Raw genomic sequence first — 72,089 nt, 5'->3', positions numbered from 1 at the left:
CATTTATGCTGTTTCATTTTTTGGCAAATGGTCGTAACTCCAATAAACGTTTAAAAAACATCTTTAACACCGTACCGCAGAAACTGCAATGTATTATATAGCTCATAGATTAATCAAAATACAACAGAAAACCAGAGGAAACAAACCAATTTACTTAAACATTTATGAAAAATCTTATTATGCGTCTCCTGGATATTATTGTAAATTTGAGATACGACCAATAGCCAAAACAACGACGAAATGCGTCTCACGAAGGCTGGGGGGCCGGCTAGCAATTGCTACCCTGACTATATGGCCAGTCCGACCCTCACTACAAATTCTTAAGCCTACTCTAATTAATTAAAAAGTAAAATAGTTATAACGGATATGACAAACAATTAGAGTAACGAAGTGAAGCCTAGAAAAGAAAATTATTCAATAAACATTTAATTTTATAAGATATTCAACATTTTTTTAGTTGAAATTACCTATTGTACCAGTTTTTGACCAAACAAAATTGAGTGAGCCCCAGCAAAAAAACGAAATATGTACCTGTTTTTTTTTATATTAAGTTATTAACCCGTCAAGGACTGGCGTTGCCAAGGTAGCGTTAAACATAGGGTCATTATTTAATCAGTGCATTAGAAGTTTCGTAATTTTTGACGAGATGTCGCTAAGTATGCGCTTAAGAAATGTCATGTAATGATTATTTTAGTATCGTTTTGGTTTTGTTAGTGAGCAGATACGTGTAAGGCGACAATTTACTGTGAGGATATCGCAAGGGTTTGAAAAATGGTGGACATAAATTTTGAGTAAGTATTTATTCCTAGTTCTTAGACATGTTGTAAATGTTTGCTATGCTATTTTATTTTATAAATATGTATATTTTTTATGCTATATTGTGTTTTGCTACATGTCTTGGAATTTTTTGGCTAGGAGGTGTTTTTTGCTGGTGTTACCGTATGGTAAGGCCAGTCTAATGCACTATCAATTTTTTAAGGGGTGTTTTTTTAGGCGCGGTTTTTCTTTGCAAGTGGCGTTAGATATGGTCTACTCGGAAGATATTGACGCTATTTACGTAGGGACCACCCGATGCCAATGTTCTAACGGATGAAGACTCCGCAGATGGGGATTCTGGAGGTACAATAGACAATCTTTCGGGTAGACAACTGCGAGCCCGAGCCGAAGTAATTTTTTTTAGTAAAGAAGACGTTAATGCAGAGCCTGAAGAACCAGATCCTACCCCGAATAGTACTGCAGAGCCCAAACAGCTGGATATTCCTAGTACCAGTGTTTTAGCTTCGGTTCCATCGTACACTCCAAGGTCTAAAAGAAACTTCAGCTGAATTAGGAGTGATCTTCAAGCGCAGACAAGAGATTTTCCAGAACCTAATTATAAACAATATATCGATCTTTCACCTGTTGACCGTCAACTTTTTGAGCTATTTTTGGGCGACGAAATAATTACTTTTCTAGAGGAGACATCTCGCTATGCTCTGCTTAAAAACTCACCCGATCCTAAGGTTTCCAAAAATGAAATGAAATGTTTTTTAGCAATACTAATTGTAAATGGCTATGTAGTATTGCCAGGGAAAAAATCATATTGGGAGTCACAAAGTGATGTGAACAATGCGATGGTGAGTGTTGCCATGAGACGTTTTTTGCGTTTTCTTCATTGCGCCGATAACTCCAAACCGAATTTGGACGACAAAGCGTGGAAACTTAGACCCTTTATAGAGAAACTGAAAGCTAAATATTTGCAACATTATCAGCCAGAAAAGCGTATGAGTTATAATGAAAGTATGGTAAAGTACTATGGTAGACATCCATGTAGGCAGTTCATTCGTGGTAAACCCATTAGATTTGGGTACAAAATGTGGGCACTGAGTACAACAACGGGATATTTAGTAAACTGCGAATTGTATCAGGGAAAAAATAGTTTACGACAAGAAGTATACGAAAAGGATTTTGGAAAAGCTGCTGCACCATTTGTGTCAATGTTGGACCAGTTAAAAGGGGAAAAGGATATGAACTGTACTTTGATAACCTTTTTACTGGTTTAAATATTTTAGAACACCTAAAAGAAAGGGGCTATCAAGGTACCGGTACAGTTCGAGAAAACCGCATACTCAAAATTTCTCCGATGTCAAACAAAAAATCTCTCGCAAAAAAAGAAAGAGGGACATACGAGGGGATTATTGAAAAAGAATCAGGTATTATGGTAGTCTGTTGGGTTGACAACAACGTTGTTAGTGTTGCTTCAACCTGTCACGGTATTTTCCCTGTATCACAAGTAAAACGATATAGTTCTGCCCAAAAAAGAATTCTTATGATACCTCATCCATTGTTAATTGTGAGTATAACGCACACATGGGAGGTATACTCTGTTTTTTTTCTCAGGTAAGATTTCGACAGACGATGACAGAAGAAAAGCAGATGACGTCCCATACCAATCTATTTATTTTACTAAAAAAAGTTACTAATAATTTTTACGTTATCTATGGATGGGTTTAAATATAAATCCGTCATGCGTCGTGTCTTGTTGTTTTTAACCAGTTTTATTGGTTTATTTAAAAAATGACAGATCGTATTTCAATTTTATTGGTTTGACGGAACGATGAACGACAAACGGACGCCGATGCGTATGAACTCGCCTTTAGATTTTTGTCATTTTTGACGCTTGTCAAAGTCTTGCCAAATTATAGGTTATAATTTTGTGTCAACCTTTGTTAAATACCCTGCGTTTTGGAAGATGATGCATTTTGATTCGTATTATTACGTGTGTTTTGTGTCTTTTGAAGTCAAGTGGAGGAAAAATCGAGTGAAAATTAACTGTCGACCCAGAGCACAGTTTATGGTTAAAGGTAGAAAGGCCCTGGTAGCCCAGGCAGAAAGTCTTATACACCAATGAAGTTGCCATCGATAAAGGAGTAGCTGTAAAATATCGACATCACACGATAGGTAAATAATGGATTTTAGTACTGCAGAAAAATAATGTCAAAAGGTACTGGTTTAAAAAAATTAAGATTAAAGTTAATTAATCAACCTTTAAGGTATAAAATTTGGTAGGTGTTATTATTAATAAAATAGTTTGTTTTATTTACCTATGTTGTTTTATTTATTCCTGTGGAATATTACAAATTTGTATTTGTACATAAGTTATATTGATAAATATAATCATAAATGCGGGTAGTTTCATAAAGCTTGAAAGTAAATAATAGTTCTTTTTTATATATTTTTGGTATGTAGTGTCTTGTTCTTGTTTGTTTTGTATTAACACATACCGTTTTATTAAATAAAATAACTCGATTACATTTTTTCAGTTTTATACAGTTTTTTTCACAATATTTTGAAGTAATCACTTGTCATCTTGTCAATCAAATTTTAAATATATCCTGCTATGCGTTCCAGTTGTACCAACTTATTTCTTTGTAAAATAAAATAAACTACTTTGAAATTAAAATGACAGACACATCTATCACTGACAAGGATCTTCTCGTTGAACAGACTATACAGATCTCATGGACGAAAATGTGTCAAGATACAGAATAGGCATTCCCAGCAAGAAATGGTGGTGGCCTATTTTTACCTGGTTTGTTGACGTAACTATAACTAACGCCTGATAGATTCACAAAAAGTCTGGTGGACCGCTGACGCAACTTGAATTTCGAAGGGAAATTACAACGTGCTATTTACAGAGTTAAGGAACCCTTCCGAAGCCTGGTGGTCGACCCAAAACTTCAAAAACTAGTCTGTCGCTCAATAGAATTTCAGACGAGGTTAGATATGATGGAATGAACCATTTAGTGGTTGGAACCTCAAACAAGAAAAGAAAGAGATGCGCAGGTGAAGGCTGTTGTTCAAGCATTCGTACTATGTGCAACAAATGCAACTTGGGCCTTTGTATCTCATGCTTTTCTATATTTCATACCAAGTAAATGTTTTCTTTCAATATTTTCAAGCATTTTAGTTAAAATATCAGTATTTTTGTTAAAATTGTATGTTTTCATTTAAAACTTTGTATCAGGGATATTATTATAATTATTTTTACTTTTAATAAAATGTACATTATTTAAAGGACTGGCGTTACCATATGGTAACAGTAGTTTTTTTTTCATAATGGAGTAAGTTTTTTGTTTTGCATAGAACAGTCTTAATTATGATCAGATTAACGTAAATTAAATTTTAAAAATTGCAAAAAATTAAAAATAAAACTTCGCCTTTGACGCGTTAATATTCTATAAATATTAATATCTACATATTTGACTTGCCTCACCGAATTTATTCTTCCAATTTTACTGAAATAAAGTTATATTCGTACATCTATCGTTATACGTTCTTATCTTTAACCGCTTTTGAAAATTATAAAATCTCATTAAACTAATAAAATATGTATAGGTCAAATACTAAACGGATTGAAGAGTACTGTAATTTCAACTTAAAAGTGGTGAAGAAATATAACTGAATAAATCAACTTTTAATCGATATCAAAATGAATGTAACAGAACCATATAATTGGATGTCCCAATAATTGACCAAAGTTAATTTTATAAATTAGGGATAATAAATGCTTTTTTGTATTTTAAACTATCAATTAAGGCTATTTACTTGCCTGGATAACAAAAATGTTATGGTTAATTTACTTATATTTCTCAAGGGTTTCCCTATTATACTGAAATAAATTTAAAATAGCTCATAGACTAGAACACGGTCAAAGACTGGGTCGTTTTCCTTATTAGTATTGTAGCGTTATTAGTGAGTTGCAGAAAGAAAAAATGACTTGCACAGCAAATTGCAGTTCGGTTAGGGACATAGTGTCAAGGCACTGTCTGCCAAGTTTAGGGACACGGCTATTGAAAGAACGGTATGAACGACTTCTCCAAGAAGTCGTGGAGAGCATCAGAGGACTCCCGAGGGACCGATGGAGGGAACAAATTGTGGTCATTGTTGTTAGGGGGGACAACGGGAAGTACGGATCGGCGTTGATGAGGAATGTTGCGCAAATAGCGATACTCCTGGACCAGCACGCGGCCTGGTTAGCCGAACCACCGACAGAAGAGGAACCGGAAGAGCAGCAACAGGAACAGCAACCAAAAAAGGGTGACGTTCCATCCGGACCTAGTCACCGCCTTTAACGGGCAGCCCGTGCCGCCGAAAAGGACAAGGAGAAAAGGTCCTTTTAGGAACGATTAAACAGGCAAGTACACTCTTTTTGTTTGTTGAGATTTTGTTGGCATGTCTGAGGTATTGTGATTCTCCAATCGGAATTATTGAAACTGCGAATGCAATTTTTAAGTCACTGCGACTATAACCTGCAAGTAGTTTAATATTTAAATATTTTACTAGGTATATAATTGTCTGTATATGTGCCTATAGCTTAACAGTTAAAACACATATCTGCAACACATATTACATAATAAGGGTGGTTCCCATCTGTGCAATTTTGATGCTGCATTTTTTATTGGATTTTCTGCATTTTGATTCACTACCGTCAACTGGGACTACTTTGTCGTTCCGGTAAACTATCAATTAAGGCTATTTATTTGCCTGGATAACAAAAATTTTATGCTTAATTTAGTAATATTTCTCAAGGGTTTCCCTATTAATACTAAAATAAATTTAAAATAGCTCATAGACTAGAACACGGTCAAAGACTGGGTCGGTTTCCTTATTAGTAATGTAGCGGTATTAGTGAGTTGCAAAAGAAAAAATGACTTGCACAGCAAATTGCCGTTCGGTTAGGGACATAGTGTCAAGGCACTGCCTGCCAAGTTTAGGGACAAGGCTCTTGAAAGAACGGTATGAATGACTTCTCCAAGAAGTCGTGGAGAGCATCAGAGGACTCCCGAGGGACCGATGGAGGGAACAAATTTTGGTTCTTGTTGTTAGGGGGGACAACGGGAAGTACAGATCGGCGTTGATGAGGAGTGTTGCGCAAATAACGATACTCCTGGACCAGCACGCGGCCTGATTAGCCGAACCACCGACAGAAGAGGAACCGGAAGAGCAGCAACAGGAACAGCAACCAAAAAAGGGTGACGTTCCATCCGGACCTAGTCACCGACTTTAACGGGCAGCCCGTGCCGCCGAAAAGGACATGGAGAAAAGGTCCTTTTACGAACGGTTAAACAGGCAAGTACACTCTTTTTATTTGTTGAGATTTTGTTGGCGTGTCTGAAGAATTGTGATTCTCCAATCGCAATTATTGAAACTGCGATTGCGATTTTTAAGTCGCTGCGACTATAACCTGCGATTGCTAGTTTAATATTTAACTATTGTACTAGGTATATAATTGTCTATCTATATATGTGCCTATAGCTTAACAGTTAATACACATATCTGCAACACATATTACATAATAAGGGTGGTTCCCATCTGTGCAATTTTGATGCTGCATTTTTTATCGGATTTTCTGCATTTTGATTCACTACCGTCAACTGGGACTACTTTGTCGTTCCGGGGTAACTTTGTTACCTAGGAAGAACCATTTTGTTTTTTTCCTTCTTTTTTCTTCTACTAACTAAAGACTTCAGGTACTAACTAAAGAAAAATGGTGAGAAAGTATGACAAAACGCCGGGGTCCCGGAATTATCGGAATTATAGCAAAGAGGACGTCGAAAAAGCGTTGTCAGCTGTTAAAAATGGCATGTCCAAAAAACGGAAGGCAATTTTGTTTAAAATCCCACGGTCTACTCTCGTAAACAGATGTCTTGGAAGATTTAATAAAAAATGCGGTTGCCCCACTGTTTTATCTCAGAAGGAGCAGCAGGTGATTGCAGATACGCTTGGTCAAGTTGCTAACTGACCAAGATGAGATATTCGCGCAGTAGTTTATAAGTACTCGGATAAACAAAGCAGAGTAGTGCCGGTGTTTAAAGACAATTATCCAGGGGAAGATTTTGTAAACAATTTCGTGAAACAGAACAATCTTTCAGTGCGGATGGCTACAAACATAAGGCGTACGCGATCATCCGTGGACCAAACCGATGTATTGGAATTTTTTAATAATATAAAGGACGTTCTTTTAACGTGGCTGGAAATGCTGCTGGTCAATTGTTGCCACCAATGGTGGTTTACAAGAGTGCCAATTTGTATGAAAATTGGTGTACCGGTGGTCCTCCTGGAACCATATACGGACATACAATTTAAGGCTGGTTTGACATGAACCAATTTGAAAAATGGTTTTTCAAGGTGCTTCTACCACATGTTCAATCAACACGAGAATCAGGAGTACAAACAGTGGTTATTGGTGATAATTTAGCAAGCCATTTTGCCCCTACCGTTATACAAGCTGCCAAAGAAAACAACATATATATGTATCCATTCCCAGCGAACGCGACCCACATAATGCAGCCACTAGATGTGGCTGTTTTCGCCCCCTTAAAAAGAAAGTGGCGCGAAATTTTAGAACGGTGGAGAAAGGAGAGCCGTTATACAGGCACCTTGCCTAAAGAACAATTCCCCCCGTTACTTGCGAAGCTCTGGAATCAGAGCAGTGAAAGCGTTGAGCAAAATCTAAAGTCAGAGTTTCGGACCACAGGCTTAAATTCCATGGACCCAAACGAGGTTCTAAGAAAAAAAATCCCCGGAGCTTTACCTACCAGTGAAGAATTTTCTCGCTCCCTTGAGGCCAGTCTGGTCGAAATGTTGAAGGAAATACGGGGCACATCGGAAGAACAGAAGAAACGCAAGAGAGGAAAGAAGTTTAAGCCTGGACAGGAAATGGACAAAGAACCTACACAGGTAGTTACACAGGATGCCCTGTTTTGTTGTTCAACCGGGGTATCCGGATGAAAACGTCAATGTCGGTGCTTCGACATCCGGTGTTCCTTTGAAAAGAAATACAAAACCCTCCTCTAAACCGCCTAGACCAATAAATATTACAAAAAAAAGGTTTAAGGAAGCACAAGAACAACAATTCAAAGTGTGGAATGTGTTCAACAGAATTTAAAAACTATAACAGCACCCTCGAATGGATCCAGTGTTTACGATGTAGAAAATGAACATGCGGAATGTGCGATGAGGGGAGCAAAGATCCGTATTTTGTGTGTTTGAGCTGTGAATCCGAAGAGGACCCTTTCGGGTTTCATAGCGATAATGTTGCTACCTTTGATCCTTCTCAGCAATAAGACCCTTAAATGTTTATTTTTAAATAATCAATTTTTCTTCTATGTTCTTAGTTTATAAGTTTATAAGGAGCTTAGAGTTATTTTTTACAGTTACTATTAAGAGTTCAATGTTTTAAGTTCCTAAATAAAGTTTATTTTGTACTAAAAGTCTTGTTTTGCCTTTTTTTTCAAAATACTACGACCTACTATTTTGCATCTCCATCATTATACTACTTATCTCCATCATTATACACTACTTTGTCACAAAACTGAAGAGAACGCGATTTAAATCGTATTTCCATTAGGTGACAAAGTAGCCCCGGACCCGGGGTAACATTGCCATCCTAATTTTTATTTATTTTTTTCGGAAAATAGGTAAAAATGTGAAAATTTTTCATGACCATTCGATCTGCAATAGTCCTTTTGGTATATTAAAATTTATTTGAATCATTTGTCCTGATAATTAGGATGGGTAGAGTAGTGTACATCACTAAAACATGACAAAGTAGCTCCGGTTGACATTTCGTTGCATATGTATCAAGTTGCTATAGCGTTCACTTTATGCATTTTAATACCAGGCTAGTAAAATTTCTGATTTTAATAAATTCTGTTTATTGAATGACGAATTTACTTATTGGCAAAAATAAAGAGGTTGAAAAAATTCTGTCCTAAATTTAAAAATCTATATCAATAATTTTTCGTTAATTCTATTAATTCTGCCTATTCGTGAATTTATACCTCAACCTTCTTTGTCAAGAATTTATGTACAAGGGCAAATCCTAGATAAACGCTTTGTCCTACGTGGGCGACAAAAGCGCGCGATTTGGGCGATTCGACCGACACGTGTTTTTTCAAACGTTTTCTTATGAAACCGTCCAATGCAGGCAATGCAAGACACTTTCATAAGCATAGATAATAGAGCTAATTTATAAATTTCATAAGAAACTATTCATTTTTCATAAGAAAACGTTTTTTTGATAACGTCGCGTCGCTCGCATCGCCCCATTCGCGCGCTTTTGTTGCCCACGTAGGACGAAGCGTAAGGAAAAAGCGTTGAGTATGGATAATAAACAAGATAGTACTTACAACTATTGCATTACACAATTCCAAGCATACCAAGTAAAAAATGTCATTAGCATAAATTACTAGAAATTTCTGGAAATGCACGATAAAGTTGCACACGTTTAGAGTAAGCGCTTCAACCTAACCTAATTCTGGCAATTTCATGCATGCATCATTTCATCAACAAAGTTGCAGCATCAAAATGCACAGGTGGGAACCACCCTTTATAGATATTAAAACTTTATACAGGGTGTTTCAAAAAACATGTGCCATCTCTTGTGGGGAGATTCCTCACGTAAAAATAAGATTTATGGGTTTATCACTGGAATATTTTTCAAAAAAAATGTGTGCGCCACTGTCTTTTTTCTTTTGATATCAAAATTGTGTAGGCCGTTTGATACTGTTATCGATACCTCCCTAATTTAAATATAAAAAGTTGGCAACCCCGGAAGTGGCAACAATGTGAAAAACCTGTTATTAAGAAAAAGAGTCGCTTACCGGCTTCCGAAGACATCGTCACGGTCACGACAAAAAAAGAAATAAAAGGTGGAATTTTCGAGGCGAGCAGGAGGTATCCATGCATGCGTAATAGTTTTATTTCCTAGGTAAGATACCCTTTTTAATCCATATAAAATTCAAACTTAGGTCAACAATTAGATTATCGATCTCGTTAGAGCTAGCCGGTAATAGGTATCTAATATCAAAAATTAATAATAAAAAAACTGAGACCGATAACAATACCAATTAAAAGTCATCTCTTGATATTTTGTCGAATTTGACCTCCTTGATGAGATAAAGCAATTTTATCACAATTATTAAAATTAAAATAAAAACAAAATTAATAAATTATTTATTTAAAACCATTTCAAAAAGTTTTAACATCCCTTTTAACATCCTACAACTCTAAAACTATGCATTTCCATACTAGGAACTTTTTTCATATACAGTGCAATCGCGATAATATGAACAAGCAGTCATATGAACCACTCCGTAATATGAACACAACACAATAATTTTTCCACTGACTACTCTATAGTATTAACAGCCTGAAATCTCGGTAATATGAGCAACTTGTTAGATCTTGTTTTTTCCTATTTTTTGTATGTTAGAGAGCTTCAAATTCATTGTTATTTATGTAACAGAGGTAAACGCAGCTAGTTTCCTAAACAGAATCTATAAAGTGTTTAATAACTCTTTAACAGTAATAATTTAAAATGGTTAAAGTGAAAGGCAAATCAAAATGTCTCTCTCTTCATGAGAAAGCGAAACTTTTAGAAGATGTTGATAAAGGGTTAGGCATGACGCTTTTAGCAAAAAGTACGGTATTGCCAAATCAACAGTGTGTTTAATTAAAAACAAAAAAAGAAGAATTGTCGAAAGAGTTGCAAATTGGGCGTATAAATTAACAAAAAAATGCACATTAAAAAAAGGAGAACTTCCGGAAATGGAAAAACTGCTTTATAAATGGTTCCTTGCACAACGTGAGAGAAATATGCCAGTTTCTGGAGAGATGATAAGGCAAAAAGCTTTGAGTATAAGTTCCAGTTTAAACGTTAGCAGCTTTAAAGCAAGTGATGGGTGGTTACAACGGTTTAAAGAACGGTATGGGTTAAGATTTTTAAACATAACCGGAGATTCAGCCAGAACTTATTAATCCATTTAAAGAAAAACTAAAAATGGTGATTGAAAAATATGAATAAAATGAGCACCAGTTGTACAATGTTGATGAAACTTCATTTTCACGAATAGTTACATTTTTGCCAATGCCTTAGGGTCGCAAAAAATAAAACCATTACTCATCGGTGCTCAACTGCAAAAAAATTCTATTAACTAATTGTTCTTCTATGTCTTTTTTATGGTTAACTATGTGCATATTTAATGCTGTCGCTGTAATTTTTTCAGTTCTGTCAATTTTATCATAAACACTCTTAAAATAAGCTACTCCTTGATTAACTCTTTCGTAAACGTTGTTTGCGAAATCTTCAAATTTTGTTTTAATATCATTTTTAAGATTTCTTTCGATTGATTCAATTTGTGATGTATCGTTAATGGCATCTTTAATTTGTTCTATTTTTGTTCTATTATCATTAAATTGTACAATTTTATCTTCATGTTTTGTAATTTTTTCATCAAAAAACTTAATTTTCTTTGCAAAATTATTATTGTTTGATTCATTTTCACTTAATCTCTTATTTGTGTTGTCTATACTACCTTGAAAATGTTCAATTACTTTATTTTCAATATAGTTTACATCTGTCTTAAACCTATTTAAAATTTTATTTTCAACATTTGATAAGACTGTGTCTTCCAAGGTTGTTGTATTTACAGTGTTACGTTTAGAAATATGACAACCAAATTTATCAATAGACATGGTTTGATATTGGTAAACAATTGATTTGTCTATAACTATCAATTCTTATTTATAGTATAACTTTAGCTTCCCTTAATTCCTCAATTATAGATAATATTTCATTGTTGTGGGCTGTATTGCCAGCATCTGTAGATGATAGTAAAAGACGAAGTCGATCCACAAGTTCATTTATATTATCCCAATACACATAATCTGTATTTGATTTGTTTATTTTTAAAGTTAAACCTTTCCCTTTCTGGACAGCAGTCGTTCTACTAGTTCTAAATGGTGCTTTCGGTTTAGCAAAAGCTTCAGTCAACCTTTCCAATGGTGTTATTGTTTTAGTTTTTGTAATACCCTTTCGTTGCAAGTAAGGTCCAATTATTGTTACATATTTATGTGAACTATTTCCTTGCACTTGCTCGTTGGGATCAACATTTCTACGATATGCATTAGTTCTTTTTAATATGTCCATATAATTTTCTAAATCTTCATTTTTATATCCAACAGGTTCTTTTTTAAAAAGTAATTCCGTAACCGTTCCGGGATATTTTATACCTTCCACATGAATATTTTTACCAATTATTTCCACAGGTTTTTGTGTTAAACCCAAAAAAAATTATCTCTTTCGAGATCATGCACTATTCCATAATTATGATCAAACTTAGACTTTGTATCTCTCACACCTTCATCTATATATGTTCTTGGTAATTCGTGGAAAGCATTCAACCAATCATCATATCCCGAAAGTAGGGGTAGAAGGCCGATTCTGCATCAGGAGGAGGAGGAGCAGAGGAGGGAGCGTACAGCGCATGCGCTAGGAGTGGGGGCACCTGTCAAATGTCAAACGTCACCTGTCACATGTCAAATGTCAAACGTCAAACGTCAAACCTGTCTTACGTCATCTGTCAAACGTCATCTGTCAAACGTCAAACCTGTCAAACGTCATATGTCAAACGTCAAACGTCAAACCTGTCAAACGTCATCTGTCAAACGTCAATCTGTCTTACGTCATGCCTATTATATACAGGGTGTTAATGAACCCGGTAATATATTGTTTTTTTCACACCTGGTATATATTCCAAAAAAAATCTTTCCATGTTCTTTTTAACACAGATGATAATTTTTAACGTTTGACGATTGAGTTTTAATTACTAATGCCTTTTGGGTATTCATAAATAATAATATTTATTTAAACGGTAAAAATAAATCAAACTTGGCTCAAAATCAACGATGAAAGAGAGAGCGATGTGAACAAGACAGTGGTTTATAGTAAAATGACCTAATACTTCAATTTTTACGACTTCCTCTCATGATGTCATGCTTTTGTTTTTCTAGAAAATTTAAGATCAATTTTTATGATAAATATTTAAGTAAAATAAAATAAATCAAACTTGGTGCAAAATACATTGTGCAACAATTATTCCTTATCGGAGTTTGCGGTTAGTATTATTTTTAGTTGGACTTTGCAGTTTCCGGTATGACGACTATGGTGTCACGCATTTGTTTTTCTAGAAAATTCTAGATCAATTTTAACGATAAATATTTAAGTAAAAATAAAATAAATCAAACTTGGTGCTAAGACATTGTGTAGCAACTAGCGCTTATCAGTTTGCGGTTTTCCGGTCTAGCATTGTACCCAGCAAACAACTCGCAATTCATGACAGTCTCTACTTGCCTCTCGTCGAAATTAGTCGATTCGTCCTATAAAAAATAAAAAATGTTTCTATGCAGCATTTGTGGGAAAGTGTTTACCAGGAAAGATAACCTGTCCAGGCATATGAAGAGATGCGCTAATGGTGAGTTTTTATTTATTATTTATTTTTCAAAATTTTTCTAAATATAATTGTTTTTAGTTAAACAAACTGTGGGAAGTGTTGCGCCCCAAACCAACGCGGACTTTGGTGTTGGCCCTAGTAAACGTAAGTAAATATTTTTATTTTTATGTTCTGATTTAAAAACGCTTTTTTATTTTAGATACGTGCGAAAAATGCTTGAAAGCATTCAGCCGAAAGGATAATTTAGGTAGGCATATGAAGATTTGTAAAGGAACCCCAAGGTTAGTTTTTATTTTATTTTTTATATTGTGTAATATTAAATGGTTTTTTCTATTTTATTTTAGTCAATCTGCCTGAACCAAAAAATTTAGAGACGGTATCCCTGAAAAGAACGAGCTCTGCCACTAACAGTAAGTAATTATATTTTTTTTCCATTATTTTAAAACTAATTAACTATTTAATTATTTTTTAACATATTCAACTATTATTTCTTAACTTTTTTTCAATTATTTTAAACTAATTAACTATTTAACATATATTTCTAGTATTTTTAACAGAAAGCACCTATTTTATATTAAATATTTTTTTTCTTTTATTTTAGTCGATCAGGCAGAGACAGAGTCTTCGGCGCCAAAGAGAGCTAGACTTGGTTTCCATAACGGTAAGTTATTATTATTTTTTTATTGCTTAACACCTTTTAAATTAAAATGTATTTTTTTAGAACACTTGGTAATGCAGGAGGAAGGTGTTTACCTCGTAAATACCGCATATAAAAACCGAATTGCTACATACCGGCTTTTATCAAATAAAAACATTACCAGCGTTAATGATTTTTTATCTAATCTCCGTGAAAAAATCATTGCGGTGGTAAGGTGCCAAATCGAGAGGTTTGGAACCGTAAAAGCTGGTATGGAGTTATTCGGTCGCTTCCTCCTGCAGACAAAGGAGGTGCAAGAGACCAAGTCCTTTGGCTGCCGATTCAAGGAGGTAAGCCAAGGCACCGATTTGGAGGAGCTGTTTGATCAGTTCGCCACTATCATTAAGCGGAGATTCCAGGAGTTCAATGAAAAAGATAGTGGTAAGTATATATTTTTTCTGTTTTTTCATCATACTAATTATTTTTTTCGTGTACATTAGGTTGGACTCTTCAGCAACTCCTCCACGTAGATGTAAGGGTAAATAAAATCAACCCACTAAAAGCCTCATCTTACATACCATTACCGAAGGAAATAGAAGCGAAAAGGGCTGTGTTGAACATACAAAACACTGACCAGAAATGTTTTGTATGGTCGGTTTTAGCCGCCTTTCACCCAGTTCCCCGAACTCAGAACGCTAACCGAGTTCAGAATTATGAATCTTTCGAGAAGGAATTGGATGTGTCAGGTATAGATTTTCCGATATCTTTGAAACAGGTGTCAAAATTCGAACAACTCAATAATATTTCTATTAATGTTTATGGACTCGAGAAGGGTTATAAACATGATAGGAATATTATTGAAGTTGTTGGTCCTTTGTATTTTACTAGATCTCATAAGGCAGATAGACATGTGAATTTGTTATTAATCAGTGATGATTCTGGCAATAATCATTACTGTTTATTAAGAAATATGTCTCGCCTAATCTCCAACCAACTTTCAGGCAAACAACATTCAAAATTCTTATGCGATGGTTGCTTAGTTTATTTTTCTTCAGATATTAAATTAGAAAATCATCAAAAAATAGGATTGTGGTCATGTTGTAGTTGAAACTCCTTCGATAATTTAAAGAAAAATAAATATGGTGAAAATATTCCCGAGAATATCCTTAAATTTACGAATTTCGAACGAAAATTAAAAGTGCCTTTTGTTGTATACGCTGATTTTGAAACTATTTTGGAACCTATACAAACAGAGCAAAACGAGTTGGATCCTGAAATTTCCTATACGGTGAAAACACACCAACACGTTCCTTATTCTTTTGCCTATTACATTAAATGCGATTTTGATAATTCTCAGTCGATTTTCAAGACTTTTAGAGGACCTGATGCACATAAAGTTTTCATAGATTGGTTAGAGACTGATTGTAAATCAATCTACAATCGATTTATGAAAAATATTGTATCCATGCCTTCTCTCAGTAGCGTACAAGAAGCTGAGTTTTATCAGATGACGCATTGTCATATTTGCGGAAGACCATTTAATGTAGAAGATGAAAGAGTAAGGGACCACTGTCATCTAACAGGAAATTATCGAGGTGTGGCTCACTCTGTTTGTAACCTAAATTTTAACGTACCTAACTTTATTCCTGTGTTCTTCCACAACATGTCAAATTTTGACAGTCATCTTTTTATAAAAGAATTGGCTGTGGAGGAAGAACGATTGGACGTCATTCCCCAAAACAAAGAAAGATATATTTCTTTTACTAAATATATTATGGTGGGGGATGACGACGATCAGGAAAAGCGACAACAAAAGATATTTTTAAAATTAAGATTTTTGGACTGTTCCCGTTTCATGGCATCCAGCTTGGATAAGTTAAGTCAAAATTTAACATCTCAACAGTGTCGCGAAGTTAGGAAGTATTTCCCTAACGAAGAAGAAATTAAGGTTATTCGTATGAAGGGTGTTTTCCCATATTCGTACGTAGATTCCTTTTCCAAATTAGACGATACCAAGCTTCCACCCATTGATGGCTTCTATAACGAACTTAGAAAAGAAGCCATCAAACAAGGAGATTACGAGCGTGCATTGAACGTATGGAATTTATTTAAATGTCAAATTTAGGCGAATATTCAGATATATATTTAAAATCCGACGTACTATTATTAACTGATGTTTTGAGAATTTTAGAGAGGTGTGCCTATTAACATACGGTCTAGATCCTTGTCAATACTTCACCGCACCATCTCTGTCCTTTTGACGCAGCTTTAAAAACTACATCTATCGAGCTGGAATTATTGACAGATCTAGACATGATACATTTCTTTAAACACGGGATTCGCGGCGGTGTCAGTCAATGTAGTGTTAGAAAAGCTATCGCGAATAATAAATTTATGTCTATATACGACGCTTCCAAACCTACTTCCTATATTATGTACTTGGATGCTACCAATTTATATGGAGCAGCCATGTCACAATATCTACCAACAGGTGACTTTACGTGGCTAACAGAAGAAGAAATTTCAAACTTAAATTTTATGAATATCGATAAAAATTCTAATATAGGTTATGTTTTTGAAGCCGATTTAGAGTATCCCGAGCATTTACATGATTTGCACAACGAATTACCCTTTTGCCCAGAGTCTGTTCAACCAGAGGGATCTAAAGTTTCAAAATTAATACATAATTTTAATTCTAAAGTTAGATATGTAATTCATTATCAAAATATACAACAAGCGTTGAACCATGGCCTGAAACTTGCCAAAATTCATCGCATTTTATCCTTTAACCAATCTCCCTGGTTGAAAACCTACATTGATCTAAATACAGCAAAGCGTAATAACGCTGAAAATAAGTTTGAAAAAGATTTTTTCAAACTTATGAATAACGCTGTATTTGGAAAAACAATGGAGAACGTGGAGAAACGGGTAAATATTAAGTTAGTTACCCACTGGGAAAATATTGGTAGAAAGCTAGGAGCAGAAGCGTACATTTCCAAACCGCATTTTAAAGACTTGACGATTTTTAGCGAGAATTTAGCCGCAATACATATGGCTAAACAGAAAATCGTATATAATAAACCTATTTACGTAGGCTTTTCAATTTTGGAAATTTCCAAAACTATTATGTATGATTTTTTGTATAGCTATATTAAACCAAAGTACGGTAATAAAGCTTCACTGCTCTACACTGACACCGATTCTCTAATTTTACAAATTCAAAACCGACAATTTTTATGATGACATGCGCGAAAAAATTTAGATAGACTGATACATCAAATTACTGCAAAAACAACTCCACATAATATTCCTGTAAATTCGTCTGTGTTGGGCCGTATGAAGGGATGAATATGCAGGAAAATTTTGTGGGAGTTTTATGGAACTGGGGCTAAAGCATATTGTGTAAATGTGGATGGTGAGTTAACGAAAAAGGCCAAAGGCGTGCCTGACTACATCACCAGACAAGATATTAGTTCGAATGATTATAAAAACACGGTCGATGTAGCAGGTACGAAAATCTATCGCTCGATAAACACTTTCCGTTCACATTTACACAATATGTATGTAGAGCTAAAAAATAAGATAGTCTTATCCTACGCGGACGATAAGAGATTTCTTATTCCCAATTCCCAGTACACGCTCGCATGGGGCTGTAATTCTTCAAATTCTAGCTTCACATCTATCACATTACTTTTCAGAGCCTCGTTTTGTTTTGAACAATCGATTACAAATAGGGCTCGACTGGCAAAGGCGGCAAAATCTAGCAAAGGTTCGCTATTGATCTTTCCCAAATACGATTTTTGAAAATCCGTATACATAGAATAGGCTTTAGTAAACTGTCTAGTGTTGAAATTTAAATCTAGGGATTCATATGGGTAGGCCTCGGAATTTAGATAAAGCTTGACATCTGTAATTTTCAAATTATCGAAATATGTGCCATTAGCTTTATAGTTATCTTTTCGATCTTCTTGGAAGAATACACAATATATCTCGCTCGTTCAGATGCTGCCTTCACTGTCCATACATCTTTTCTCGCTTGTCGTAGAGCAGGTAGTTCATGAATTTCCCATTTCCTAAATCCAATAAATATCGGTTTGTCCTGGAAATTGCTTCAAACAATTTTAATTTCACAGAATCGTTCGGGTAGATATGTTTTACTCTTTAACTCGATATTCAAAATGTTGATGTCTGCTTTCTTGTTTCCCTCTGAATTAACATAACAATTATCATCCTTTTTGGCACGTACAAGCTTTAATTTCTGCGTTCCCATAATAGCGCTAGTATAATCGGAGAAGACGTTCAATAGGAAATTCAATGGTATTAGGAGACTGAAATTATCCGTTTGTGGCTCATATGATTTCACAGTACCGCTAGGCCAATTCCATCCCGCCACATCAAGGGCAGTACTTTCATTTTGATTGAGACACAAAAGACTTTTAACGGTACTTATAAGCCCTGGATCTCGTACTTTATCGATTACTTTTCCATTCAATTCATTATAGAAATGCTCGATTCAAATAGAAATGCTCCAACGTTATTTGTCAGGGAACATTTTCCTGTTTTCACAACTGTTGATACTTCTTCCAGAAATTTGGCCTCAATGTATAATTCAGCCTGGCTAATATCCATAAACACATCCTGCTGATTAATACACAATTTCTATCTCATCGCTGTTCTTAAATGATTTGGTGAACGGGTGATACGTATGCCATTCTTCTCGAGCAATGGATTCATCTACGTTGACAGGTTGGAATATTTGTAGTTTTTCTGATACGGAGTCCATATTTACTGATAATATGGTGAAGCTGAAGTATGCTCTTGGACGTGAGCGTCTGCTTCGGCGTACAAGTACTAACTGATTGATTGCTCTGTGATCTGGTATTTAAATAGTAAGGTTTAAAAGTTAAACCCATTCTTCTTAAGCTCCAAACGTATAACAATGTCTTCACCTCTAAAGTTGACCGGTCTTGATTCCTGATCTAATATATCCAATATAATGTTATCAATAAAATTTCTATTTACTGGAAGATCTAGCCAGAATCTATGCTTGGACTAAACTCGTACAGTGTATGAGATGGATTATTAATGTAATACGATCCAGATATGATATTGCACTCGATACGTATTGTTACTACAGGAAAAATTTCCACAGGTATATCTGATGTATGCAATTTGTTGGCAGCTAAAACTTGCGGTGAAAATCCTAATATTTTTCCAATACTATCTTCAGGTTGAAAATCTATATCGTAGATACACTTTATTTCACACTTTAGTGTATTATTATTAGGGTGTAACTTTATAACGGTTTTACTCTTAGAACTTAGCTCTTTTGCAAATACTCTTCAAATGTCGGTAATCTCGTAAGATCCTGTTGGAATTTCAATTATCTGCTTTATACCGTCTACAGAATAATGAAACTTATTTCGACCTGGTTCGATATTCAGTATTGAATTCCAGGTACTGAGAGATATCAGAGCTAGAGAATAACTGTATCTAGAATCGAGTTCTATTGGAGGATTAATGTCCACGCTTAAACAGCTAGAACGACCTTTCAGTGTGAATGTCTGAGACATGACTGAGCGTGAAATTAAAACACATGTTCTTTTATAACTATTATTATAGAGAAAAGACAATGCAAGATGACCACAATTGTAAGTATTATATGTTTGATACTGGCCGTAATTATAATATATTTTACATTTCTTGAAATATCGAACAATTTCATTTGGTGGGTTTAAATTTCCAAAACTATCAAAATACACAACTTTATCCTTCGTTTTTCTATATGCTACCCAATGAGTTCCATCTCCTTCAATCTCGTCCAAATTTACAACACCGCACTCGTTCGTTCTAGGTGTTTGTGGTAGAGTATTTCGCATAAATACTCCTCTGAAGTTGACAATTTTTAATTTCTTTACATATTTCTGTATATCTAGGTTAGACAAAGGTCGATTGGGTAGCTTTATTGGTAGTTTTTTGCTGATTGCTTCTGAAGAAATAATCCATATCCTGTCTTGTGTTTGGCAAGGTATAATCCGCTTCCTCTTTTACCCAACGCAATGGCTTCCATGGTTTCGTTATGTCGTTGAGATTCCTTTAATTTATCTCTTGCCGCTCGGCTATCTTGAACAGCTTTAGCAACGGAAGCAGCGCCTCCGGTAAGAGCTCCCAAAGCACTTAGACCTGCGAAGAGCGGAATAAGAGGTAAAATTCCTCCGACTTTAGGTACTGGGATAACTCTAGGTACTTTAACTTTTCTTCTACCACCAGCTTGTTCAACACTCATGCGAGCTGCTCTCAGTGCTAGTTTAATAATATCCTTGAGGGTGCCATTACCATAATGTTTAATATGTCTCTTTACTTTATTAGCAATAAAAGATTTGAAGGGTTTTCGTTTAACACCCATACCAAGCTTTCGTTTTGTTTTCATTGCGTTTGTGACCAGCCACGCAGCACTTCTTTCTCCGATATTAGAATCCAAAGCTTTAACTCTTTCCCACGCTTTTTCCTCCAACACTTTATCGGCTTGATGTCGTCGATTCAAATCCTTTTCTTTTCGAGTATGCGATATCGTGCCCTTACACGCTCGGACATCTAATTCGCTTATGCCTGGATCTCCTCTAGCTAATCGTTTAGCAAGCTTTGTTCCCGGACCACAATACTGGTAACCAGGTAAATGAAGTTCAAATGGTAATTTATTGATAGTCCTATTTAAGAGACCTTTACCCTTTGACGTTCTCATTATAACTGAAGACGTGATCGAATAAACATCGTATATATGTGAAAAATGAGAAAAGTTAAACAGAAAATCGATATTGATGTTTGTAATTTCGATATCGCACAGGGTGATGCTAGAAATCGACATAGCGATCTATTACCAAATACTATAAGGGCTATAATCTGTGGCCCCAGTAATTCAGGAAAAACGAATGTGATGTTAAGTCTTTTAACAGATCCAAACGGACTTCGGTTTGAGAACGTGTATGTTTACTCAAAGTCTCTCTTTCAAGACAAATTCACATTTTTGCAACAGGTTTTAGACCGTATTAAAGGTGTTAATTACTACGGATACAGAGCGATAACGATAGTGTATTGGATCCCGTAAACGCCAAACCCGACTCTGTCTTCATATTGGATGATGTAGCTTGTGAGAAACAAGATAAAATTAGAAATTATTTTTGCATGGGTCGTCACAATGCAATCGACTCGTTTTACCTCTGTCAGACCTATTCAAAGATCCCTAAACAATTGGTTCGAGATAATGCTAATATGTTGATACTTTTCAAGCAAGATGATACTAATCTTAGGCATGTGTATGATGATCACGTAAATACAGACATGTCGATAAACACGTTTAAGGATATATGTTCTGAAAAGGCCGTTACCGAAGCAGATTTAATACCTATATAATACCATAAACGTAGTTTAATGGTTAGTATGTAAGAGTCCTTGATCGAGGATACACCTAGTATCAGACGATCCGATTGAAACAGACCTGATTGAAACAGACCCGATTGCAACAGACCCGATTGCAACAGACCCGATTGCAACAGACCCGATTGCAACAGACCCGATTGAAACAGACCCGATTGAAACAGACCTGATTGAAATAGACCCGATTGAAACAGACCCGATTGAAACAGACCTGATTGAAATAGACCTGATTGAAACAGATCGGGTTCGAAATGCCTAAGATATTAACAAAAGATGAGCGAGAAGTTCAGAGAAAGATTATAAATGCTGCTAGACATACGAAAAAAACATCTAGCCTTGAAATTAGAACGTGATGAGGGAGATGAAGCTCTAAATAGAATATTGGGGCCTATAACTATACCCTTAAATAAACTCGCAGACAGAACAATAAAGAACAAGGAAGAGGAAATTGTAAAGATGGAAAAGATAACCATCATAGCCTTAGACAGACAGAACTTCCGGTCCAGACACCGAATTCAAGAATTTGGCGCCAGACGGATGATGTCATCAACCGTCAACGGCTGACGCGCGCCGTTACCACTTCCATTGCCAGACACCCCAATCTGGTGAATTCTGGCGCCAGACGGTGCCACGCCACCAACCGTGACGCATGAGTCGCTTCTCGAATCCTTATAACAATTATATGCATGACGTCATCCGTCTGACGTCATTTAAATTTATTTTAACTGCCTGGCGTCGGCTTATTCCAACGACTTGACCCAAGTCGACAAGCCGTAGTTAACGCCTTAATCAACACGACCACAAACGCATTTTAAAATTAATTGTGCATGTCTATATGAGGCCTCAAACTAAGTTGTTCCTTGTAGATCACGTAATGAACACGTTCGTACACAAGTCAAATACCATATATGAGCTATTCACCATATGCCATACACCCAGCTCCTGCGTACAAAATTCCCCAAATTTATTAGCACCATTGAGGCTTCAAACTCAATAGCGGCCCAGTCTCAAAGCGTACGTAACGACAAACAATAGCTATAGGCGAGCATATGCACAGTTTAGTGGGCCTCAAGGGCGAGTACCTAGCACCATTGATTTGTCAGCCACAGCAGTTATTTAGCTTGTTACCAAAAGAGTAGCGCAGCAATCAGTAGACCGGCGGTACCAGTCCAGTGATTTCTGAGGCATTTAAGCCAGATGACCACGCTTATTGATGATTGGTTGAAGAATGGCTCTATAACGTGCTTTTTATCAATATTGCATCGCTGGAATCGGTTAAACGAGTCAACAGATGCCCTTTGTAAACGCATTGATTTGCTATCTTATTAAATTTGTTCACAGCGCAGCATAGTTCGATGATACAATTTAAAACAGTTGACTTCGGCAAACATCGGATGCCATCGTAAGGTACAGTCCTTTGCACGCACAATTGTTATTTACAAAAAATAGTAATAAAATATTATAAAACATAATGATTAATGGCCTCCCATGCATTAAACCAAAGACTTTTGCTTTACAAAGATTAAATGGTCAAATATTGCGCAACAACAGGGTAAAGCCCCAACAGAAATACAGCAAATTTCATGCAAGTACTTAACGCCGCTATAAGAATAAAATTTAGAGATGACTAAAAGCAACAGCTTCTGAGAATCTAACCCAACAGAACCAGTACAGCATTTTAACGCAGTAAGAATGTACTTGACGCCATTAAGAGCAACAGTTCTGAGATCTATCACAAAAATAATTGGCTCTATTAAGTCAAACGTCAATAAGGGTGCGCAGCTTCAACAGAAGTTTTAAAATACAAGCGACAGCTGGTCATTTAACTTTCAGTCGCGTCAGTCGTCAAAATCAACGCACCAAAATCGATAGGGTGGCAGAACTCTAAATTTTCACAGTTCGATCCGAAAAAATTGTGTACTTCCACGCAAAAATCTACGACGCGTGTTAAAGAGCATTAAATTAAAACAGCATCAAACGTCAAAGCCAGAGGCGCGCAAAAGCTGGGTCAAATTACGACGGGGGAACATAGCGACAATTCTATTTTAAAGTAGTCAAACGTCAAATGCGTCAACCATAGCGTTGCCTAACAGCAGGCCCTTTTAAAATATGGCGATAGTCCGTTAACTTCGGTAAACATCGTCAAACGTATCACGCCCAAAACTCTAGGCGGTGGCAGAATACAGAAAAATACAACAAGGCTAACAATAGCCCATTTGTTAATTGAGAACATCAGCACAGGGAGGTGGTGAAACAGGTATCGTAAACTTTAATATTTAGTCGAAACGAAATTAAGAGTAGTTAAATCAAACAGCGTATTACATGCGTTCATGTACTAAGCTACCATCATATTCACTGGCATGATGCCCTTTTCACAGTTTCGAAACAGCCGAGCTTTGTCGTAGTACGCTGGAAACTTTAGAAGTCTCTGTTAATTGGCAGTGTAATACCGAGGCGAGCGACGTTGAAATATCGTGTCACACGTTTGCGTGAATCAGCCGGACCAGACGGCGATACCATCATAGTATTTTTTATCGCAAACATAAAATATTTATTACAGGGCGTTTAAAACTACGTTGCTTGTTCGTTAAAATATAAATCGTTGCGCCAAAGCACACTGGTCATCCTTCAAGTGCATCATCCTTCACAGCAGTCGTGCCTGATGACGAGGATACCATCATCTTCGAGGTACCACACAGCGTTTACACGATAACCTCACCGAAAAATTTATTGTAGTGAAATTCCATGAAGTTCTGCGTGGTCTGGTGTCGGTCGTGTCGGAATTGCTCAGTGGTGAAGACCTCAGTTATTGGCGGACGAGCGGCCAATTGATATTGGGTGGGGACTGAGCAGCCCAAATGATCAAGTGGGGCTCAGTTTTTGCTCCAAAGACTTTACACGCGGTGAGCTGCGCTGGATTACTAAAACGGCTAGTGAAGTAACTTTTGACGATACATTGAGAAGACAATATCTTCCATATCAATCTAACAGCACCGGATCGAGTACCCCTCTGTCTCGGTAGCCGTGCTGGGCGGATGAAGCTGCCGATTGGTGGTCAGGTCGGCTGGCATCGATGATGCGTGATAGCATTGTTTTCGCAGTGTTATTGCGCACGGGCGGAGCCCAGAGTTCACCAAAGCATAATCAGATACGAAAGGCACATGACGCGGCAGGCCGCAGGCATGTACCGAAATGTAACCCTGCTTACACTTGTCAGTAACACAGCGCGGGTGCAGCGATTTGGTTACTGCGCCTCTCGCAGCCACCGCAATCAACAGTCAGCAAGGACGGCAATCAGCGGCATTATTGACGAATGAGCCAGGTAGCAGCACGAATTGTCACGTAACAGTCAGTGCGACATTGGTGCGCGTGGCATTCGATTTGCACAGACAGCATGCAAAGCAGGATATGCCTCGTCAGCACAGCTTCGAGCTGATCATGCCAGCAGCAGACGCTGCCATGTCAGCGTTAGAATGCTCAACGGGTACCCGTCATCGTAGACAGCATCATACCCGTGGCGGCATTGTCGACTTCCAGCAGCCACAGCCGCAACATTGTTAAGAGTGTGATATGGTGTCCATGAGAACCATTGTTTGTCTTCTATGATTTAATGAGGCAAGATGGTTTGACCATGAACCCGATTCATATGAGGCTGCATTGCCAGCAGAAGCCCCTGTGCAGTAAAATTAGTGTTCTTGTGCGGCCTAGTCATTCGGCTAGCAGCGTTACTGCTTGGCTATGCTTGGCAGCCACCGCGATGTGGTGGTGATACAGCGCTTGATCACCACTTATCTCCTGCCCACCGACCTCAGCCCGACCACTCCGTTAATCATGCCGTTGCAACGTCCTTTCGACTCATCACATTTTTTCTATGTTCAGCGCCAGATTGGCAGAGTTGGCAGAGCGATATTTCACATTTATTTATTATGGAAACAGTGTTGGATCACGCCTCCTCGACAATACAGGATCCCGACAAGATGAGCGGCCGGAGCCAGTGAGTTATAGAACGATGCCGAGGTGCTGATTTCGAGCAGTGAAACTGGCGATAGGCGTGCATTGATGCTCGACACTTCACCACAAGCCTGCCAACCAGAAAATCCGCGAGCCCGCCTCTTCTCTCCAGCCCGAACCAGTATCATTCCCAGCTGGCATACCAAAAGATCGCAAGTTCACGAAGAAGCCGTGCAATGTTGCGGGAGGAACAGCAGGCTTGATACGCCAAAAGCAGCAGTGGCAGTCGCAGTGATGTAGCATGGTTCTGAAAAATCAAAACAGCGCCTGAGTTTCCGCCAGTTGTACCACGGGTGACGCGTTGTGGTGCCTGCAGATGATTGATGTTCGCGAAAACCAGGTTACGAGGTTGTGGAGGGAGTGAGATCGGCGCAGCGAGACGTACTGAAATACGAGCTTGTCATTCGAGTTATTTGCGATAGTCGCAAGTTTTCGCGAAACCTAATTAAATGGCCGAGCCAGCCTGTTTTTCAGCCTAGCACTGTACGAACAGGTCGCAGGCGGCGGAATACGCCAGTTGGAACCAGATGACGATGAATGCAGTATCTTCGTCTGCTTGAAACAGATGGACAAATGCAGACCATCTTCAGTATCTCGTATTGCCGTAACCGCGATAAGCAGTGTTGTGCACGCCGAAATAGGGCATGGCCGCATGGTTACCTGCCTGTGAAGTCGATTGCTGGGTGATACCATCGAAATTCGAAGAAGGCGCAACCTGAATATGATTCGGAGACAGGGGTTTACATACATCAGCAAATTCCTGTGACAACAGGCTGCCTGCTCACATGTACGTCAGTTCAAAGATCATTACCGTGAATGGCGAGTGAGCCGGTTGAGCAGCGGCATACTAGATAGCCCTGGAAGCAGGGCGTAACCCACAGGAACTGGAGCACAGCAGGGGCATCGGATCAGCAGTCTTCAGCCGAGCAGGCAGAGTCCGCCCAGACAGTTATCCGCCGTTTGCAGTGAAAGTTAAACCGCCTTGCGCAATATTGGAAAATTGTCACCTGTTCAGAATAGGTAGAAACCCTCGTTTTCCATGCTGGCTCCCTCAACCAGATGTCAACTCATACGCCTGCATCGACTTACTGGTCGAAATTGTCGCGCGTTGCGTACAACAGTAAATGTAGCCGCAGTCGCATATCAAGCCCGCCCGACCACTGGAAAGTTATAGATAATGCTATACGATCACGACACGCTGGTCTGGCCCACGGCATGGCAAGAGGCTTGAAAGCTTGAAGCGCAGAGATGACCTGACCGGGCAGGATTGCCGCAGGCTTTGTTCTGGAAAGCAACGTATTCTTTGACCTGCCAATACGGCAGTCTTTGTGCCAGAACGCTAAACCGTGAGTTCGCAGAAAACATCGTTCGTTTGGTGCCGAACCCGTCCCGTTAATAAGCCAACAGTTTTTGAGTAGTCTCAATCACGTTAAGACTGACAATCGAACCGACTGAAGGCAGGATCGTTGTCGATCATTTAACAGTTCTGTCCTGGCTGGTGCCGACACTGAGTACATTCGGCTTAGTTCATCAGTCTGTTATAATAGCGCTTTAGTTTTGAAAATGTAGTATTTTTGTTTAATATATGTTTTGCATGTAAATTACGTACATGCATAGTTGGCAGTATACCAATATTGTGCCGGGCTGCAGCTGTTATACTATGTCTCCATAGATTTTCAGCATTGATCTTAATTGTTTTATCATTGTGAGCGGGTTTAACCTTATGTCGTCATGAAAATTATGCTTTTATATTTACTAACACAGCCATTATATACTGTTTGTTATATTTTGCGTTACGGTGTATGCCATCAGCGCTTTTAACGTAAGCGATTTGTTCAAGCTGTATTTAGATCATGGCTTAGTTCTTGTTAGATAACATCTTGCATAGCACCACGTATCATTTTATATAGGCGCAGGCTAGAAAGTCATCTTTTAACGTAGTAAAGTTTAGATAATTATATATAATATTTATAAATTAGTGTCACTTACAACAGCGTTTGTTTATTGTCTGTCTTTTTAGTAAAGTAGTTTATCGACAGATAAACATTTACTGGTCACTTATGTTATCTGTCTAAAGATTCGTTGTAATGCTTTACCAATACGTTTTTAGGTCAATGTTAATTGTTAAACAGTCCTTTTCTTATATCCTCGGGTTCAACCTAAGAGATGGAGGTCTTTTATTTAAAAGATAGTTATACGTGGGAGGCCTGTAATGATAGTTCTGCTATTAACTATTTCTGAGCATGGCAATTGCTCATAGCGAAGTTTAACAGAGAATTTATTAAACAGACGGTGAGGATCACAGCAACGTCAGCCAGTCATCATCGTCTCCGCCCGGTGATTTTCATCCACACTGATCGATACCTAGGGAACATTGATGGCGAATTGATCACCATGATATCATGCCGGAGGCCGTAAAGTCCGATTAAATAATCACCGACTGTCACAACTTCATGAAGCGGAATACAGAATGTTGATGATCAGTCATTTCAATACTGGTGATACTCATCAGCGCTTATTTTCTGTTACTTAATTTTGATCAAGTGCGCAGATTATCGCACGTATTTAATAATCATATTTTACAGCTTTTCACACGTTGCCATAGCTTAACACCGTATGTTGGTTCAAAAATGTTTTATGTATTTATTTTCCAAACCAGCTTTTTCTTAAATCACTCATATCAGCCAATAATAATTTTTCAACGACATTTGATGGATCATCGTGGCTAATGGTTCTATAGAAGATACCAGGTAGATAGACACAGAATAAATGCGGAAGCCCTTTAAAGAAATTCAAACTGGTCGACCACAAAAGTCTAAAGACAGCACAGGCCACATCGGTAATCAAGCCAGCTGGTGTCGTTTTTTGCTGACAAAAAAATATTGAGTACCTCCAGCATTCTGTGCGAATACCATGGATCCACTTTAGTCTGATTAAAGGTTTGATCCGATTATGTCAAAGACCTATGCTTTAGCCGTTGTAGCACCTGAACTGTTTCTATCAGACCTGCGACCCGGAGCGAGCTGGTACAACAGGGTGGTTTCCCCAACAGACCCGTTCCAGTCAGATTCAGCCTAATCGAGATCCAATAACAGGAGGATCCTGCCTTCAATTCAGATCTGGTTCTCCCATCAGATTCAGCCTCACACTGTTTCAGATCCGTTCCAACCATATGGTTTGATCAGCCTTGACCATATGGTTGGAACGGATCTGATTGGAACGGATCTGATTGGAACGGATCTGATTGGAACGGATCTGATTGGAACGGATCTGATTGGAACGGATCTGATTGGAACGGATCTGATTGGAACGGGTCTGTTGGAAACCACCCTGTTGTACCAGCTCGCTCGGGTCAACAGGTCTGATAGAGCGGTTAGACCTACAACGGCTAAAGCTTAGGTCTTTGAATGTTTCACATATTTTTAATCAAATCTATAGCGGATCAAACCTAATAGCTGTCGTTAAGAAAGATTTTTCAAAATGTAAACCAATTAGTTTGAAATTTTCTCAATATTTTTTTTTGGTATAGCTATTACAAAGAAAAACGTTTACCCATATAATATAGCTCTTGATTACCGTGTAACATAATTGTAATCTTTTTAGACTTTTACATATGTCATTAGTTTGAATTTCTTTAAATGGGCTCCGCACATTACACATTTATTCAAATTATCTACCCTATTTTATTCTAATTATCTTCTATAGAAATTGTATTAGCCTGATGGTCCATCAAAATATCGTTGAAAAAAAAATTATTAACGATGATATTGGGTGATTTAACAGAAAATATAGTTTGGAAAAATAAATAAATAATTACATAAAAATATTTTTTGAATATATACGGTGTGAAAAAATAAACTGTAAAATATATGGTGTAAAAGTAATACGTGATGAAATCACCGCCCGGTTTTAGCGATAAATATTTAAGTAAAATAAAATAAATCAAACTTGGTGGTAATACATGTAGAATAAAAAAGTAGTAATCAGCCTTGACGATTTCCCGTTTCCGGTATGACGGTGAAAAACACATTGTGCAACATTTATTCCTTATCAGAGTTTACAGTCGGTATTATTTTTAATCGGACTTTGCAGCCTCCGGCATGATATCATATTTTTCTAGAATTAGATCAATTCGCATCATGTGGTTAGACAAAGTAGTCATCTACCGGATGTTTTGGTTTTTGAAAGGAAATGGTGACTGACTGAACGCTGTGGTTCTCACCGTCTGTTTTTAATAAATTCTCTGTTAGAGCCGTATGTTAGAGGTATGAGTAGTGCCATCTATTAGAAATAGTTAATAGCGGAGCTAATCATCATTACAGGTCCCCACGTATAAGAAAACATTACTTGTTATCTTTTTTAAATAAAGACCTCACATCTCTCAGGTTTTCTATGCTTAGGTTGAAGGATATATAAAGAAAAAAGGTTTGTTTAATAATTCTTTATTGATAAAAACGTATTAGTACAAACATTACAACGAATCTTTATAAGTGTTAGTATAAATGTTTATCTGTGTCATCTCTAGAGCCCTACTTTTACTAAAAGACAGATAATAAAAGTATTTTGCTGTTGTGACGGATGCGCCAGACTATTTTATAAATATATATATATATAATTATCCTAATAACATACGTTAAAAGTAACATTATTTTCTATACACTATGTATAAAATATACGTGGTGCTATAAAATGATAATGTTTATCTACAACGTCTAACTAAAGAACCTAAATCTAATATATAAATACAACTTGTATAGTAAACATACGTTAAAAGTAACATTATTTTCTATACACCATGTATAAAAAATATAACAAAAGTATATAATGTGTGTTAGTACAAATAAAATATAAAAACATAATTTTCTACATGACATGTATAAGGTTTAAACCCTACATATTTTAATGATAAAACAATTAGAACTTAACTGAAATCTAATATAGGTTTATATAAGTACAACCTGTATAGTAACATACAAATACAGCCTGTATAAAAATATATTAATAATATACGTGATAGTATAAATTACGGTACAATTATTATAACTACAAAAATACTACATTTACAAAACTAAAACATATTATAACTAAAAGTATGAACTAAATACAGTTTTTCTCAGTGTCTAGCTTTTTTAAACCCGAACGGTAATGAACCACCTTGCTCGTCGAATTTCCGTTTGGTCGACAACGGTCTGTATAGTTTAGTCAGTTGTGTAGTCATAACTTTGTGATCCCCGGTTCTCCGTATCTGTTTGTATATTATTGGGACAGGTTCGGGCTCTTCTTCTGTTAAAACCATGGATTTTATGGTTTCAAAATTCACGGTTTGAGAGGCGTTGTAGTTTAGGGAAAGACCTTTAACCTTGCACGTTATGAAATATTCCCCGGTCTTAGGAGAATATACCTTATACGCATAATTCTTAGGCCCTCCCGACACAAACTCATCAATGTAGCTGCCCTCGCCATACCCCTCCAGCTCGTCAGTCATCTCTCCCAGAAAATTTCCAAGCGGAATATCTTCTTGCCCTGCCTTCGATAGGTAGATAACGCTATCGGTGTCCGTGTAAATAGCATTATCACCAACTTTTTCCAGGTAGCTATATAATTTCAGGCGGGCTTGAGCCGTGGTGTATGCGGCTAAACATACATTTACTGTTGGTAAAACATCGTACGCTTCATCTTTAAACGACCAATTTACCAGTAAAGTATCGTCGTTCACAGGCAGTATGGAGTTGACGTCTGTTGCAGGGTTAGTTAGCATGGAAAACAGGGTTTCTGGCCTATTCACAATAGACGTCTTTCCCTGATTTTCCCTCTGTCCTAACTTGCCCCAAAACGAGGTGATAACCGCTTTACCCAACTGTCTAAGGCCCGGATTTACAGCCACCTTTTGGGGATCTAGCGTAACACCTTCCCTTGCCAGGTATTCACGTACGTATTGGTCTTTGGATTCGGGCGTTGTACAGTATGAAGGCCAGCCTGATGATTCTTGTTTTATTTTTAGGAATTTGCTGATGTATCCATTAAATAAACCCCCTTCTTTTGTCTCCGGATTATATTGGGTTACCTTATACTTCCAGATTTCCTGAATATCTAGTATAAGGTACCCTTTCTCAACCGACTTCACCACTTCGTCAATAACCCATGTTCCGTTAATTATCCGCTCTTCATCGCTATGACTACACTCTCTGGCCCCTGTTTTACCGCACGTGTAACACAACACGAACATGAGTTTATCGTTCAGTTTTACGGGCAATACGGGATGGATCAGCTGCTGAGGTGGAAGAATTCTGCATTTAATCAGTCCATCTGTTTCAAGCAGATTAAGTTTATTGCACTTTTCATTACCGACGATAACTTCCGGATGTCCTACGGGGTACTTTCCGTACTTGTTCACCCACGGGTAAAGCGAACAAACGTCGACGTATTTGATTTGTTCTCCGTCCCGGCACTTGTAATAGGTTTTCATATTTTCCGTACGGCCCCCGTAAAAAGCGTCGCGCGGATTTAGTGGTAAATTGATAAGTAGAGGATGGTCTTCGGTATATTGTCTGATTTCATCGTTCATATTGCGCCGGAAATCGCACTCCCACATCTCCACAACCTCGTAGCCTTGGTCTATTAAATGCTGGGTTTTCGTAACCGTATTTTCGTACCGGGAATCCAATGTTTGTGTAGGGTCGTCTTTCAGCGGTACCTGGCGCTCGTGCTTGTAACATCTAGGGCACCCGTGGTAATAACAACCGTGAAACTCAAACACTTGTTTTGATTTTTCACAGAACCCATCTACTTTACATCCTGCGACAATACTTTCCTGCTGCTTTGCAGCATGTATGATTTCAACCCCTCTTTCTTGTTCCTCCCACAATAACCATTGGAGCGCGATCTTACTTTGGTTATCGCATAACCTGTACCCGTTTTTAGGAATGATACCTATAGTTTCGGGCTGGAGGAAATTGCGGCGGAAAATCTTGTTGCAAGCACTGGGTAGTGTTGAGGCTTCTGTAAACGGACACACGTTCCCCTCGTCTATCATGAGTTTTCTGAATTTGAGGCAGGCTTGCGTGAGAATATCGACATCAGATACACAATATTCAACAAACTCCTTCTCGAAATCGAACACATAGTTTTCAGCCACACGTTCCTCGTACCATTTAATGAACTTTTCCCTATCTTCAACCTTCATATTGTCGGGATCATAATATTCAATAGAGGGCATTGGTCCAACATACTTCTGTTTTTCCATAATATTAAATAAATGTGGAAAATATCCTTTCTTCAGCTCTGCCAATCCGAATGCTTTAGGTAATTTGGATAGGGCCATAGGAAAATAATTGAGTGAGTCCAGAAATTTGACGTTGCCCACAGACATGAGAATTAACTTGGTACCTCTGGTAATAAGTTCTGGAGTCAGGTCTGTTTGCTGGAGAATATAGTCCAGGATAAATTGATGGTCAAACCCCCCGCCATTATGTGCTATCACCACCACATCCTTGAATTGTTTTCTTATACCAAGCACATAACATATAAAGCGAGAAATTACATCGTCGCCTTTTAGTATTTGGCATCTAGCCGCACAGAACGCACAAATTAGTTTACTGGAGTCTTCTTCAAGGCACTTATGACACCTTTGTTGAAATACACATAAGTTAGGTTCATGAAGTAAACTACCATCTTCCAACTTCTTCTCTTGCCTCGTTTCCAAATCATAGAAGATAAACAATGTGTTCTTCATACTGGGACACCCTGTATCCTGCTGCATGTAACAATGGTGCGGCTGTGGCTGGTGTTTCTTGCAAATCGAACAATACTTTTCACCACAGGTATGTGGTCTGTCTGCTTTTACGATGACGAGACACGTTGGGCATTTTCTAACACTTTCACATACCGAACTTTTGTCAACCGATCCAACCTTCTTATGGTTCTCGAAACATGTTGGGCCTCTAAACGAACGAAGGCAGTCTGTGCATTTCACTTTCATATTGTCTGTAGGGCATGCTGGAGATTGTTGACACCCCGCGCATGTACCGCCACACCTATGTCTGTTTTTACTATTGTAAGGAACGTTACACTCTTCGCAATAATAATCACAACAAAATGCCGCTGTCAGTGATGTTATGACGTTGAAGTGGTTCTGGTGGTAAAGCAGGTGGAGTTTCCTAGGCTTCTCCAGCTGCCCTTTAAAAACCAGATCCCTGCCCTTGGATCCGTACTGATACACCACGATTTGGTAATCTACCAAATAGTTTTGTAGGACCTGTATTTCGGGTATACCTGCCCCCTCTACCGGTATATTGACGTCTGCAGCCCCCACTAATGTCATTGTCTTGATGGTCTGTGCCTTTCCGATATCTCTTCTTATTTTCGCATAATTTGGGTCCTTCTCGGCGTGCGCAATCGCCACAACGAGAGCTCGGGGAAGGCACAGATTGTCTTTATTTGTTATGGCAACAATGCCTTTACGCATCCCACACTCTTCATCGAAGCTATTGTATTTGGCCCCACGACCTTGCCCAATCGGCATTTTCACGGCTGTAACACCGAGACAGAAAGTCTCGGTGTTTAGTCCGGTGCTGTTAGATTGATATATGGAAGATATTGTCTTCCATGTATCGTCAAAAGTTACTTCACTAGCCGTTTTAAAATTCATCCAGCCATCACCGCGTGTAAAGTCTTTGGAGCAAAAACTGAGCCCCACTTGATCATTTGGGGCTACGCCCTCGGTCCCTTTTTTCACAATATCTTCAATTGCCCCCTTTGTCCATTTAATAGGGTCTTCACCACTGGGCACTGGTTTAATTTTGAATTCCATTTTACGACCGGTAAGACCGAAACGCTGAACTTTTTTCATGGAATCTTTCACTACAATAAATTTTTCCATTTTTGAGGTTATGTTAAACGCTGCTGGTACTACGATGTGACACCTGCAAAGTCTCGATGAGAACTGATTTGTACTCGTCGTGTCGCCCTTTTTATACCTTGACAGCTGTAGTGACGAGTGCAAAAGGAAGGATGATACAGGTGTTGCGCAACATTGTGTAATTATAATTTCACATTTACATATTTTAAACGTAAGTATATTTTAAACGCCCTGTAACTATAAATATTTTTATGTTTGCGATAAAGAAAATACTATATGGTAGTATCCGCCGTCATACTTCCTTCAGCTGATTCACACACACCTAGCGTGAAAACAAATTCTATTTTAGATCTCTCAACGTCACATCCTTTTCAATTATTGCACCATATGACCAGCCGTTGTGGTTCAGTTTGTTTCTAACTTTTAACGGTACTGCATTAAGAAATTTATTGTGTATTTTCAGTGCGTTTAGTGAAAAGGGCTATTGAAGAAGAAAAAGGGCATCAGTGTATGTGTTGAGTGAATAGATAATAATACATATGAACCTCGTAAGTACGTATTTTTAGTAATACGCTTTGTTTTTTGATTTAATACTCTTAAATTAATTTTCTTCGTTTCGATAAATATTAAAGTTTTTTTACATTACAAAGGGTTTTTGCGGGTATACTCTTGTTGTAATTTTTCTGTTTATTTCTGCCACCGCCACACCTAGTTTTTTTGGCGCGCTGATTTTGACGTTTGATAACGATGTTTACCGAAGTTAAACGATGGGCTATTGTCCTTGTATATATTTTTAAAAAATTTTCTGTTGGAGCTTGCGCTTAGAGCCACACCTAGTTGACATAGTTGACGTTTGACTTAATACTTTTAAAATAATTAATTAATCGCTATGTTTTTGCATTAGATTTTTCTATTTATTTTAGAGCTTGCGCGCCACACCTAGTAATTTTAGAGCCAGTGTTTGACGTTTGATCTTTGTTTTAATTTAATACTCTTAAATTAATCGTTATGTTTTGCATTAGATTTTTAATTTTTTTTCTGTTTGTTTCGGACTTGTGTGAAAATTTAGATAGTTCTGCCACACCCTATTGATTTTGGCGCGTAATTTTGACGTTTGACAGCCGCTGTTTACCGAAGTTAAACGATGGGCTATTGTCCTTGTATTTTTAAAAATTTCTGTTGGAGCTTGCACTTACACCTAATTGACGTTTGACTTAATACTTTTTAAATTATTTTTGTTGATAGATTCTCAGAACTGTTTGCTTTTTAGTCTCATCTCCAAATTTTATTCTTATAGCGTTAAGTACTTGTACATATTTTTTCTGTTGGGTTAGATTCTCAGAGCTGTTTGCTTTTAGTCATCTCTAAATTTTATTCTTATAGCGTTAAGTACTTGCTGTAATTTTTCTGTTGGGGCTTGCGCACCACACCCTGTTGATTTTGGCACCAATATTTGATGTTTAATCTTTTAGTAAAGTAAAGTCTTTTGGTTTAATACTCTTAAATTAATTAATCGTTATGTTTTTATAATATTTTATTACTATTTTTGTTAAATAATAATTGTGCGTGCGCTACAAAGGATAGTACCTTACGATAACATCCGATGTTTGCCGAAGTCAACTTTGTTTACCTAAATTGTATCATTGGATTTATGCTTGCGCTTATTAGTTAATTTTAAAAAATTCTTAAATCAATGCGTTTTTACAAAGGGCATCTGATGGGCTCGTTGATTTTGACGCGTTTACGATAACAACCGATGTTTACCGAAGGACTCAACCTTCAACAATATTGTTATAAAAACTTTTAAATAAGAACTACATTTATTTTTGTATCAGTCTTTAAGCGGTGGTCGTCGCAACAACACGTATGCTGCTGCTGCTCCCACAACCTAGAAATAGTTTAGGTACTTACCTTACGCCGGTGGTACTGCTGGTGCTGCGCCCCTATAGCTAGTTTGTGGTAAGTAAATATTCTGCTTTTATTTTTGATAAATCAATGGTGCTAATAAATTTGGGGGCCCCCGGTACGCAGGGCTAGGTGTATGGCATATGGTGAATGGCGCTCATATATGGTATTTGACTTGTGTACGAACGTCGTTCATTACGTGATCTATACCTTTGAGACAACTTTAGTTTGGGGCCCTCATATAGACATACCTACAATTAATTTTAAATACGTTTGTGGTCGTGTTGATTAAGGCGTTAGCTTGGCAATCGACAGGTCCGTGGTTCAAACCCTACACCGAACTTTTTTATTAAAAATAAATTTAAATGACGTCAGGCGGATGACGTCATGCATATAAATTGACTTATTAAGGTTCAGAGGTGATGACTCATGCGTCACGGTTGGTGGCGTCATACGTCTGGCGCCAGAATTCCTGGAATTCGGTGTCTGGGCCGGATGTGACTGGTGGTAACGTCATACGCCAGACGTTACGGTTGATGACGTCATACGTCTGGCGCCAGAATTCTTGGAATTCGGTGTCTGGACCGGAAGTGGCTGTCTGTCTAAGGTGCCCCCATACCTACTTGGTAAATATATATTGATAAAGAAACAGTGGAAACCTGAACGCAGTTCTCAAAAGTATGTTGAATTCCAGCCGACTGAAATGATTGCGGAGAAGTCTGGAAACAGTGATAATGATGATGATAATGTTTTTATGGAAGTACAATCACTACAAGCATTTAAAGATGCTAACGAAGATCTTCAAAAATCAATTCTAGAACAAACTGAAGTGTACAAGAGCTACTTGGATCAGTATCCAAAAATAGCACATGAATTTATCGATAAGTACTTTATAGATTCCGATGAAATAGATCATACGTATGGTTTACAACATAATGCACCAACTGAAACTTGGAAAATGGGGACGGAAAAAGTGGATTTTCTTCAAAATGGTGATATACGAGTAGGCGATTCTATTTACAAAGGAAATCGTGGTTTATATGAATTGTTATTTCTAAAGAAACCTATGCACTTTACTGAAAACGATAGAGTTCAATTTCAGAAAATATTGAAGCAAACCAACGTTCACAAAAGAGATTTTAGTCCATTGGGACAATTGAGAGGTAGTAAATCTGTGAAATATAGGGATTTCGTTAAACCATTGATTACAGCTGCATCTTCGGCTTCGCTTGAAGGTTCAAGACTTAGGCATTCATCAGCCAGCAATATAGCACAGAAAATCCCTAAAACCAGATCGCAAACTAAATCTGGATCCGCACTACTTGAGTATAATGAAAAACCTAAAGAATATATTTATTATGATGACGTCAACGAGTTGGTGGATAGATTAAGTAAACTGGATGCCTCTCAAACAGCAGGAAACGGAAACCATACGAATGAAATAATGAGTATTCTTGAAGAATTGTTAGAACTAGGTGTAGTTGAACCTATAAATAAAGTGTTATACTAGATATTTGAGCATTATTATTTCAACCATGAACAAGTTCGGATGGTCTTTATCTTCCAAGCGAAGCTTAGTGCACCCTCAACCTGAATTTTTCCACACACTTGAAGGAGATTATGATTTTGAAAATCGGAAAATAACTAATGTTGAAGACCCTACAGAAGAGAGCGATGTATCGACTAAACGATATACTGATGAGCTAGCAGGGAAAGTCCGCGAAGAGATAAAATTTCAAGCTCGCTCTATGGAAACAATAAACGCATTTAACAATGTTCTTACCGAAAGATTAGAGGCGTTAGAGATAGACTTGCAGGAGACGTTTTCAAAAATTTCAACACGTCTAACGGATATGGATAAGAAATTTGGAGCTATAGAGGATCAGATAATTAAGAAACTGCATATAGACTTTGATGTGTTGGAAAGTGCGATAAAGAATTATACAGATACGGTGATTGAAAAATCCAATAAGGCTAAACGTCTAGAACTAGATAGTATCAATTCTAAACTATCAAACATTGAGCATGATATACGAAACATTGATACGGATATAGCAGCACAATATCAGAGAGCGCTTGATTCGTTTAAGACAATAACAAACCAGAAAATAGACGATTTATCAAACGATTTGGTTGATGTAAAAGGCGTCCTTGAAGATATGTTATTAAGTAAAAATTCTAACCCAAAATAAATATAAATACACATATACCAGTACTATTTCGTTAGACAAAGCGATGGGTTCTAGAGAACAAGTCGTTAGGGAACTTCATAAACCCGCTCGTATTAAATTCAAAAGACGAAGATTTATTCAGTATGGTTTAGACGATACTTTTGTCACCAATCTTGCTCAATTAGATCAATATTCTAGAGAGAATAAGGGTTATAAATATATTTTGGTTGTGATTGATTGTTTTTCCAAATATCTATGGACAAAACCTGTAAAATCAAAATCTGCACCAGACATTACTAAGGCAATGGAAATCATATTGAAATCTTCAAACAGAATTCCTAAAAAGTTGGTGTCGGATAATGGCAAAGAGTATTACAACAGTCAGTTTCAAAATTTGATGAAAAAATACAAGATCCATCACTACAGTACTTTTAGTCCTTTGAAAGCCTCTATAGCTGAACGTGTAATTCGCACTATTAAGGAAAAATTGTTTAGATCGTTTACGTTGAACGGGAACCATAAATGGCTGGAATTACTAAATAAAGTTACAGAAGACTATAACGATACGAAACACAGAACCATTGGAATGAAACCGAAGAATGTGGATAGTAATAGTGAGAAGAAACTACTAGATGGCGTTTATAGTCATATTAAGGTAGCGGGAAAATCAAAATTTAAAATTAGCGATACCGTTAGAATCTCAAAACAGAAACATCTTTTTGAAAAAGGATATACGCCAAATTGGACTACTGAACTTTTCAAAGTATCTAAAGTAAAAATTACAAACCCTGTAACGTACCTTTTAGAAGATTATCAAGGCAATCCCATCAGCGGTGGATTTTACGAAGAAGAATTACAGAAAACTAAACAACCTGAAGTCTATCTTGTGGAGCAAGTGTTGAAAAAGAAAGGAAATAAAATTCTGGTCAAGTGGTTAGGATTCGACAAATCACATAATAGTTGGATTGATAAAAGTAAAGACATTGTCTAAACCTCTTCAGTATTCAAAATGAATTTATTGTGTAAGGAGTGTAATTTCACGCAGAAAAATCACGGCTAGAATTAACTTACAATTTTGTAAGCTCTAACTGTCCTACAAATTATTGAAGCTTTTCTTACAATTGTAGGAGTACATTTTATTGTCTGTTTGGTACCCGTCCTTCAATTTTGTTAAACAGAACTGTAAACTCATGATTTACAGTAACATAAAATATTTGTTTTAGAGTAGTCAAATGCAACACCACAAAAACAAGTATTGAAACTCACAAATTTTGTCAATATTTCTTTTATTTTTTGTAGATGTGTCATTGCCAGACTGTAAACCCTGCACCCAATTAAATGCATTTCATCTGATTATTTTTATATTATGTTTACAAAATGTTATACAACACTTCATGGATTTTTCAAATAATGCGTAGTTGTTGTTTTTCAATAATTATCTAGATATAAAATTGTGAAAAATAGTTTATTTCCAGGGGGACAGTTATATTAGCACTAGTGAGATGGTGAAACATAAAATTCTTACTTTATTTTGCGCACCAAATGATATATAGTCATAAAAAACAATTATAAATAATTTTTCATAATGACGATTTGGCAACCTTGCGAGGCGGAAGCCATCATCGCTTTTGTTTCGAAGTGCGTAGTTTCGCAGGTCGCCCGTGTATCGCCCATCGCCCATCGCCCGTCGTCGTTGTTTGTTTGGTGTCTCCTTACGTGTTCCGGGACGTCCGTGACCGTTACCTGTTGTGTAATATGGATACTCTACTGGAAGACTGGGGATTCCCTAATTTAAGAGACGTATTCAGAGGTAAGTACCTAATTGTTTAATTTACCAGCATACCTACCTACCTATAGGCGTCTTCCATACTTTCCACTACATTATGCATACTTACACTGTTTAAACAGTATCCACCTGTTTGATTTGGCTTACTATACTTAGTGTTAAGGTCGATTTATAAAGTGAAAACGGTGCGGTTCGACGTTGCGGTTGCGATTATTTCTATTGGCTATTACTAACGTTTCAAGGTCAACGTTCCTGTCGAAGTTAAAAATTGGTTAATTTTTGACGTAAAACGTCAACCGCAACAACAACCGAAAAATTTATAATCAACAAAACATCCTGCGTATAAACAAACTTTTTACCGACCGTAACGTCGGGCGTCGAACCGCAACGTTTTCAGTTTATAAATCGACCTTTAATGATCAAAAAACAGATTTTCTTTTTTTAAGTAAGTAAGTAAAAGTACCTTTGAAGCATTTCTAAGAAACAACCGGCATGACATGGCCCGCATTTTGGCGGGATCACCTAATCGCCATAACAATCACGATTGTAATTACCTAATTCTTATCATTATCTAGAATACCTAGTGAAACTACGCCACGAAACTATGATCCGAGCTATGATCACACTATCACAACTAACAATAGCATACAATACACCTACATACAATACACCTTGCATACAATACACCTACCCTAGAGTTTTTTCTACCTAATTAAACTGCTGAAATTAATAGGCATCAAGACCATTTTTAGTGTCTATTTTAAAAGTTAAATGATAGAAAAAATAAAAGTTAAATAACTAGGTACGTAGGTATATTGGAATACAGTTGGTAGATTTTAAAAATCGTTTTTGTTCTATGATATACATACTCGTACTACATTATGATGAACGGTACTTACATAATGATATAGGTAATAGGTGTGACGTCAGTCTTTAGTGTAGTAATCTTAACTTCGGAGTTAACTTCGTTGCAATGTTAGGTCATCTATTCTGTTTAAAAATGAAGGTCATACAAAGAATAATATTCTTATGGGACTTGCTGATGGCAGGGATGGCATCAACAGGATGACATAACATTGTACTACACCTGTGTTGATTTGACTATTAGAACACGTACCGGGTGACACAAGATGTTGTCCCCCACCCCACACACTTTTTTCTACAGCTTAAGACATGTTGATTTGATTTTTTAATATAGTTAGGGGTGCATAAAACCCCATTTTTTGACATATCTGTTTTGTTGAAACCACTTCCGGTTTTTATAATTTTAAATGGAAACCCCCATTTTTTTGTTATTCGAAATCTACGTGAAATTCTACAAAAATTCTACAAAAATAAATACTTTTTTTATCTTCCAATTTTGTCGTATTTTTCTTCGTTATCGAGAAAAAAATAAAAACAACTTTTATGGTCCTTCATAGACCGTCTAGCAATTTTTATTTTTTTTTCTTGGAAACGACGAAAAATACGACAAAATTGGAAGATAAAAAAAGTTTTAATTTTTGTTTGCTTAGTTCAAAAAATCAATATCAGGAAAAAGTCAGTGACGTTCCTAATTTTTGTTAGTAATGTTAGTTAAAATAATTAAAATCCGCCACTGAACATAATACGAGATTTATTTTTGTCTTAAATTATTGGAATTTGACCCTCTTCTAAACTGCAGAAATAGATTTTTTTAAGAAAAACGCGAATATATGTTAGTATCTTAGTTAACGCCATCTAACGTTAAAAGAAAATTTTAAAAATACAAAGCAAAGTAACCCTTTTGTAGAGCAACTCATGCCCTTTCAAATGAGGCCAAATTATTTGAAATCGGATCAGCCATAACGAAGTCATGAGAGTTTTTCGAAAATAAACTTCAAGCTTACCCCACCACTTTAGTTAAGGTCTAACAAATATTTCTTCTGAAGCATTTTTATTCAGAAAATATCAAAGAATAATATATCAATAAGTAATACTTATTGATATATTTTAGATTTGATTTTTATGAGAAAATTATATTTTATTTAAAATTTATATTTTTATCTCATCCTACGTACCTACGTACTTGAAATATATTTCCAACAGTTTCCCTTGGCCGTTTTACCCAATAAATTTTGTTCTTCCGATTATCAATTATCAAAATTATTAACAGTTATCGAGTTATGGCCGAGTGCCATTCTTATTTGTTCACCCTGTACATGTACCATTGCGCTAAAAAAAACTGGTACAAAAAATTTATAATAAAGTCGGTATTTTTTTAGAATAACAGTGACAAATCAAAAAGGTAGGTTAAAGGTTGGCAATACTAGCAATAATTTTTGAAACTGACAATCATAGATGAATTCTGTTTGATTGTGTTTTAAAGTTTCTCATCGATTATCCATCAGTTCTACGGGATAAGCATTGATCAGAATTACAAATAACAAGTAGGTATCACAAAAAAGCCCATCACAAATTGCTTACACATTATAATAACGTATGTCAGATATAGTTAGAAGGTAAACAGGCAAAGATTTTATTTGTTGAAAACACCTGACTTAAATCATCAAATACATGTAACATTCATACACCAGCCAGAAATGTTGTGCCGCTTGTTAATTAATTGTCAATTTGGCTTAGGTTTTCATAATAGTCTAGAAGTAATATATTTTAAATTTATCTCTTGTACAATTTTTTTTAGCGCAATGGTACAAAGTAATACCAGTCATTCAAAAAACTTTTTTGTGCAACATATTATGCTTAACTAACTATATGCATGAATTTAATTTAATATCAAAAGAAAAATAAGTAGTCACATTAATATTTTTAATAAAATTTATTTTTTATTATTATAGAAGTTACAAAGGGAACTGATAATATCTGAGATTATTTTATGTTTGTTACTAAATATAAGTTATTTACCTATTTATTTATTTAATTATTTTTTTACAGCAATTTACTTTAAATATGGGTGAATTCAAGAACGTGGAATTTATTTTGTCATATTACTTCTGTTAAATATAAACTTCTCAGATATATATTCATGCGTGTCAAAAAGGTCTAAACAAAAAAGTTAGCTATTGGTCAAAATGTGGCCCTGTACAGTTGTACAAATATAGGAAGAGACTTGGAGATAGCACCGGTCGCGCACACGATAGAGGGAGATTTATATGTCTCACGTCTCTAGCTATACTTGTCAAGTTGTACTTACTGATCTGTTCAAAAATTAAGGAGGGGGGCGGGTCCATGAGGGAGTCCTGGCTTTGGACATGTACTCGATAGTAGCCCTGTTCGGGGGTTAAAAAGTACCGTTTCTAGAATTGTTCAAAGAATTGTTTGGGTTTAAAACAATCGCCCCTCGAATTTTTGTAACTTTGAAAAGTTGTTGACGTTTCTTTGACTTAACTCTTCTAAAACCGTCATTTTGAGTGTTTAAAAACTAGTTTTATTACAGAAAATGAAATTGATTTAGGGGCACTAAAATTTTAAATATGGAAACACTTAAGGAGCTTATTCCTAAAATCGGACCAAGAGTTAAGTTGTAACAGATTATTTCCTATATATTATTATTTATATTATTAACAGATTATTTCCTATATCCTTTAAGTTCAAGTCGATGTTTTCGGTTATTAGTTTCGGGAGAGGGTCTTTTAACAGGAAGTAATAAAACAAACATCTTTCAAACGTGACTATTTTTGAATTCCCAAACTTATAGAAGGGCAAAGCAAATAAACTGTAGAACTTAGAAATCGTGGTTTATATGAATTGTTATTTCTAAAGAAACCTATGCACTTTACTGAAAACGATAGAGTTCAATTTTAGAAAACATTGAAGCAAACCAGCGTTCACAAAAGAGATTTTAGTCCGTTAGGACAGTTGAGGGGTAGTAAATCTGTGAAATATAGGGATTTCGTTAAACCATTGATTACAGCTGCATCTTCGGCTTCGCTTGAAGGTTCAAGACTTAGGCATTCATCAGCTAGCAATATAGCACAGAAAATCCCTAAAACCAGATCGCAAACTAAATCGGTTTGAAGGGCGGTGTCAAGCTGACCAATCAAGCAAAGAACAGTACCTTTAGGGATGATCCTATTGGCGAAGTACCGAATGCACCACCCTTCAACCCTGTAATGTTGGAACCTCGGGGCTGTTTTTAGGCAGAAAAGTTAGTTCGGTTTAAGTTTCTAAAAGAGACGGTTCTCTCTCGGGTTCGCGAAACTCGGTAAGGTTCACGATGTGACCCCCTGTAGTTTTCAAGTGTCTGCTAGTAGTATTTTTTTATGTCCTTTTGTCAAATGTTTTTAATTTTCTTCTCTAAAATTATTTTAATGTGTTGTAGTAAGATTTAGTAATGAAAGTTCAATTGATTATGTAATTATCAGATTTTTCAACAAAGCAGACACCAGACAATTTTCTTGTATTTTTCCATCTCTTTTCCATTTTTAGTAATTTCGATCATATATATATATTTTTTTTATTTGTTCTTTATTTTCTTTTTAATATTAAATTTAAATGTTTTCTAAAAACTCGGCCGTTTTATTTCTATAGTAAAAAATAAGAGTGTTTTAAAAGTATATGAATATGGTGCGGTCGGGCCGCAATTAAGGTAAGTTATATAATAGATTTGAGAGACTAACAGCACTAAGACAAAGCATTAAACATACGCTCCAAAGAGTCGATGTACTTCTTATCCAAGTTTGCCTTCCGCTCAACTTAATTGTTTTTTCATAATTATAAAATAGTCACGCTACCCATAGACAAGTGATTGATCCGTAAAGATTTGTCACATAAAATTTGGTGGCAGCTCAGGGGATACAAAAATAATTAATTTGTAGGACCTAGATTATTACTTTTGATTTTATTTTTTATTTAAAATTTGGTTACAGCTAAGGGGTTACACAAATAATTAATTTGTAGTACCCAGATTATTGTTTTTGATTATATTTTTGATTTAAAATTTGGTTATTGCTAAGGGAATCTTGAAAAAAACTAATTTGTAGTACGTAATTCTTGTTTTTGGGTTTATTTTTGCTTAAAAAAAAAGAAATAACTAAATTTATTTTTCTCGATTTCTTTTAACTTCTTTTTGTGATTTTAACAGTATTAATTGAATATTAATAGTTATTCTATTAAGGTGATAATTGTAATAAGTTGAATGAATATTTTTATAATCCATCTGAAATTTATTTTCTGGTATGTTTGTTAATGGGATCTTAGTGATAAAAATGTTATAATTCTATTAATTTTGATGTTTTGTCTTGGTTTAATGTATTTTGTTTTAGACATAGCGGCGGCACAAGATATTTTGAGTTTTTTTTAACAAATATTTAATTTATGGATTTAAAGTAATTTCGTTCATGATATTTGATTTTATTACAGACTTATGAAATGCATTCTATATTTTTATATATTTTTTTTGTTTCAACGATAAGAGTGATTTAAGGATTACGTAGAAAATTTAAATAATTTTGGTTTTGTTGATTTTAAGTTTTTTTTCCTCTTAAAGAATAATTACGAGAATAGTTTTTGTCTAAAGTAGAATTTGCGCTAAATTAGAGTATTTAATTCTTGAATAGTCTTTTGTTTTAAGAAAAAATCATAAAGATTAAATAGATATTTTTTTATGTTAGGGAAACTTGAATGTTATTAGTAAATAGATTACGGGAAAGTAATTAACGGGAATTAAGGCGTAAATATCATGGCAAGGAAATTGCATAGCCAGCCTCTAGAATCAAAATCTGTTAGCTATTCTTCTCATAGCAATCAACGAAGTACCTAGTTTTTTTAAGTAACTAAAACTGCATGGATTTTTTTTTGTAGTCAGCATGAAAGATTAAACCGAACTCTTTCGACATGCTAAAAAGTATTCCCATGTCGTCATATAGAATTAAGTATTGTCGTAAACCCTTATTGTTTTATTCAGAAGTAAAGTGAATACGTATGTTTTTCCTATAGCTAATTTATAGGTAATATTTTAATTTGGATATATTTTTTTTATGCTATTACGTTTCGGGAAAGGCCGACAAGTTTTATTACGGTTGTAAGAACGGAGACAGTTCTAGTAATAGGTATAACTTGGCTAGACAAGGTTTTAAAGCATTTTTTTGTGTTGCATTTTTTTATGTTTATGATAGGGTTTGGGACAATCTTAATTCTCCCGTATACTTAATTTATTATTCATCTTTTGTATTTATTTCATTTATTTTTGCAACTTACCTACAAGTAAGATTTGTTTTCAATTAAGAAAAATTAAATAAGGAATCCAACGGCTATATCAGTATGATTGTATATTTATACTCTAAGGTTTTTTTTCATCAAGAGTAGATACCTGAGCGACGGAGGTATTACCGGTCAGTTTTATGACACTGGTCGTAGGTTATTGGGAGAAACGAGAAACTACGAGGGTAACTTAAATGTAGAGTCGGAAAAAAAGAAGTGGATTTTCGAAAATGTCTCAGAGATAAAAGGGGACGCATGTAAGTTGCGTAAGGCATGTAAGGTTGTGTTTAGAAGAGGATGTTGTTCACAGTTGGCAAATTGGTTTATGGGCTTCAGGTCAACGTTTCTTTTCAAACTACACAAAGGACGTTGGATCTCATCTAGGCACTCAGTAAGGGTGGCCAGACAGTCTCCGAAAAGCATAAGTAAGCACGTTAGGTAAAAAAGGGTTAAAAGGAATAATTATGGATAAGAACAACCATCAGTTTTAGGAGAAAGGAGCAGAAGGTATTTCTACTCCTAGTCCAGAAGAATTGCTAAGGACTATCGACAAACTAAAGAGGAAAATTGAGAAGTGCAGTGTGGACATATCAGATGTACGTCTAATTCTGCCACGGATTTGTCATCCAGGACAATAAGTGTGAAACTTGCGTTCACTGATAAGGAGGTCAGTGATGGCATACGAAGTCAAGGGGACAGGAACCTATCGACTAGAGCGTGCCAAAACTCAGAGGGGCTGAAAACCCGAGTTTAAATTTTTGTCTGGAATAGACAGTACTGTCGGGTATAGACAGTGTGGAGGAAGTCCACAGGGCATGTGAAGGAAGTTCACAGCTAGGGGCACAGGGGATCCACTTTAGTCGATTATTGTATGCAAGTCAGGGGCAACAAGGTACTGCACATAAACAACGAGCTACACTGTGAAGGCAGGAATGCTGAAGGACCACGTAGCGAGGAAAATTCGAACCCTCAATTCGAAGAGTACAATAGACCGCAAAGGTATACGAATAACTCATGGAAAAATAATAAACCAGAAAGTACTCACAAGTTTAAAACTACTGAATGCTGGTCACATTCCCGGTGAAGAATTAGCTTGTTCTAAGCAACCTGGTTCGATTAAGCTTTGTGAGGAAATAATTATACCAGGTTTACATGGTTGCAAATATAGTGTATCTGTAAGTACTCGAGTCCCTACGGGCACTGTGATTTGTGAACTGTTGAACCTTACCGCAGCAGAAAGAACTCTGCGGCTACAATAGTAAAGATACCAGAACCCATTAAACAACAGAACAGAGAAATCGTTATTTGTATACTAAATTTGACAGCCACACCTCAGACCATAAGTAAATCCACCCGTCTCATAAAATTTTGTACCTGTGGAAGAAGTAGACTGGACGATCCGAATAAACACCCAGATCGTTCATATGGGTTGCATTCAAAGATAGAATGTAGGCATCTAGATATGGCGGAGCAGGAGTTGGACTCCAGGGAAAATTGAGAATTCCAGGGTTATGTAGAGATATATAGGTATATATCTGCCAAGGATATAAACCGCTAAAAGCCAACAGGCATATGAGACATCGGAGAAGTTTAGAAACCTTACATATGGGAAAAATCATACACCAGATACTTTTGAAGATCGAACATCTTATAAGAAGAAAAATATACTGATAGAGAAAGGGTTAGTATAATTTAACAGAGGAATTCTAAAAGGATAAAACAAAAGAAAGGTTCAGAGTAATAATTTGCATAATTTTTTTAAAGGTACACTGAAAGAACACAATGATTTTACAATCTGAATATTTTTACGTTTTTTTATATGTTGGTATTTGATAATTTTTTTTGTATACCATTTTTTTATTTCAGGAAGAGTAATAGTTTTTATGTCTTAATTGAGTGGTGATTTATTGTTTAGAGATGAAAGAAAATAGCGTTAAAGGTTATTTTCGGGTATTTTATTTTCAAGACTAATTTTTTTTATGAGGTATTAAAAATATTTTTATTTTAAATATAGGCTTTGAAGGTTTATAGATTTTTTGTATTAACTTAAAGAGTTTCATTGTTTATTCTATTTTACCTAAATTTACTTACTTATTACATTTCCTTTTCATTAAATTTTAGTAAATTTATTTTGAGATTTAAATAATGGTTTTTCAGATAATATCCTATGTTTTACGATTTTTTTATTTTTTTTTATTGATATATATTTGCCAAAAACTTTTTTCATTTAAATGCTATTTACCTTTTATGGCTAGTATACAGGGTTTTGTTAGATAGACCATTACCTGGGTCTAGAAAAAAGGTTTTGTAAGTTATAACAGTAACCTAATGGATAATTTGTTTTTCTTTCAGCGTTTCAGATAATTACTTTGCCTATGAGAATTTTTCCTGCAATATTTTTTTTATTTAATTTAATAAGTCTTTATCTATTTATCAATCTTTCTTATTTTATAACTCTTTATCTAAATTTTACTTAATTTAATTAATAAGTCACAGATATATTTTTTTAAAGAGCTTTAGCTTATGAGGTTTTAATAATTATTTTTTTTATTACTAACGTAGACACGATTTGATTTGAAATTTATGTTATTAATTGAATTCTTTTGATAAGATTTTTTTTTTTATTTTTTTATCATAATAGACAGAGTGTTATTATCCTATACTACGAATTAGGGACAAGAATAAAAGTGATGTTTTAAGTTTTAGGATTTCTGAATTTTAATTAAGGGAACAATTTGTTAAAAATATAGAAAATTAGCTAACCCTGGAGCTCGATGATGATAATATATCAGAAGTGAAACAGTTAACGTTAGATCTAAGATGTATGTATAGGTGTACAGAGGTTTAGAAAGGAGAATACCGGGGACGATAGAAACGTAGAGCAAGCAGAAGATGTATTAGGGTATAAAAATAAGTCGATACCAATGACCATAGATTTCATGTATTATGCTATTGGTAGTTTTTTCAGCTATAGTTCAGAGCGTTTTAAAGTTTTTTTTTATGTTACAGTAAATTTTAAGTTTATGGATTCCTTATTCTGCCAGCGGTCTACCTCACGACCATAGACTTACTTTATTAGATTTATACCATTAAGGGACGAAGAAGAGGGATATCTTGCGGGACTTGTAAGATCGCAACAGATGGGTAAAGGATATTCTGAATACTACAGTGTGATGTTCTCTGAAAGGTTAACCATGTCAGGAGTATTTGTCATGCAGTATCTTGAAAACCAAAGTAATGTTCAGCTAGAAGATCAATTTGAATTACGGTTACCAGAAGGTTAGGCATGTTCAAAAACCAATAGTTATTGATTTCCAACAACTAATTTAGTCAGTCAATTCGTTTAGTCTCCTAAAAGCTATAAATCAGTTAGATTTAGCGGATAGAATAGGCATCCAACTAGAAGTAAGCGTGGTGTCCAATGCCACCTATTAATCGGATAGTTGCACTAAAACTACATACGTATACCCGAATTTAATAATTCGAACAGACAACATAAAGACACGTTATAAGAAAGGAGTTAGTAATCATTCGGAATTTAAAGTATTGGACAGTTGGTATAGTAACATTTTTAACCAAGTTTAACAATTTGAATGGGATCAGTTAAAAGCATGTGAAGATAGAGAAGACTCAGATATCATTCTGTTAGTTAAAATATGTCTAACCTCGACACAGTTAGGGAGTGGAAACACATCTGGCTATCCTGCAACTAAATCCTGCAGCTCAGAAAGAGAGAGACGCTAGTTCTATAGAGACGCTTGTTCAAAGTGAAAAGGAGAACGGTCAGAAGAAATCAATAACGTAATATGGATATGGAAGCAACATAGAAGCGACCCTTATAACCTCTCTGATTGAAAGCCACACTGTCTAGAATGGACTTGATGCATAGTAAGAGATTACAAACGAGGCACGGAGGACCGAGCAGAGGCGGTTTAACCTCTATAGGCATGCGTTCGTTCGTGTGACCTATGCCAGTTTCCACTCAAGACATGTGTACCTACTTTTCATAATTCAGTTTGCCAATAAACGTCATCAGATGACATCAGTGAGAAGGGTAACAAGATGGATTCCTTCATGCAGAACCTAAATCCAGATTTATTATAACGTCGAAGCGGAATTTTGGTTAATCTCCAACTAGCAGCGCAGTTCCAGCGAGGTCCTATGGTTAATCTGAATGAGACATCCACATACTATTCATGGAAACATCCACATTATTCCGGTTCCATCTACAGAAGAAATTAAGCATCGATCAAGAACTGTGAGAACGGGAGTGGAGTGTTTCATCGATCGAGTAATAGTGATCGGGTTGCGCGAAAGCAAATTGTTCGCCGCAGATATATTTTTAGTATTAAGTGTAATTTTTAATAGTTAGTATTAGATTAGCTTAATGTAAGCAGGAATCATATCGTGAACCTATTGTTTCATTTGTGTTGACCATATTATCTTATTTAATTTTATTTGCGTCATATTTCTTATATTGTTTCTTTTCAGATTTAGTTTATTTTTATATTTTTTGGAAACAATAGCTTCCCTCTTAAGGGGAGGGCAAATTGTAACAGATTATTTCCTATATATTATTATTTATATTATTAACAGATTATTTCCTATATCCTTTACGTTCAAGTCGATGTTTTCGGTTATTAGTTTCGGGAGAGGGTCTTTTAACAGGAAGTAATAAAACAAACATCTTTCAAACGTGACTATTTTTGAATTCCCAAACTTATAGAAGGGCAAAGCAAATAAACTGTAGTACTTAGAAGTAAACAGAAAAATTGTAAAGATAGACCTTAGATAAAAACACTGGGACGTTGTAAAACCAATAACCACCCTTGATAACATGTAACTATCGCCGGATATTTGTAAAGGATCTGGGAACTTTAGGAAAGCACGTAACTAGACGTAAACGAGAATTAAATACGTAAAATGGTCATAGTACTGCCATCTAACAACGGGAGGTCGAACCAATTTGGTTTGAAGGGCGGTGTCAAGCCGACCAATCAAGCAAAGAACAGTACCTTTAGGGATGATCCTATTGGCGAAGTACCGAATGCACCACCCTTCAACCCTGTAATGTTGGAACCTCGGGGCTGTTTTTAGGCAGAAAAGTTAGTTCGGTTTAAGTTTCTAAAAGAGACGGTTCTCTCTCGGGTTAGCGAAACTCGGTAAGGTTCACGATGTGACCCCCTGTAGTTTTTAAGTGTCTGCTAATAGTATTTTTTTTATGTCCTTTTGTCAAATGTTTTTAATTTTCTTCTCTAAAATTATTTTAATGTGTTGTAGTAAGATTTAGTAATGAAAGTTCAATTGATTATGTAATTATCAGATTTTTCAACAAAGCAGACACCAGACAATTTTCTTGTATTTTTCCATCTCTTTTCCATTTTTAGTAATAACAAGTAATTTCGATCATATATATATATTTTTTTATTTGTTCTTTATTTTCTTTTTAATATTAAATTTAAATGTTTTCTAAAAACTCGGCCGTTTTATTTCTATAGTAAAAAATAAGAGTGTTTTAAAAGTATATAAATAAGATCCTTATGAACGGGTTCGCGAAACTCGAATATCTCCAGAGCAGTCCCGAAAAGTCTCGAAAAATGAGCTACATATTTACAGACAGAGGTCGGGCCGCAATTAAGGCCGCAATTAAGGCCGTAAGTTATAATAGATTTGAGAGACTAACAGCACTAAGACAAAGCATTAAACATACGCTCCAAAGAGTCGATGTACTTCTTATCCAAGTTTGCCTTCCGCTCAACTTAATTGTTTTTTCATAATTATAAAATAGTCACGCTACCCATAGACAAGTGATTGATCCGTAAAGATTTTGGTCCCACTTGAAGGCCTATCAAGACAAAGTTTTGGTCCCACTTGAAGGCCTATCAAGCTCTAATTGATGTGCCTATGGACATTGATGCTGCAACTGATGAGGATACAACTTTTACTGATAGAGTAAGTCACATTTATATGCTAAAACATAAACCCGGTATATTTTTTTGCTATTTGGGATTTACAGATCATTACGTCCGAATGCATCGCTTATCGATCTACATTTTCCCAAATTTGTTTTTTTTATTAAATTTTATTTTTGTATTTAAAAACACTGAATACACTACTTCTTGAAAAATGTAAACTTAATTTTTTCTTTGTAAGGTAGGTATTTATGTTTTATTTCGATTTACTTTACTTTTATTTACTTTGATCTTTTTTTACTTATTAGTATATAGTGCTTTACATTAACGTCCCTCCCTCCCTCTATATCCTAAACGTTTCGAGATAGAAAATTGAAATTTGGAGCGTCAGACATAAATCCGAGGGTACTTACGATAATGTACCAACTTGAAGTACCAAATTTGGTACTCATGGTACCACCCTTAATTTTATAACATCAGATAGCTCTTGAAAAGTTAAGATAGAAGAGTTAAATTCATTTTTTCCTATCTCTAACCGTTGTTGAACTGTAAATTTGAAATTGTGACAAAATGTCGATTTTCAGTTGCTTGTATCTTGAAAACGGTTGCTCTTAGGTATGGGAAGTTTTTAACAAAAAATGTTTAGATTAATAATAATAATAATAATAGATTAATCAAGATAATCAAAAATGAAAAATATACAGGGTGTTTCATTAAAAAAATATCCAACATGGCGCCCAGCCGCCATCTTGAAATCTAGGACTGTCAATTATATGTTAAAATGTAGTATTTTGTACCTTATTTTGACCCTCCAGATTTCAATTTTTCATCTCAAAGCGTTTAGGATTTAGAGGGTGGGGAGGACATTAAAGAAAGGTACTGTATGTAAGGTTTTGTAGTTTCTTACATGTTGCATTTGGGCGTAAAATAATCTATAATTCGAAAAGCAAAAAATATACAGAGTGTCCCATTTAAAAATGATAAGGTGCGGCGATTTCTGATAAAACCGGAAGTAAAAAAAATAATACTCGGTAAGGTCATTATTTATTTTTTACGTTTCAGGACATTTCAGCATTTTCACCTGAGGCCTTCACAGATATAGCTGGCCCTTCATCAGCACCAGATAATATAGGAGTTCAGTCACCATCATCGACAGTATCAGTGGTTAGCTCTATTTCTGAACCGATTTTATTAGAAATCAAAGATGACATTCCTAAAGGACTTCACCCAGATTCTTTCAGTTTGAAAGCAACCGTGGGTCTGCCCTACATTCCAAATCCTGGAATGCTTAGTTTAAGTACTGCAGTAAGCTTATTTTATTTTCTTACAACTTTTTTCTGTATATTGTTCCAATTCTAGACTGTTAAGCGGTTAATCGATGATACTGAGGAAGGTCGACTGATCGTGGCTAGTTACAAATCCGGCGGAGTCTTTTTAAGACAAAAATTGGTTTCCCTTATTATCAGCAATGAGTTATCAAATAACCCCAGGAAACGGTAAAGGCGTTTGGCTCTTAGTCATATTTTTTTTATAAAATTGATTTTAGCATTTCTTCTGAGCGCTTCAAAACCCTTGCTCAAGAAATATATGATCTATTTCCCCATGAAGGCCCAGGCGTATATTATCTGCCTTATGTGACAGAAAATGGAGATACGAGGGCTGCCAGCGGAAAGTGATACCACCACTATATACAGGTTAGAAAGCAATATAGAAATCTGGGCCTCCTTAATGTGAAAAAGGGTAAACAGGAGCAAAGTTGTTCTGGTAAGTAAGTTGTGGTTGTACTTTTTAATTTAATAGTTTTTTTTGTTTTTTTACCCTTTAACTTTTTAATTAGTTTTGTTATATTATTTTTTATATGATTTTTTTACTTGTATTCTTACTATATTTTTAATTATAGCTGTTCAAGAGGGTTACGATGAAGACCATTTAACATGGTTGAAAAATAATATTGAACCTTTCACGAAAGTTGAAGACTTCTGGAAGGAAACGTTTTCCGTCAGAGAGCAGATGTTGAAATCTGAAATAAGTATTTTCAATTATTTCAAAACATTCCCCGCTCTCAGATGCCCGCTTGGCTATGCTTTGGTAGGTTTTCTATAGGTATTTTATTCATCTGAGAAAAATTTGGTATTAATGTGACTACCTACCTAATGCTGAAGTTTATTTCTAAAAATGTGTTTTTTTTCAGCTTGTTGATGATTTCAACAGACTGCACCCGGGTCAGGAAAATACATTTTATAATAAGTTGGAAAAATTTACTACAGCGGTGGTAAAATTATCAGAGAGTGGTAATAAGTTCCTAAAAACAGTCATTGAAAACTATTCAAAAACTAAGAACCTTGACAATTCCAAATTAGAGAATCTCGATGGTATGTGCGCTATTAAAAGTAATATGCATTAATTTAATAACCTATCTTTTAGATGCAGACCAACTATTTATATTAAGTGTTTTACCATTTGTCTTTGCAAGTCAAGCCCCCATCAAGTCCAAAAATAAATGGCGCCCAAGTAAATTGGAGGCTAAAGAGGGGTTCATTATTCATGTTAAGGTAAGAAATAGAATAAGTTATCAATAAATCACCCTGGGTGTATTTCATAAACTAACAAGGGGGGGGGGGATTGTATTTTCTAGTTCTGAAAAAATCTTATTAACCTTAAGAGCGCTTTATTAAACAGTTCATGTTGATGACATAAATTTGATTTTTAATAAGAATTGGGAGCTTTCAATTTTACATTTTTTTAAGCATAGATATTTGTACTACGATTTAGAGCGCTGCTGATGTAGAAATTACGTTAGAGCAACGAAAGGATAAGTACCAAGCCTTCGGACTTACAGCTCAACCAGTGCCGATTTGGGTTGGGGAGTTGAAAAATATTGTGGCGAGTTACGTTAGTGTTAATGACGCTGTATATAAAGTAGAGAGCCCATTAAAAGCAATTGATGTAACCTTCAAACTCTATTTTGCTCTTGGCGCTCAGTATCCGCCTGAAGCTAAGTTAGCGTGGCTCCTACTACAAAAGGGAATTTATAATATTCATGAAAATGAAAAGTCATATATATCCCTTACAACAATTTTAAGCGACATAAAAAAACATATGTCCTAAGTTAAGTTATTTTAAAAAATGTTATGTTTTGTTTGTTGTATTAATATTCCCTCCATAAAAGGAATAATCTATCATTTAAAAAACGAACACAATTTGAAAGATAATGTACAATTTCTAATTGCTTTAGAGCATTTTGTGTTTTAAACTCTTTCCGAAAACATTTAAAAAGTCACGAAACTACTGATAGAGATAATTTAACTATTAATCCCGCTTTACAACAAGAACATTTGGATAATGCAGTTAATGATGATGGTGCGATTACTGCAGAAAATCCGGATTTTACCGAATTTTCCAATCTAAATTTAACAGATAGTGTGGAAAATGACAATATACAAATTGAGCAATTATTACAGTCCTTGATAAATAAGCAAGATGGTAACGTTGCTTTGTTCATCTCAAAGTTGTATAACAATCCTTTAATTCCAAGAAAAGTTATCCTAGACATAATCCAGAACTTTAAATCCTTATTTTTTAACAAGGATTCGTTATTACCTGTACTAAAACAGAATGTATTAAAGTGTCTAGTTAATTCTAATGTAAATCAAGACGACGCACTTGCTCTAATTAAGTCAGGTTTGGAGGCGATTGAGAAATCGTTTGATTCCTTCACGACTGAACACAAGTCTTTTCATTATTTTACAAATTCGGGATTTTTTGTAGCAGCTCGAGACTGTATAATCGGGCAGCGTTTAGTCAGCAAGGTTACCGATGGTGTTGTACTTTTAGAACCACAGAATATTACTTGTAGGGTTGTACCTTTAAGAGATGTTTTTAAACTTTTATTTGAAATTCCAGAGTTTTTTGATAATATGAAAAAACATTATGATACCATTTCCTCTCATAAATTAATATTCAAAAATTTTATACAAGGAGCTTTATGGAAAAACAAAACAAAAGAATTCAAAGAAAAAAATGTATTTCCTCTCTTTTTGTACTTTGATGATTATGAGACAGGAAATGTACTTGGATCTCACTCTGGGAAAAATAAGCTAGGGGCGATTTACGTCTCAATTGCATCGATGCCTTATGAGTGGACGTCTTCTTTAAAAAATATATTTTTATTTTCATTATTTTATTCTAGTGATAGATCTAAGTTTGGTAATAAAGCCACATTTAAAGAAGTTATTAGTGAACTTAAATACTTAGAAGAAGAGGGAATTGAAGTAAACATAAATAATGATAAAATAAGAATATATTTTAAACTTGGTCTGATACTCGGTGACAATTTAGGCCTTCATAGTATTCTGGGGCTCACTGAAAGTTTTTCGGCCAATTACCGGTGTAGATTTTGTAAAATTAATAAAGTTCAGTCATTTACATGTTGTAGGGAAGATACGTCTTTATTAAGGAATAAAGAAAACTACAATACCGATTTGCTTTTAAACGATATTTCTCAAACGGGCATTAAGGAAAGTTGTGTTTGGCATGATTTACCAGATTTTCATGTAAGCACTAACTTTTCTGTAGATGTAATGCACGACTTGTTTGAAGGGGTGTGTAATTATGATTTGCTGGGAATTTTACAATACTTAATTATTGAAGCCAAGTTGTTTTCGCTCGATACCCTAAATTCAAGATTAAAAAATTTTAATTTTGGTGAACAAGAAAAATCTAATAGGCCTCCGTTAATCTCATTAGATGCTTTGAAAAATGGGATTCGTATGTCAGCCAGTGAAATGTTATGTTTTACAAGGTACTTAGGATTAATGATTGGCGATTATGTTCCTAAAGATTTTCCCATTTGGGAACTTTGGATATTATTGCGTCAAATAATTGATATTGCAACTGCACCATCGATTCATTTTTCAGAGTTCAAATACTTGAAAACATTAATTGAAGAACATAATAATCTTTACATTAGGTTTTTTAAGAATCTAAAGCCTAAACACCATCATCTTGTGCATTACCCAAATGTTTTATATAATTCAGGGCCCTTGGTACATTTTTGGTCAATGAGGTTTGAACAAAAGCACAGAGAAAGTAAAATGACTTCGAATATCTCGTGCAACTTTAAAAATATCTTGCTTACGCTGACAACAAAATCGCAATTACGTTTGTGTCACGAATTTTTAAGTGGTTTCGTTAAAAAGGGTATTAACTTTAGTAAGACAGTAAATATGTCGATAGAAGTTCACAGGTTACATTTCTCTGATTTTGATATTACTGACCTTACAATGGTTAATTGGGTTGAAGTAAAAGGAACAACATACAAGCCCAATATGGTACTAGTAGTTTCTTTTAATGATGATCTTCCAGAGTTGGGAATTATTAAGCAAATAGTTTTAGTAAAGAAAGACTTTGTTTATTTTATCTGTGAAGTTTTACAAGTTGTTGATTTTAATAGTCATTATTATGCGTTTGAGGTTGAAAATCCAGATAATGCTGATACAAATAAGCTTGTTAGTTATAAGAGTTTACATGACTTTATGGCCATGTTTGTTACATGTTGTGTCTGATCAATATTTTGTAAGTATGCGACATGCAATGTAAAAAAATAGTTTTAGTTGCAGTCAGTATTAGTTTGGTTGAAGCTTTATTGAGAGAGTTGTTAACATCACCTCTTATTTCTTTAAAGGAAAATCCTGTACACCTTGTTAAGTTATTTTTACAATTTAATATAAGAGTTTTTAAATAATGTCTTTTTTTTGCTCTCTTACCATTTAGAACAGAGGCCAGATCAAGTTTGGGCCATCGCGTCCCACGCTGAACCCGTTCTCTATAGCATTGCAAAGGTAATGTCTCTAATGGCCCATAATTTTTGGTTCAGTCTGTTTTGCTACTACTCTTTTTATTAGGTTTTTGTGCTTACACTTAATTTTATATTTTTCTTTCTTAAAAATAGGACAAACATACGTACTTACCTACCTACATTTTAAATAGCACTCTATAAAGAAATTTAAACAAAACAACTTGAAATTTGTATAGACAAGTTACACATTTTGGTGCTTAAGTCGCTTACAAAACGGAATATCCATTTAGTTTTTGCCAAAAAGGCATATGCAATATACAATGCGTCCGCGGATCGGGTTTACGAGAGGAAAAAGTTTTTTATTTTTCATTTTTCGAAAAAAAAGTAATTCTTTATAAAAAGTTCTGCTTGTCAAAAAAATGCGATTGCCTTATTAAAATTTTAAATTTAGTATACAGGATGTTAAAAATTAGGAAAAAAAGAAAATGTGTCAAGAGAGAAGTACCATTATTTATTAGTTTTACCAAAAATGTTATAAAACACAAAGTTGTTTATAAACTCACATAAAGTCTAAGTACAAATATTTAATTATCCAGCTAGGTCACCTGACCTTTCATTACTGGACTTCTTTTTATGGGGTGCGCTTAAACAAAAGCTATTTTCGGGCAACCTGCCACATAACTGGGAAATATTAAAAGAACGCATACAGTATGCAATTCATGAACTTAATGAACCACGAATCATTCGTAAAGTGTACGGTAAATTTATTGGGTTAGCGGAAAAGTGTGTGGAGGTGGGAGGTAGCTATGTAGAATAATTTTAAATATTTGAATTTTTATTATTGTACTTAGACTTGATGTGAGTTTATAAAAAACTTTTTTTTATAACATTTTTGATAAAACTAATAAATAATGGTACTTCTCTCTTGACACATTTTTTTTAATATGGTAATCACATTTTTTGACAAGCAGAACTTTTTATAAAGAATGACTTTTTTTTCGAAAAATGAAAAATAAAAAAGTTTTCCCTCTCGTAAATCCGATCCGCGGACACACTGTATAAAATATTTCAATTCTATTTTGTATATTGACCTTACAAATTGGAATTCCCATTTAGTTTTTGTCATATAAGCGTCTACAAATTACAATCAGAGCTCAATTAGATTTTGTATATTGACTTACAAATTGGAAGAGAATGAATTACAATTTAAAAACAAGTCACATATTTTTGTAATAAATTCTCTTACGAATTGTAATATCCATTTAACAAATAAAACATTAAATTGTTTATATAATAAAACACTTTTTATTTTATGCACCATGTTAGCATCATCAGCAGATGATTATAAACTGTCTCTATGTAACTGTTTAGTTTATAATCATCTGCTGATGATGCTAACATGGTTAGCGAAACGCGCGTCCAGTGTAAAAGTAAAAGTGTTTTGGTGTATTGTGGTGATTTAGTGTTTTTATTTTGTTGTTTAATACCAAAGGTTCCAACCCTCAACTGTAATATCCATTTAGCTTTTCTCATATCAACGTCTACAAAATACAGGAATTATTACACTTCTATTTTATAAATTATCCTACAAATTGGACGAGTCGTTCATTTGTTTTGGAATCTAGAAACCTAAAATGTGACAGGCAATTGACAAAATTGTGTAATAAGTTTTCTTACAAAATATAGAATTAATTACTATTGGGCTGTTGAACTTTTGGTAACAATAATTACATTGTAATGAATAAAATGTAAATAGTAACTTTATAATTTTCTTATTTTATCAATAACAATTTTGCAAGCTTGAGGTAACTTTTTTGGTGCTGTCCCTATATTCATCTTTTTTTGTAAGGTCTAGTTATATTTTTTTAGAACTGACTCTTACAAATTTTTTTCCGTGTTCCACTGTTTAAGTCATCAACATAAAAATCAGTGTTGTGTAGAATTAGAACCTGGAATTCAGCTTGTTAGGTGTGCTTTTAAAAATCGAATTAAATCTTATAAGATAACTTCTGAATCACATCCGAATAATATTATCCTATATTTAGATGCTCTTAAAGATACTATTGTACGTTTACTTCAGGAACATATATCGATTCATACCTCCATCAAATTCAATATGGAATTATTTTGTTCCTATATATTAGGATCTGAAACGAAAGAAGATATTAAATCGTTTAATTCCCGATATGATGTTGTTTACGAAAATACAAATCTGGAGGAAGTATTCAACGAGTTTAAACAAGTCTTAGTGACGAAATCTGACGCTTTCCAAGAAAGAGATAGCGGTTGGTCGTTACGTAAGATTCTATTTTTAGAATTGAATATAAACAAGTTTAAACAAATAAATTAGTTTGGTGGTGGTAGGGGAAGGAAGTAAAGGTATACGATCAATTAGTAATCGTCAAGACATCTGTTTGTGCGTATGTCAACATGGAAGCGCTAGACATAACCTCAAATTCATCATGTTCCTCGCCAGATTATTTCGAGTATCTAAACAGTATGGTTTTACGAAGTAATACGGAAATCAAGAAAGAACGCAGATTGTTGGCTGAAACGTGTTATCCCACGAAGAACTTTGATATTGTTGCTGGAATAAGTATCGCAAGAGGTTTGATGCCTGCAGTTAAAATTGTGAACAAATTATTCAACCTACCCAATGAACTAATAATAATATCTTTTGACGATACCGATTGGTTCGAGTTTTTGAACATTACATCATCATTTATTTTGGTACCTGACAATGAGAAAATGGAGAAAACTGTTCAAGCCCTATCTGAAAATTTCACCGTTAAAGCAAGCAAATTCTTGGAAGAGTGGATAATTACAGTGATGTGTTTGGATGTACCGTTTTGTTTCACTATGGAAGATATTCGATTAATTTTAAATCAAAAGTGTATTGTTAATTATAGGTTAGAGTTACTTGTAAAATTAGGTTTAAGACCTTTTTACGATAATCTTTTACATTATATTAGAGCTTGTAATGTCTCTGAAGAAAATTGTTTAGAAGAAATTAAAAAATATTGTTATTTAAATGTTTGTGAATTATCATATTATACTCATATTATACTACTCAAGGCAAAAAAGTTTGATTTAAAAAGTTTAGTGAACTAAAAATATGAGGTTGATTGTGGATATACAAGGATTTAAAGATGAGAAAAACACCTTTTTACCTAAAGAACTTGCAGCCTTTGATGGACATAGAATCTCACATTATATGTTTAAAAAACCCTATCCATTAGACTTTCTGTCACCAGAATGTCACAGACAGGCGGTATGGTTAATGAAAAACCATCATTGTATCAACTGGAATGAAGGATTTACACCTCACCATTATTTTTCAAATATAATTGAAAAACTCACTGAAGAAGTAGCAGTGGAATTTGTTTATGTTAAAGGAGTTGAAAAAGCTGCGTTTGTAAAGAAATATTCCAAAAAACCTGTGATTGAAATAGATGAACAACCAGCTTTGCCTATCGGAACACCAAAATGCTTTCATCATTCTAAGTCAACTTGTATGTGTGCATTATCAAATGTATTGTATTTGTATGATAATTTTTTTATGAATGAATAAAAATCTATATAATATTTATTACATCTTTTATTATTAAAATATAATTTTAACTAAATTAGTACTTCTACATCAACTAAATTATTGGATGAATTATCCTGGTCAACTAAGTTACTATTCATGTTAGTGTTTACATCGTCTGTTACTTGTTCGTAGGCTATTCCCCCATTTATTACAAATTTATTTAAATATCTTATTTGATTTATAAAGCCTAAGTCTATCATTACAGAGAATAATTCTAATATATCATGATTTTCATAATATTGTGCACACGCACTCATTCCTTGTTCATATTTACGAATCATATCATAATATATTTTTTTCCAACTGTCTAAGTTTTTGATAAGTGTCATGAAATGATTCATAAAATTCTTGATGAATACATATTACTGCGCTAATAAGTTCAATATTCTCATTTGACATTTTTCACCTTAAAACAAAATATATTTTTTTAAATATTTCGGAGTACGATATTGACGAAGAGGTCTATGTTTTCTTGATATTGTGCTTCTAACTTTTCCGGGTTGTTGTAACTTGCCTTCAAATCTTCGCAGTAACTGATCTCTAGCGTCATCCAAATGGAATCTCTCGAACACCTTTAAAATTTCTATTATAACTTTTGAATTCTTCGTTACTCTCACGTATGGAACAATGTGTGTTAGTTCACTTGCAAAATATGTATGTCTCAATGCACGCACAAACTCGTAAAGATTAATCCTTTGTAATAGAAAATCAACACAAAACTCAGTTATCCTATGACAATCTTGTTTGAGTGGAAAAAATAAATCTTTTTGATTAATTAAAACTATTCGATGAGAAACAGTTTGACGGAAATCAGTATATTTTTGAATCAGCTTTCTAACAACATTAGTTATTTTTTTCTTATTGTACTGCATCACTCTCGATGAATAAGAGATTCGCTTTGCTTTCTTCTAAAGACCTACCTTACTAGCTATATATGACTAAGTAAATAAAGTGGGGATGAAAGTAGTAGGAATTAACATATTTTGGAAATGTATATTATATTAGTGGGAGGAGGAGGAGGATGAGTATAATGAGGAGGAGAATCTCTCATATTCTATCTACTTGAGTGGCTCAAACATTTCAAAAAGCATATAAACTGCAATAAAGATAAGAAAGTATTTTTATTGCTTAATGGACATACGACACATAGCAAGAACTTAAATGCTTGTATTTTGCACGAGAAAATGGGAAAACGAGAAAATTATTACTACAGTTACCTGGGAATACCACGCATCGTTTGCAACCCCTATAGATGTCGCTTTTGGAAATATTTTATTCCGGCACAAGAAACTTTTCTTCGTCAATATAAAGGTGATACGATATATCAAACTCAAATTTCTGAATTGAAATAACATTCATTTCAATGATAACAGCCAGCTAACCCAAGGAGATAAATTTTCAAAACTGAGACCATTATTTGACTCACTAAATAACAAATTTCTTGAATATGCGGCAATAGAAGAATATCATTCTGCTGATGAGGCTAGGGTTCCTTATTTTGGAAGTCACGGATGCAAACAGTTCATCCGAGGAAGGCCAGTTCGTTGGGGCTACAAATTGTGGGTTGCAAAAAAGGTGCAACACGACTTGAATATATTGTAAATTTTGTTCCATATCAGGGCTCAAACTCTAGCATTCCTGAGGAATATTCCTAGTTAGGTTTATGATCTGCTGTGGTTTTGAAATATGCCGACGTGCTTTACCTCACGGCCCTTTTCATTTGTTTTTTGACAATTATTTTACTTCTCTTTCTCTTGTGAGAGAGCTCAAACTACGAAACATAAAAGCAACAGGACCCATAAGAGAAAACCGTATTCCGAGTAGCCCCTTATAATCAGCAAAGGACATGAAAAAGAAAGATAGAGTGTCTTTTGACTACGCTCTTGCAGACAATGGCATAATCATTTGTAAATGGCATGATAATAGCGTTGTTAGTCTGGCATCTAACGCATCGTCTGTTTTTCCACTGGGCAAAGCCAAAAGATATTCCCAATCAGAAAAAGACACGCACAAGTAGACCAGCCATGTCTAATAACATTATATAACGAAAATATGGGCGGCGCGCGGCGTCGCCAGTAGTTATCAGAATATTGGTCAATATAGAACTACAATACGTGGCAAAAATGGTATTTTCCATTATGGACCCACTCTGTGGATATGGCAGTACAAAACGCTTGGCACTTGCAAAAACTGGATGGCGGCACTTTGGATCAGCTATCTTTTCGGAGGTCGATTGTTATGGAGCTATTAGAGACCCATAAACGTACCACCAAGAGAGAACCTTCAAAACACCAAAGAATCAGCATGAACACACCCGTTATAACGGAAGAGGCCATCTAGTGGTATATTCTGAAAACCAGCGCAGATGTGGCCCTGTGCCATAAAAGAGCGATTTTTTTGTGCGACAAGTGCCAGGTCGCTCTGCACCCGAAGGAATGTTTTTTCAATTATCATACTGTGTAAATCTCACCTTATTTGATATTTGTTTTGTTTTCTAATGTAAGTTTTTTTTAAATAAATCAGTATATTGTCCTACCGGCCTTTTAAAAGTACACCACTTCCTGAGCAAATGAATAATTTATGATGTTTTTTACTATTTTTTTTTAACTATTAATAGATTATTTTAAACCCAAATTAACAAAAAAATGCGTTTTTTTGGAAAAAGTAGTTTTAGGACTTAATGGGTTAAATGTTTATCTATATATGGGTAAATTATAGTATTTTTTGAGAAATCATGGAGAAAAGTGACTGCCGCGCCGTAAGTGTTTAAATTAGACGAATAAGTTCTGTTATGTTTGTGGAAAATGTATTATTAAATCTCAAGAGGAAGAGTTCCAACTGGACAAGTATATTTATGTTATCTTGGTCATTCTGTGGTGCAAGATAATGAATGGACCTGAGACTTTTTTTGCATTTCGTGATACGTATAATTAAATGAATGGTTTAATAGGAAATCTGTTTCTATGTCTTTGCTGTGCCAATGATCTGGCGGGAACAAGTAAATTATCAGGATAAGTGTTATGTTTATTTGACTAGTACCAGAGCAATTAAAAAAAAATCAAGATTAAAATAGAATATCCGCAGCAGTATAAAAACCAGTGTGTGAAACCTCACAGTGAGAAATACCCAGTTCCTTTGGTAACAGGCACCACACAGGAAGAAGGAACCTGTTATTTCCAGTGTAACAGCCAAATTTCCTCGCAACGACCTCTGTGTGCTAGCTCATAAATTATCGCAAATAACTATTATTTTTTCATCATGTTTACTATAATTTTATTTTTAAATATTATTTTATTTAAATTTTACAATTATGCAACCCGATATGCACCGCGATATACAGCTATAGATACACAATATTGTCACTGGACCAGGCACACCAGCAGTAGTAGGCTTTTTGTCCATCTCTCTATATCTTTGACCATCACTTTTGTCCGTCACTTGTCACTGTCAGATCAAATCAGATGTTTTTGGATTTATTTATCCTTTGTTTTGGTTATTGAAATTTTATAATTATCAGATAAAATTTCGTAGTTAAATTGGTTATTTTTGATGCGGATCGCAGTGTGCAATTCGTTCTTTTAATTGTGGAATTTCTGAGTTTAGTTCGTTCATTGACCGGATATGGAATATGGCTGAGGAGAAAATATAATTTTTTATTTATGCCTTTTTGTGAGTTGGACTAGTCAAGATATATAGTTCTCTATCTATATCCTGGAGGGAGATTTCCGGTTGAAATCTGATTTTGTGAAGGAAATCGAATCCTTGCATCACTTCTTGTGTACTCCCCGGCTGAAGAGTGTCGTCGTGAAGAACTGGCTACCGTTTCGTGAAGCATTCCCTGTTGTGAATAGCAGGTCTTCGTAAAGAAGGATTAAGGCTTCCGAAACATATTTGGTCAGAGACGTGGTTGGATTTTGATGATTTTTATGGACCGCCGACCAATTTCCGCAATGGGATTAAAATAGCCGAATTTTCCCACCGATATTCCGATTCCACGTGCCCAAGAAGTCCCCGAACAGTTCCAAGGTATGCTATAATTCTTCTGCCTATTCTAAGTCAATGCTCAACTGATTTTTGTTCATATTGTTGTCTGGTTTTCGACTTTTCCACGCCCACGTGGTGTAGAAAGATTAGTTGAGTGTTATCTTTCTTAAGTCTTATTTGGTTGTTCGTAATTGTAGAGCAAGAAGACCGATCCAGACCGTACAGCACAGAACAGTCCAGAATTCCATCCGTTCCTGTTGCCCGTATGTAGAGTTACCCGTTGGACATCATAAACCCTCGTTGAGGTAAAGTTCAGATTTGATTAGTCCTTCTTTATTACCTTTATTAACTCCTTCACGTTGTGCTAGTCCTTGTTCTATAAGTGAGGCTCTTTTCTAAGACAACCAATATGATTTAGGGTTTTTATGTTCATCATTTGAAACATCTGCCATGCTGACATCCGTGGGCTCCAGTGATATCACATCGAGCTGCTGTACACCGTCGTAGCCACCCATAGCTATACACCTTAGGTCAGCCGGATGAACTTCCGAGTAATTTCATGACTTAGAGTAAAACTGTTTAGATTTAGTTATAGATTAACGCTGTATATTTTAGGAGAATCAGATGTACAATTTAATTGTCTATCAAAAAGTTTTTAGCAAAACGATAATATTACTAGCCCATTTGTATGCAAAAAGAAAACTATTTAAATATTTATAAAAGAGTATACCATTAATTACATATAACACCATTATTTCCGCACATATACTAATTAATTACATACTTAATTGTGTTCGTTAATAAATTATTATAAATAAATGTGGATTTGAGTCAGAAATCAATATAATAATAAGTTATCAAAATTAAAGTCTCAGTTGTTATAAATAAGCATTTATTAAAAAATTAAATATCATTTTTAAGGTGTTACTTTTTATCACACTGTCTAATACCCATACAAAATTCAGTTTTTTAGTATTTGGAGCAATTATTATTAATCAACGCAAACAGTCAGTTAATGTAGTTTGAATACTGGAATCATATTAATTGGTCCTCTTTAACAAATATTTAAACAGTTTTTTTTTTATTTTTTAATGAAATAAACGAATTATATCGACAAAATTAGTATCTGTACTCTTTAAAAATTTGGTACATCCTTAAAAATAATCTAAAATGTTAATATTCCATGGGTATATTGATAAATAAGTTCTAAATTACAAGAAAATGCATTTTCTACGGAAACTTAAAGAGATACGTAAAAAATGGTATAATATAATTTGATAGACAATTAAATTGTGCATCTGATTCTCGTAAAATATACAGGGTGTTCCATTTAAAGATTTAGATTTAGAGTTTTGTACACAATGGATAGTGACTATTCAGTGTCAAGTGAAAATGAAGCCGATCCATCAAGCAGAGAAAGGAAGAAACGCAAAAAAACAGGTAGAGGCCGAGATGCAATGAAAATTTTGCATGCTACTACCCATGAACTTGGATCTGACTGTTTGTGTAAACGTTTTCGCTGTTTTACTGTTGTTCCTGAACCTGAACGCCGTAGAATCCTTCGGGAATTTAACGAACTAGGTAACACTTACCTTAGTGATCTAATAACTATTTTTTTCTAGCTAACACTGACAAACAAAACTCTTACCTTGATGGTCTCATCACTGTTCTTCCTGTCATGCGTAGGCTTCCTCGGAAAAATGAAACATTTTAGAAGCTAAAAAACGTTGTTACCTACCAGATATCACAGTAACCGAGACAAAAGCGGAAGTAAAGTTACAATCTTTGTAGAGTCACACTACCAGTCGAATTTTTGAACTTCAAAAGAAAGTCCTCGAACCATAAGAAAAATCTTCAATAAACCATTTTACCTTATTTGTAAAATGGGGATGCGACGGGAGTTCCGGACAAAGTGAGTACAAACAAAAATTCAGTGATAAAGAGAAGTCCGATGCAAGCATTTTTTTCACGTTAGTTGTTCCTCTGCAATTAGTAGACAATTTGAAGCAATCGAATATTATTCGAATACATTATTATCTGGAAAAATCCTCGTGCTTCGTCTCCTCGTTATTGCAGACCGTTAAGGGTAGAATTTTGTCGTGAAACTGTAACGTCAACACTTGAGATTAAAAATTATGTTGAGCAGCAAATTAAATCTCTTGAACCTTTTTCAACTGTTAAATACATGACCGGGCTGATCGTTCAATATAAACTTTTTTTTACAATGATAGATGGGAAAGTTGTTAATTGTATAAGTGATATATCATCAGCTCAGCGCTGCTATTTGTGTAAATTAACTCAAGCGAAATTTAATGACTTCTATTGAGGACCTAGTTCTACATACAGAAATTGAGACGCCTCATCTAGTGTACGGGCTGTCTACATTACACGGGTGGATAAATTTTTTTCAGTGGTTTTTACACATAGCATACAGAAAAAGCAACAAAGTTTGGAAATCACGCGGAGCAGATGCGAAAGAAGAAGTTTCACGCGCCAAAGCAAAAATCCAAGATGACTTTAAAGAACGTTTGGGTTTAATTGTTGATCGGCCTAAACAAGGAACTGGCAATACGAACGATGGAAATACGGCCAGAACTTTTTTTCGAAATTATGAAATTTCCGCAGATATTTTAGGATCAGATACTGAATTGATTCGCAGAGTTTACATAATTTTACAGGCTTTATCTAGTGGTTTTTGTCTTGAGCCAGAGAAATACAGAAGATACTGTTTAACTACTGCTAAAAATTATATCGCTCTGTACAAGTGGTATCCGATGCCTCCGACTCTCCACAAAATATTAATGCATGGACACCAAATAATCTATCATACTGAATTTCCAATTGGACAATTATTGTCCGAGGATGCGCAAGAAGCCCGGAATAAAGATATGAGACAATATCGCAGTAGATTCGGCCGCAAGACTTCAAGAACAGACAATTTAATCGACATCTTTAATCGTATTTTGGCGTCTTCGGATCCATTAATTTCTAGCCTACAAAAGTCGTGGCCTAAAAAAGGCCCTAACTTGTTTCCAGAGGATGTAGATCTTCTTAAACCTCAAGAAGGCTTGTACGAATCGCAGAATTCGAGCGAAAAAGAAGTGGATGACGAATACGATGAAGAAAACTTGGACGATCAAACTTCCGTAGTATTCGCCGATGAATGTAATGAGGAAGAATCCGACTAATTTTCAAAAATATTATATTTTAAGAATAAAAAATACCAATTATAATCGGCAACTTTGTTAATTTTTCAGTCGTCAAACTATTTTTTCAACTATTTAGTCGGTCATATTAGATTCTTCATATAAAAATATTACCAAATTCTTATACAGAGACCTCAAATACATCAGTTCTCTGATTTTCAAACCAATAAACATTTTTTTGAGTATTGGTCGGCCATATTAAGTTCGCCATTTTGAATTTCGGAAAATTAACACCGAGTTCGTAATGACCGACCTCGAAAACATAGGTAAGCTCACTTTCAACGTGTCTAAACTGCTACTTGAATTATTGCCAACTTTTTATGATTTGGTTACAGTGTACGTCGAGCTAGATACGTAATTGAGTCGTTGCTTTTAACTGGGAAGGCACCTGTCGATATGCGTGGAAAACACAACACACGCAGTGTTGCCAACTCGGTAGAAATTCTACTAGATCTAGTAGAATTTGAATAAGCCCTAGTGGACAAAAAAGGAATCTAGTGGTTAGTGGATTTTTTGGTAGAAAAATGTTTGGTCCAACGAAAAGATACAAACCAATACAAACCTAATCTAAGGTACAAATCGAAAGTACTAACCACAGAAAAATAAACGAGCGACCACAGCGAACGACTATTTGTATGTTAAAATCTAGGGATTTTATTAAACATCGGAAACAGTTACCGCCCTGGTGTTACATGACAGATGTAGAGATGGCAGAACTGACTATAACTCGGCCAACTCGGGCTGGGGGAATTTTTCATATGTCTACTTCCAACAAACTTCCAACCTATGCTTCCACTTCCAACTTGCCGATATTAATTTATAATTATAACTTTTTTAACGATTATATTTATACGATTGATAACTGTTGTTGGCCCCTAAGCGGTAAGTCTTTTTTATTATTTTTTTATTAATTTCTAAGTATTTTATATTAATATTAAATGTATAGATATGCCTGCGAAGTACGAACAGAAATTTAGAGATGCTTGGTTAAAAGATCCTTTACTAAAGAATTGGCTGACTACAGTGGAAAGTACATCAGGATCTGTTGCCAAATGTAAGTTTTGTGGACTATGTCTAACTAGCCGGTATGCTGATTTGAAGAATCACGGTATTTCGAAAAAACACAAGAAAAATGAAAATATCTTTTTGGGGCCCATCCGTCAAACAACTTTAATATCTCCTAAAGAATCTGATTCGTCAGAAGCAAAGACAGCAGAAGGACGTCTGGCACTGTTTATAGCACAACATACTGCCATAAATTTGACAGATCATCTGGTAGATGTTTGTAAATCTAGCTTTTCCAAATGCACTGAAAAAGTGCAGATGCACAGAACAAAATGTGCAAATATAATAAAAAATTTACTGGGTCGACATTTTATTCAAGATTTAAAGAATGATGTGGGTGATAATAAATTCAGTTTGCTACTTCATGAATCTACCGACATTTCGGTTCAGAAATACCTCGGAATTATGATAATATATTTTAGCCTTAAACAAAATAAAATTGTAACAACTTTTTTAGATTTAGCGCCATTGGTAGGTAGTACCGCTGACGATTTAGTAGATAGTATAAAGGAAACTTTAAACAAAAATATAATCTCAAATTTAAAAAGTTAGTAGGAATTGGTACTGATAATGCATCGGTAATGACTGGAATGTTTAACGGGGTTCATAAAAAATTAAAAGAAGAACTTCCAAATTTGATCTTAGTAAAGTGTGTATGTCATTCTTTGCAATTAGCAGTATCATTTGCAACAAAGGAATGTTTACCCAGAAATTTGGAATTTCTCATCCAAGAAACTTATAATTGGTTTAGTAAGTCTTCATCTAGGCAAGGGGCATATCGTCAGCCTTATAAGTTAATAAATGATAATCACGATCCTTTAAAAATTGTCCAGGCCTGTAACACACGTTGGCTATCAATAAAAACAGCGGTAAGTAGAATTTATGATCAGTGGTTAGAGTTAAAAACATATTTTGAAATAGCAAAAGTTAACGATAAATGTTATAAAGCTGATCTGTTGTATCAAATGTTTAACGATGACATAAATTATGCCTTTTTATCTTTTCTTCGACCAGTGTTAAGTGATGTCCAAAAAGTAAACAAATTATTTGAATCAAATGATGCAGATCCAACTGAACTTTTAAACTCTTTAATGTTTTTACTAGAATGTTTGGTAAATAAAATTTGTGTACCAGGTTCGATAAAAAATAAAAATATTTTAGAAATTAATATAAAAGAATACGTCGATAATTTTTGCTATTTAGAATATAACTTTGAAAGAAAATTGCGTGAAATGAAAGAGAAAGGATTTGCCGATGTTGAGGGATCGTTGCATTAATTTTTTATTATCCCTAATTAATCAAATAAAGTTAAGACTACCAGAAAATGTAAAAATATTACAAAATATATCTTACATAAACGTTACAAACATGTAAATCAATAAAAAATAGTTTAATAGAATTATTAGAATGTATGGAAAAAACACCTGATGTCATCGAAAAAATTCAACATCAGTGGCAATCGATCAACCTCCCATCATGGACTGAAAAACAAAATACGAAAAAGTTTTCGTATGAAGTACATAATTTCAGAAACTGTGCAAATGTAAATCCATTGGAAGAACTGTCGGGCTTTGCGCTAGAATTATTAATAATACCTCACTCCAATGCAGAGGTTGAAAGATTGTTTAGTAAAATGAATTTCATTAAAAATAAAATAAGAAATCGGCTTCAGCTGCCTATGCTCTCTTCCATATTGTCAATTAAGGCGGGTCTATCTAGGTACAGCAAATGCTGTAATACGTATGAGATTCCAGCCGATATCACAGAAAAAATTAAAACCTTAGAGGCATACACCGAGCAGGTTGATGATACTGACGATACCGATTTCTTGTTTAATAATAACACCGTATGATCGAAAAAAAATGGCGTCCAGTTAGCCTGGGAATGACGATCATCATTCATTTCATAGCCATCGTTGACGCGTTTTTTTTTTCGATCATATTGTATTATTTGAATTTACTTCCGTATTATATTTTTATTATATTAGTAGTGATTTTTATTTAAGTTTTTCTAGATTTTAAAAAATATATGAAGGATAAGGGGCATAAACCAATGTCACAAAACTGACTTTGCCAAATACCATTGTAAAGATACAAAAAAATATTACTGTATGCCTCATATTTGTAATTTTGACATCGTTTTTTATATTCAATTACAATTTAGCATGTGTTTAGGACTTGGTATTCTCAACAGATTAAGCTGATTACTTAAAATTTGTATAAAATTGACATCGTCAGTTTTTCCCCTTACCCTTAATATAGGTATATTTTTTTAA

The 72,089-nt window shown here is 35.1% G+C and overlaps 2 protein-coding genes and 1 long non-coding RNA gene across 4 annotated transcripts; 2 read left to right on the top strand and 1 right to left on the bottom strand.

Annotated features, from left to right (window-relative positions):
* Positions 1-13,620: 13,620 nt before the first annotated feature.
* Positions 13,621-14,098, top strand: LOC115882122. The gene is made up of 3 exons (XR_004050150.1): positions 13,621-13,687; positions 13,879-13,938; positions 13,999-14,098. It is a non-coding gene; the product is annotated as an uncharacterized LOC115882122 (long non-coding RNA).
* A 16,374-nt stretch (positions 14,099-30,472) lies between these two features.
* On the bottom strand, positions 30,473-34,237 carry LOC115882112. Its single transcript, XM_030899957.1, has one exon. The coding sequence runs from the start codon at positions 34,235-34,237 to the stop codon at positions 30,473-30,475; it is 3,765 nt and encodes a 1,254-aa protein (XP_030755817.1).
* A 17,420-nt stretch (positions 34,238-51,657) lies between these two features.
* On the top strand, positions 51,658-55,382 carry LOC115882120. Of its 2 annotated transcripts, XM_030899965.1 has the most exons (8): positions 51,675-52,210; positions 53,233-53,475; positions 53,530-53,666; positions 53,717-53,934; positions 54,071-54,258; positions 54,362-54,542; positions 54,595-54,722; positions 54,943-55,382. In XM_030899965.1, exons 5-8 carry the CDS (start codon positions 54,181-54,183, stop codon positions 55,276-55,278), a joined length of 723 nt encoding a protein of 240 aa, XP_030755825.1. In that variant the 5' UTR covers positions 51,675-52,210; positions 53,233-53,475; positions 53,530-53,666; positions 53,717-53,934; positions 54,071-54,180; the 3' UTR covers positions 55,279-55,382. The 2 variants fall into 2 exon arrangements, with proteins under 2 accessions (XP_030755826.1, XP_030755825.1); XM_030899966.1 differs by lacking the exons at positions 54,595-54,722; positions 54,943-55,382 and having other exon boundaries at positions 51,658-52,210; positions 54,362-54,496.
* The last annotated feature ends 16,707 nt before the right edge of the window (positions 55,383-72,089 follow it).

Source organism: Sitophilus oryzae, unplaced genomic scaffold (genome assembly GCF_002938485.1).
Source record: "Sitophilus oryzae breed Bouriz unplaced genomic scaffold, Soryzae_2.0 scaffold_175_pilon_pilon, whole genome shotgun sequence".
Lineage (NCBI taxonomy): Eukaryota > Metazoa > Arthropoda > Insecta > Coleoptera > Curculionidae > Sitophilus > Sitophilus oryzae.
This window is presented reverse-complemented; position numbering and strand designations above follow the sequence as displayed.

Coding starts and splice junctions, on each gene's coding strand:
- LOC115882112 (XM_030899957.1), bottom strand. CDS start 34,237: ATGGAAAAATTTATTGTAGTGAAAGATTCCATGAAAAAAGTTCAGCGT.
- LOC115882120 (XM_030899965.1), top strand. CDS start 54,181: ATGTTGAAATCTGAAATAAGTATTTTCAATTATTTCAAAACATTCCCC. Junction 54,543..54,594: donor CAAATTAGAGAATCTCGATG/GTATGTGCGCTA, acceptor CCTATCTTTTAG/ATGCAGACCAACTATTTATA. Junction 54,723..54,942: donor GGTTCATTATTCATGTTAAG/GTAAGAAATAGA, acceptor ACTACGATTTAG/AGCGCTGCTGATGTAGAAAT.